General features: G+C 40.2%; 3 protein-coding genes and 1 non-coding gene across 4 annotated transcripts; 3 read left to right on the top strand and 1 right to left on the bottom strand.

Moving 5' to 3' along the window:
• Positions 1 to 8,764: 8,764 nt before the first annotated feature.
• On the bottom strand, positions 8,765 to 9,932 carry ch25hl2 (cholesterol 25-hydroxylase like 2). The gene has a single exon (XM_007905380.2). It carries the CDS (start codon positions 9,861 to 9,863, stop codon positions 8,961 to 8,963), a length of 903 nt encoding a protein of 300 aa, XP_007903571.1. The 5' UTR covers positions 9,864 to 9,932; the 3' UTR covers positions 8,765 to 8,960.
• Positions 9,933 to 24,569: 14,637 nt separating this feature from the next.
• s100z (S100 calcium binding protein Z) lies at positions 24,570 to 35,939 on the top strand. Its single transcript, XM_007905393.2, has 3 exons — positions 24,570 to 24,607; positions 25,061 to 25,213; positions 35,775 to 35,939. The coding sequence occupies exons 2-3, from the start codon at positions 25,073 to 25,075 to the stop codon at positions 35,937 to 35,939; spliced, it is 306 nt and encodes a 101-aa protein (XP_007903584.1). The 5' UTR covers positions 24,570 to 24,607; positions 25,061 to 25,072.
• A 6,125-nt stretch (positions 35,940 to 42,064) lies between these two features.
• Positions 42,065 to 42,136, top strand: trnaa-ggc. The gene has a single exon. It is a non-coding gene; the product is annotated as a tRNA-Ala (tRNA).
• Positions 42,137 to 48,359: 6,223 nt separating this feature from the next.
• On the top strand, positions 48,360 to 59,274 carry LOC103186386 (corticotropin releasing hormone binding protein). The gene is made up of 7 exons (XM_007905381.1): positions 48,360 to 48,471; positions 49,233 to 49,323; positions 51,077 to 51,234; positions 52,818 to 53,028; positions 54,729 to 54,877; positions 56,619 to 56,736; positions 58,445 to 59,274. The coding sequence occupies exons 1-7, from the start codon at positions 48,391 to 48,393 to the stop codon at positions 58,600 to 58,602; spliced, it is 966 nt and encodes a 321-aa protein (XP_007903572.1). The 5' UTR covers positions 48,360 to 48,390; the 3' UTR covers positions 58,603 to 59,274.
• The last annotated feature ends 12,815 nt before the right edge of the window (positions 59,275 to 72,089 follow it).

The raw sequence follows: 72,089 nt of genomic DNA on the forward strand, positions 1-72,089 counted from the left end.
CGTTTAAATGATTCATTGCTGGGCAACCCAGCTTTTCAATTAATGTTTTGACCACAATGGGCTTTTTTATAGAAAATAGTGCATCCTCTGAAGCCTGCCCTTCCATTGCTATGGGAAACAGTTAGAGCTTATTTGAGGAGTCAGATTAGTACTATTGCTTTTTTGAGCAGAAAGACTACTTACTTTAGCCAGGCGCAAGAAACAGAAAGCTTTGATCATGATTTTGCAAATACAGAGCAAAGATGAAGCAATGAAGCAATTTTATTAAGATCATTTACCTTGCTGAACTAATAACACATTTGTAATTTGAGCATAGGAGTAAGATAATGGACTCTTAACTCTGTGGTTAGAGGCAATAGAATAGAGCCATCAAAGTTTGTAAGGTTAGTACTGAGAAAAACACAGGATTTGAATTTAGTGCAAGTTAATGGAAAAGGAAGTGTCTAGTTGAGTTCCAATTGCCTCAAATGGCTTCCCTATTGCTGATTTCCGCAAAAATAAGCCTCAATTCTCTTACTCAGCAGAATCATAGAAATTACAGCAAAGAAGGAGTAACATTCAAGCATTCAGCTTATCATCATATTAGGTGCTCCATTGGAACGATCTGCTCTAATACTGATCACCTGCTCTCCTTTTTTCTTCATATATATATCCAGAACTACAAGCAGTAATAATAATAATAGTCCTTGCATTTGATATAGCGGCTTATCACACTGTTGAGATGCCTCAAAGTGCTTTACAAAATACACTGTAAAGTGAATTGACCGTTTATTTTGTGGACGAAATGGGTTAGCCAATGAACAGTCGTGGATTGAGTGACCAAATAATTATTTTTTAAATTTATTTTTCTGAAGGGATCATTTACCCCCGGAAAGTGATCCGCCAATCGACTAACAACCGGGTTCCTACTTACTACTAGGTAATCAAAGGAATGTGGAGTAAGGAAACTTACCTAAGGTTTAGCCCTGCCCTGGAATCAAATACGGGTCCTTTCCACAGTACTTCAACCATAAGATCTGATCTGAATTGATTTTAACCTTTTCCATCTGTATGCTAAAAGTTATCTATCCAACAGACTTGGACATATAGAACATGATTTAAGACACATTCAGTGATTTTCAAAGGCTTTGATATAATTTAGAAATAATAACTAATTTGGATAAAAATGGTAAATATTAATTTATCCTTTCCAACAATAATTGTTCAGTAACTTTTGCTTCAATGTTTGCTATTAAACACCTTCAACCTTCCTTTCCTCCCCAAGGTATGGAACAAGTCTTTACTTCCCAATTTCGCTCTTTCTTCTCCTTGCACTCTTTGCAAACCCTTCCAATCCAGCTTCCCATAATGCTGACACTGTCCTGATCAAAGTCACAAATCATAGAAAATCATAGAAAAAATCATAGAATCTTACAGCACAGAAGGAGGCCATTGGGCCCATCGTGTCTGTGCAGGCTCTTTGAAAGAGCTACTAACTAGTCCCTCTCCCCTGCTCTTAAACCATTAGAATCATAGAATCTTACAGCACAGATGGAATCTATTGGGATTACTTAAATAGTTCAACAGGGTATGAGAATCCACAGAAAAAGGTTTGATAAAAATATGCAATTCAGCAAATTGATATCATTAATGTTCAATACAGTACCTATTAGAGGTTATTGCTCAGTAGAAATAATGAATGAACTGATTCTTCAAAATAATTAACTCCTGGTTAATGTACTTGGGCTGTTTCTACAATTCTGTTGCACAATTCAACAGCTTCTCATTTAATTCAACCATCAGAATTCTGAGATTTTCCTAGGTTTGTGCTGTGCTTCTTTCATAGAATCACAGAATCGTACAGCACAAAAGAGGCCATTCGGCCCATCAAGTTTGTGCCAGCTCTTTGAATAGAGCAATTAATGTCAATCCCACTCCCCAGCCCTTTCCCCATAACCCTGCAAATCCGTCCTCCTCAAATTCCCGTGTTTTTAAAAGTAGTTATCGAATCGGCCTCGACCACCCTTTCAGGCAATGTGTTCCAGATTCGAACAACTCGCTGCGTGAAAAAAANTATTCTCACCTCCCCTCTGCTTCGTCTAGATACTATTTTGAATCTGTGACCTTGAGTCACTGACACACCCACCAGTGGAAACAGTTTTTCCCTTTCTAACCTATCAAATCCCCTCATGATTTTGAAGACCTCTATTAGGTCTCCTCTTAACCTTCTCTGCTCCAATGAGAATAATCCCAGCCTCTCTAGCCTTTCCTCAGAATCAAGGTTCCTCATTCCTGGTACCATCCTCGTAAATCTCCTCTGCATCCTTTCCAATGTCTTAACATCCTTCGTATAGTGTGGTGCCCAGAACTGGGTGCAGTATTCTAACTGAGGCCTAACCAGTGTTTTATATAGGTTAATCATAACCTCCTGACTCTTGGACTCTATTTATAAAGCCTAGTATCCCATATGCCCTTTTCACAGCTTTTTCTACCTGTCCTGCCATCTTCAAGGATTCATTTACCTGCACCCCTAGGTCTCTCTGTTCTTTTACCCCCCTTAAGATTGTATTACCAGCCTATATTGCCTCCCCTCATTCTTTCTAACAAAATGCATTACCTCCACATTGAAACTCATCTGCCATGTGTCTGCCCATTTTACCATTCTGTCTATGTCTTCCTGCAGTTGGTTACTATCCTTCTCACTGTTTACTACCCTACCTAACATTGTGTCATCCGCAAACTTGGAAATGGTACTTGGTATACCCAAGTCCAGATCATTTATGTATATTAAGAAGAGCAGTTGTCCACTATCGATCCCTGGGGAATGCCACTGTACACTTCGCTCCAGTCAGAAAAGCAGCTGTTCACCACAACTCTCTGTTTTCTGTCTTCCAGACAGTTCTGGATCCATGCTGCCACTCTCCCTTTTATACCATGGGCTTCTATCTTTCTTACAAATCTTTCATGTGGCACTTCGTCAAATGCCTATTGAAAGTCCAAATAAACTACATCAACTGCACTACCTTTATCCACACCTCTCCGTTACCTCATCGAAAAATTCTATTAGATTTGTTAAACTTTTGTTATTTATTTGTTAAATGACATAGTCTTCATCTGTGACCGGGTAACCTCCTCATCCTTCTTGACCTTTCTGCCACCTTCGACACTGTTGCCCATGCTATTCTTCTCCACCGTCTTTCCTCTTAGCTGTACATTCACTACCCTTTCCTTGTTTCATTCTTATCTGTCCCAATGTCTCCCAACTTCATATATGCCAACAGCATCTCCTCCCTCTTCTCCACCCCCACACTATCACGTGTGATGTTCTTCAGAGCTCTATCCTCAGACCTCTCTTTAATATCTTCAAGCTCGCTCTCAGCAATTTCATCCGCAAGTATTGGGCCAATTTCCACATGTATTCAGATAATACCCATCTCTATCACTCTGTCTCCACCCTCGATTCCAGAACCACTCCTGTCCTGATAGATTGCCTGTCGAACATCAAGTCCTGGATGCAAGCTAACTTTCTCCATTTGAATGTCAACTAGACAGCGACTCTCCTGCTTGACTCCTGTCAATGCCTTCTTACCTCACACTCTTACATGGATACACACTCTACCTCACTGAGCCAGTGCAGAACCTCTGTGCCTTGTTCAACTCTGAACTGTCTTGTAAACTTTTAAGCCCACGCCTGTGCCCTGATCCATTCAGCTATCCCCCACCTGTTCATCATTGTCTGTCTCTGTTACTACCTCTACCGTTGGGCTGCCGAGACCCTCATCCATGCATTTATCAGCTTCAGGCTTGACTGCATTAACACTCTGCCCTCTGGAATTCCCAATTCTTCCCTCTATAAACTGCAGGGTTCTGAAGCTCTGAACTTACCATCCCCACTGATTCCCCTTCCCCCAGAGGATTGAGTTTAAGACCATCATTCTCATTTTACAATAATAATAATAATCCTTGCATTTGATATAGCGCTTTTCACGTCGGGAGGACGTCCCAAAGCGCTTCACAGAACACACTGTAAAGTGAATTGACTGTGTATTTGTGGGCGAACGCGGCAGCCAATTGCGCACAGCAATGTCCCACAAACAGTCGTAGATTGAAAATGACCAATTTATTATTGTTTTGGTTTTTTTGGAGGGATTATTATTAGGCTCTGTGTGGAGTAAGGAAACTTGCCCAAGGTTTCGCCCTGCCTGAAATTGAACTCAGGTCTCTCGCTTGCAAAGCGAGTGCTCTAACCACTGAGCTACAGGACTCCACATTTTCAAATGTTTCCATGGAATTCCCGCACCCTACCTCTATGAACTTCTAATATTCTACCGAGCTATCTACTTCTTCCACTTGGCAGGCATTGACCTACTTTATGTCCCATTCATGCCACCCCACCATTGGTGGTCGGGCCGTCAACCTTTCTGCTCCTACTCTCTGCAACTCTACCCAAAGCCCCTTCCTTTGCCTCCTTCAAAGTTTGTCTCAAGTCCTTCCTCATTGGCCATGGCTTCAGTCATTTTCCCCCTCCACCGTACCTCCCCACTTGGCCCTCATCCCTCTCAAATCCAAACTTCAACACAAACCATTGTCTGTCCAGCGTCATGAGATGTCCTCCTGACATGACTGCTACTATATAAATGCAATTTGTTGTAAATAATACTTGGCATTTTCCATTCTATTTTAAATCCGCTGTATGCAGCAGGTAACAATTATTTTCTAGTTTAGTAAATGTTCACTCAATGGCTATTCATTCCACTTAAAATATGCCTACTCCTTCTACCAAACTATTAACTTTAAACAGTATTAAGAATTTTTAATTAAATATGGGCATATTTAAATATTTTGCTTAGTCACTGCTCTTTTTTCTTCGGACTGCCACTTCTGAGTTCAAAATCTTAGTGTGTCAAATTTAAAATGAAAAGTTTTAACAAAGATTGAGAATAGAAGACATAGATTGTGGAGTCCTGTAGTTTTCTGGTATAGCACTTGCCTCAAAAGCGAGAGGAACGGGTTTGATTCCGGGGAGAGGTGAAACCTTAGGCAAGTTTCTTTACTCCACACCCCTCTGTTTACCTAGCAGTAAGTAGGAGCCTGGTTGTGTCAATTAATGGATCACTTTCCCGGGGGAAAAATAATATCAATTTAGTCACTTAATCCATGGCTGTTTGTGAGACACTACTGTGCGTAATTGGCTGCTGCATTTCGCCTACAAGATATGCAGTCAATTCACTTTCCAGTATATTCTGTGAAGCATTTTGAGATTGAAGTGGCCAATTTATTGTTTTTTTCCTGAGAGATCATTATCAGGTGTGTGGAGTAAGGAAACTTGCCCAAGGTTTCACCCTGCCGGGAATCAAATCCAGGTCTCTTGCTTGTGAGGCAAATGCTCTAACCACTGAGCTCAGTTATTCATTACAAGTTACAGGACTTGGAAAGAATAACCTCTTCACTACAGCATTACACAACAGTCAACCGTCTTCTCACTAGGATGTGAAATGTCCATTGTTCTATTCAGAGAGACTTTGTGATGCAACATAAGCTATTTGTAATAAGCCTTATATTTGAAAAGAGATTCCAAATGAGAATGAAAAGCCTTAAAAAGTGTTTCACAAATAATTGCTGGTGGTGTTTAATATGAAAATTTTGAAGTTGCAGACTTTGCTTATACATTAGAATACATTAGAATATACAGCACAGAAACAGGCCGTTCAGGCCAACTGGTCTATACCCACCACATGAGCCTCCTCCTGCGCTTCCTCAAGTAAGCCTTCAAGCATAACCTTCTATTCCTTTCTCCCTCATGTACCTATCTAGCTTTCCCTTAAATATATCTATGCTGTATAACAATGACAAATTGGAAAACTGAATGGAGACTAATTAGATGGAGAGGATAAGCAAATGGATCTCAGTGTTCACAAATCACTGGAAAGTCAGTTCACAGGCATAAAAAACAGTAAAAAAAAGCTTAAGGGAATGCCTTATCATGTTGTTGAGATGTCTCAAAGCACTTCACAGAATATACAGTAAAGTGAATTGACTGTATATTTAGTGGGCGAATCGCAGCAGTCAATTGGGCACAGCAGAGTCCAACAAACAGTGGATTGAATAACCATTTGTCTTTTGTAATGCTACAGGTCAGACATGATCTAAGAAGATGGTGGGGCAGGTTTCATTGGCCAAGTGAGCTGGAGACCCTTCTTCTCATCCGAAGGTCTCTTTTAGCCTGGAGATAAATACATGCAAGGTTTAAGTTTGAATCAGGAGAGTATGTCTCATAACCAAATCGACAATTCAACCAGGCAATAGCTAGTAGGAGTCTACATCCTGGATGCAGTCTCAGTCTCACATTACTTCTATTGCATTGTATTGTATTGTATTGTATTGTATTGTATTGTATTGTATTGTATTGTATTGTATTATATTATATTGTATTATATTATATAAGCCAGTCAGGAATCTAGGTGTCTTGTTCGACCCTCAACTGTCTTTTCTTCCCCACATCTAAGCCATGACCCGCTCTGCCTTCCCTCACCTCCATAACATCGCCCTAGTCTGCCACTACCTCACTCCTCAGGCCGTTGAAACTCTTGTTCATATTTCATCACCTCCAGGCTCGATTATGCAAACGCCCTGCTTGTCAGCCTTCCCAACTCTTCCCTCCACAGGCTGCAGATAATCCAGAACTCTGCAGCCCATGTCCTCTCCCGCACCAAACTCCATGACTCCATCTCCCCCATTCTCACCCGACTCCATTGACTCCCTAATCTTCAGAGTATCCAGTTCAAGATCCTGAATATTTATATATATTATGAATATTAATAAGGCCTTGCCCCACCCTATCTCTGTGACCTCCTAACCCCCTTCCAACCCACCTGCACCCTCCGCTCAGCGATGTCCAGCACCTTGGGACGTCCTTCCGACGTGAAAGGCGCTATACAAATGTAATCTTGTTCTTGTTGTAGATGGGTGAATGCTGTCATGCTCCAAGCTGTGTGATGGTTCAAGTGTAAATTGCATAATCAGATGGATAGAATACTTATTTTGTACTGTAAGTACTCTATGAAGTCCCAGTTATACTGCAGCCCCAACTTGACATGATGCCTGTAGTACAGTGGAGTCCTGTAGCTCAGTGGTTCGAGCACTTGCCTCGCAAGCGATACCTGGGTTCGATTCCAGGCGGGGCGAAACGTTGGGCAAATTTCCTTACTCCACATGTCTCCGTTTACCTAGCAGTAAGTAGGAACTTGGTTGTTAGTCGATTGGTGGATCACTTATCCGGGAGTAATAAACTCTTCAAAAAAAATATCAATTTGGTCACTTAATCCACGATTGTTTGTCGGACACTGCTGTGTGCAATTGGCTGCCGCATTTTGCCCACAAAATATACAGTCAACTCATTTTACAGTATCTGTGAGGCTCTTTGAGACGTCTCAAAGACATGATAAGGTGCTATATCAAATGCAACAATTATTTATTATTATTACCGTAATTTGGAGCATGATCCTGAGGTCTGAAAATACCATGATTTCAGTCTTGAGACCAATATCTCAACATTAAAATAAAGACTTGTGGAGTAAGGAAACTTGCCTAAGGTTTCGTATAGTGCCTTTCATGTCTAGAAGAAGTCCCAAAATGGTTCACAGAATTCACTGTAAAATGGAGTGATTGTGTGCTTTGTGTTTACTAATAATAATAATAATTGCACTTGATATAGCTTCTTATCACATCGTCGCGTCCTCTCAAAGCGCTTCACAGGGTATACTGTGAAGTCAATTGGCAGCCACCAGTTACCAGGATATTTCTAACCCTGAAAATTATTCAGAAAAACTCTTAATGTTATTGCATTTATAATAATAATAATCCTTGAATTTGATACAGCGCTTTTCACGTCTTCTAGATGTCCCAAAGCGCTTCACAGAATATACTGTAAAGTGAATTGACTGTATATTTGTGGGCGAACGCGGCAGCCAATTGCGCACAGCAATGTTCCACAAACAGTCATGGATTGAAAATGATCCATTTATTACTGTTTGTTTTGGACGGATTATTATTAGGCGTGTGGAGTAAGGAAACTTGCCCAAGGTTTCGCCCTCTGCCTGGAATTGAACTCAGGTCTCTCGCTTGCAAAGCGAACGCTCTAACCATTGAGCTACAGGACTCTTGTATTTGCCTTTATATACAATACATCATTTTTTTTTAGATATATAGCACAACATATTATTTATAATTTCATCTATCTCCGGGCAGAAACATTGACAGAGGACTCAGAAACAAATGCTAAGTCGTATTTTTTTATTTGAGTTTGCAAGACATAAAATATTTTCAAAGACATATGTACATTGCCCAGATATGCATTTCTGCCACCACCAACTCCCTTAAATACATTGGTGTGTTTTTTTTTTGGTATAAATCTATATTTACACACATAATACATCACACCTGCTCGGAAAAGACATCCAGCGGGGAGAGGAGCATTCCCTTCAGCCCTTTCTTTCGCTGTGCTTTTCAGAAAAGATTAATCCCGCAAATCCCACGCATTATTACAACATATGCGAAATTCTTATTGACATTTCCATTGAAGAGGGACATCGCACACAACGAATGAACCGACATCACAATCCACTGCACTCACTCTCACTCTCACTCTCTCTCTCACACACACTCTCTCAATGCATTCCCTTCAGTTCGTTTTGGTTTTTTTTTTAAATTTATTTTTTATTTTTTTATTTAAAAAAAAAAGATGCCCAAATAAATATCGGGACGAGAGGAACATCGGGGGGGGGGGGGATGAAAAAAAAAAAAAAAACACCTCCATCACCAGTCACATCCCTCGCAGCCGAGAGAGTCGGTTCCAGGGGAAAGGACTGGTCCTTCTCATCGAGAGGAGCGATCGGGTTCCAGGTCAGGACCGGAGGAACGCAACCGCGGCTCTCTCTCTCTCCCCCTCTCCCCCCCTCTCCCCCCACGGGGTTCCCGGGGGTTCAGGTCTCGCTCTCTTTGCGTTTCTTGCTCTGCCTTTGCGTGACGGCGGACGAGCGTTTGTAGTCGCAGTGAGTGCCGCAGAGCCAGTCCCAGTGCGCGAAGAAAGGGGCGAAGTGGTACTGGGGCTTCTGGTGGTGGGCGTCGTGCTTGACGGTGCCGCCCCACAGCCCGAACGGAATCACGTTGTGCAGGGCCCAGGGGAAGTCGTAGCCGCTGTGGTCGTCCACCGAGATCCAGATGACGGCGACCATGAACGCGAAGCCGGTCAGGCTGTGGCACTGCAGCAGCACCGCGTCGATGCTCGCCCAGAAGCCGAGGCTGATCAGCTCCCAGGCGGACAGGTACTGCGTGGACCACGAGAAAGGGGCGGAGAACTCGTGGTGGATGGCGTGGAAGGTGGTGTAGAGCCACCTGACCCGGTGGTGCAGGACGTGCCAGATGTAGTACTGGAAGTCGAAGAGGATGGTGCAGCTCACGATGCCGATGAGGAACTCGGACACCGGCGGCGCCTCCTCGACCAGAGGGAGGGGCGGCCTCCAGTACCACTGGGCCACGGTGGCCGGGAAGACGAACAGGACGTGGTTGTAGCCCGTTTGCCAGAGGGTCTTGAAGATGTTGTCCCAGGTCACGGGCTGGTCCGGGTGGATCTTGTAGCGGGTGACGGCCGCGCACCTGAGGGCCATCAGATCCAGGATCATGTACAGAGTGCACGAGACGAAGTAGGTCGAGACGGAGATGAGGACCGGGAAGAGGGGAGACCGCAGCGCATCTGCGTGGTTGTACCTCAAGTAGTCCCACAGCGGCTGCAGGAGGGACTTGTCCCAGAAATACTGACTGATGTTGGCATTTTGGATGACTTGCACGTACGGTTCGAAGACTCTACTGGAACCGATGGCGTCCATCAGGAGCTTCGATCGATCGACTGGTTTTAATGATGGGAAACACACACACACACACACACACCCCACCACCACACAACCCCCTCCTCCTCCTCCTCCTCCTCCTCTCCCGACAAAAAAAAGAAGAAGTTCTCGAAACTTTTCGGAAACTTCCAGTGAAGTTTCTGCAGCGCCTCTCGATCCGACTGAACCAAACGAAGCTCAGAGTGAAGGATTATTTGGGGGTTAACATGAAGGCACTGCGGACAGAGAGGCGATGTGACTGTGCACCTGTATTTATAGGCTGTGCGGGGTGGGGGGTGCGGGGGGGGGGGGGGGGGGATGCGGGGGGGAGTGGGGGGGGGGGGGATGCACTAAAAAGCCATGTGTTTCTGCCTTTGCTTCTTCTTTTGAAGACGCCCAGTTATTCCGATTGGCTCTAAACTGAGCTCACATTACCCCCGCGATTGCACCAAGACAAACAGTAAAGTTTTTTGTAAAATTCCCAACTCACACAAACCTTTGAAACTGCTGTATATTTGCTATTTCCAATCACTCTTTTCCATATCCAAACCGGGTATTGTATAATACGGTCCAAATAGGTAACCCCTTTTGGCCGCTGATGTAATAACCAAACCGGGTTCGTACACGTTTTCTGCCCCAAACGCTCTGAATTTTAAGGGGGGGATCTCTCATTGAGATTCACTTCAAAATAAAAGAGCCACTTAGGTTATTAGGTGAAATGGGGAAGCTCCAATTTTTAAGAGAAGGTAAGTTTTGAAGGTTTTTGTGTGTGTTTTAGATGCAATAAAAGTTGTAAGTCACTTTCATACATCGCATCACATCAACGGATCTTTAAAATAAAGGGAACTAATGTAAAGTCAACGATTAATGTTTGGGCTGAAACATTACCGGTTGCAATACAGAAGGTCAGATGTCTTTCAGTAAATCCGAAACTTAGTGTTTTCATTTACTTCATTTCGAGGATCGATCGATTTAATGAACAAGAAATCTACTTCACTTTTTAGTAACCAAATATCCAATCAAAAGTGACATCTCGTGGTTGTTTCTTGCATTTACCCTTTGGTTATGATATAATTGGAAAAAAAAGACACGGTGACCAGAAACAGAAATGCATCAGTTCAGATTGAATTAACCATTGCATTTCGATTTTTTGTTATTAGATACAATTACAATTGTGCTACACAAAATATATAATAACAGTAGCCCATATTTTACCAAGGTTTGCAAAAAAAATTCAGCAGTGTTTTTCTTATGTCAGCCTGACTCGGTTAGTAGCACTCTTGCCTCTTAAGTCAGAAGGTTTTAGGTTCAAGCTCTACATGGGGACTTTGAACTCATATAGTCCAGGCTGACACTCCGATGCACCGCCAGGGAGATGTTGTATGGCTCGAGGTACTGTCCTTCGGATGAGATATTAAACAGAGGTGGATGTTAAAGATCCTGTAGCACTATTCAAAAAGAAAAACAACCTACGCATCAGGTTTTACCCACAGCTGTACTTCCTACCCCACATCCGGTTCCTCCCAGTGTCCTGGCCAACTATCCCTCCCAAAACTGATCATTCACTTCATCAAATGCAAGGATTACTCTTATTATCATTGCTGTTTGTTGGGTATTGTGTGCAAATTAGTTGCCACATTCGCCTTAAAAATACAGAGCCACGGCACTTTACAAAAGATCCTGTGAAGTACTTTGTGATGTCCTCTTGACGTCAAATACAATATTCTACATGCGTTCTCTAAAACTACACCCTGGAGTCCTCCAACTTGCTCCCTCCCTTTGCTCAAGACCCACCTCATAACATACCTCTTTGACATCCTCTCTCACTGTAACCAGGGCTCCCTCTGCCTTGCCATCTTCTTGGACTGCTCTGCCTCATTTGACACAGTCAACCACACCATCCTCATCCGCTGCCTCTCCTCCCTCATCCACCTTAGTGGGACCGCACTATCCTGGTTCAAGTCCTAATTAACAAACCTTGTTCTCTTTGTCTCTTCAAACAGTTTCTCCTCTCGCCCCCACCAATCACCTGTGGCATAGCCCAGGGCTCCATCCTTGGCCCCCTCCTCTACTTCATCTACATGCTCCTTCTTGGCGAGCAGAGAAAATGTGTTTTATATGAAGTAAGACATGGAAAATCCGCAGACACGGGGTGAACTTCCACACTATGTGGATGACACACAAATCTTCCTCCAACTGCAACTCCAGGTCCACTGATGCTCTGGTAGACATCACATCAGGACCTGGATAAGCACAAACATTTTGCAGCTAAATATTGACAAGAAGGAAGCCATATGCCTTGGCTCCCATCAGCTTCTTCTGTCCTGCGGCTCTGGCCTCCTTAACCTTCCTGGCCTGTTCCTCAGACTCACCGAACCAGTGTACAATCTAAGCATCAGGTTCAACGCACAGCTGTCCTTCCTTCCGCACATCTGGTCCCTGACCAAGACCGCCTTCCTCCATCTCCGCCACATTACCCGTCTCCAAATACCTTAACCAAACCAGCTGAAACACTCGTCCATGCATTTGTCACCTCCCGCCTCAAATGCCCTCCTCCCCAGTCTCCCCAGCTCAACTATCCACAAAAACACCACCACCCGCATACTCACCCCACTAAACGCCATACCGGCATCACACCAGTTCTAGCCAGGCTCCACTCGCTCCCTAACACTGAAACGGTCGATTTCAAGATCTTCACACTAGTCTTCAAATCCCTGCATGACCTGTCACCACCTACCTTCCTATTCGACCGTGCCTACACTCAGCTCTCCCTCCCACCAGCTCAGCATCGTGCTCTGCCACTGTCAAGCACTCTGGGACCTTACCCTGTGTGAGGAGCGCTATATAAATGCAAGTTATTGTTGTTAATGTCATATAATGGTTAAAAAAACAGTATTGCCTTTCCTTGTAGACTTTAGGAAAGTGGAAGTAGCACTGTGGAGGCACTGAGTTTTTACCACATTTTCCACATCTTACTTCATATAAAACACATTTTCTCTGCTTAAAAAAACTGTTGAGGAGTTTTCCAATTTAGTAATTATTAGTTGTGCATTCTTTATTTAATTATAGTAGTGTATATGAGGGAGAAGCAAATAGATGGGTATGGAGAGGGGATTAGGACGAGAGAACGCTATTGTATAAACTAGACTAGTTGGGCCAAATGACCTGTTTCTGTGCTGTAAGATTCTGCGTAATTCTATTGCTCCTTTCTTTAAATCCTGCTTTAAGACCCACCTTTTCAATCACACCAATGGTCACCTGCCCATTCTCCTTTGCGTCCAACCCCACCACTGCCAACACTCTGAGACACTATCTTGGATGTAAATATGATGTTGTTCAGTGCTGTCATTTTCTAGGACTGGATTGATTAAAAGAAATAATGAATGTAAGGAGGTTTTCAAAAGCAATGCACAACCTCAGATTTGGTGAAAAGATTTGACATCTATTTTGAAGCCTGCTTTTAGGAACCATTGTATTCTAAAGACTGTTCATCTCATCCATCCAATTTAATCCCCATCGCCTTGTCACTGTCCTGAAAAGATGCTTATTAAAGAGTTAACTAAGGCAGCGTGCATAGCTTTTGCTGTGAGTCAAATATTCCCTATTTTGTAGGATCATATCTTCAATCTCTGTCCCTGCTTCAGGCTACTTGAATTGCATGCTCATATCCTGTAGTTTTGTATTCATAATCCAAGCTAAATGAATTGTGGTGACTGCGATTCAAATAGGAATTTCCCTTATTTCAAATGGGACCAAATCCAGCCCTAGGCATCAATCACCATTTGTTATTTTAGCCAGGTGGCCATTATATGCTATTTACTTCACATTGAGTGTCAGAATGTGTCCATACAAACAGCAACAACAACAACATTGCATATGTATAGAGCCTTTCATTAAATCTGAGCCGAATACTATTGTCACCTGCTCCTGTCCCCTTCTCCTCCTCTTTTTCCACTCCCACATGATGTGTGCCCAAGCTGCTGACAGAAAGATAATAGTTAGTAGTCGATCCAATCGGGAGTTAAGGAGAAACTTCTTCACACTGAAGGTGATGAGAATGTGGAACTCACTGCTAGAACTGTGGTTGAAGCAAATAGCATGAGCCAGGCGGGTCCACAGTATTGCATGGCAATGCTGACGACAGCACATCCCGCCTGGCTCATTGGCAGGAAAGGCAGACCAGTCATGAGGGGTAGGGAGTCATCCCACTTAGCACCTTGTAACCTGGCCTCCTTCTTGTCCCTTGAACCCTCCGCTCCAACCATCAGTGGCCATGCTTTCAGCCACTACACCCCAAACATTTGGAACTCTCTTCGTCAATCCCTCAGCCTTGTCCCATTCTTCCTCATTTTCAGATCATGCCTGATGCACTTCCTTTTCTATTCTGATTATGGTCACCTCCCCTCTCCTCCCAACTCGGCGTCAGGCTTAACCACTGTTAAGCACCCCGAGAAGCTACCCTGCATGAACGGCACTATATGATTACAAGCTGTTATTATATAGCGCCTTTCACATCAGGAGGATGTCCCAAGGCGCTGTGACTTTATGGAACTTTTCCCTTTATTCTAGCTTGTAATACATTAGGAATTAGAACTATAATGTTCAAAATGTTTGACTTCAAATGAATGATGCAACCTTTATTTCTAAAATCACATCAGAGACACGGGTTTTTCAGACATCAAATCCTGGATGAGAGCTAACTTTCTACAGCTGAATTTCAGCAAGACCGAGTCCCTCCTGATTGGCTCGCGCCAGCGCCTCCACACCTCAGGCACTGGCAGCATCAGCATCCTCTGTTGCATACTCCACCTCACCAAGCCAGTCAGGAACCTGGCCATCTTGTTCAACCTTCAACTGTCCTTTCTCCCCCATATCCATGCCATGACCCACTCTGCCTTCGCCCACCTGCACAACATTGCCTGACTCTGCCACGGCCTCACTCCTGAGGCCACTGAAACCCTCATACGCGTATTCATCACCTCAAGGCTTGACTACAGAAACTCCCTCTTTGTCGGTCTCCCCAAATCTTCCCTCCATAAGCGGCAGATCATCCAGAACTTTGCAGTTCATGTCCTCTCCCACACCAGGCTCCGTGACCCCATCACACCCACCCTCGCTCGGCTCCGCTCGCTCCCCATCCCTCAGAGGATAGAATTCAAAATCCTCATATTCACTTTCAAGGCCCTCCACGGCCTCACCCCTCCTACATCTCTGATCTGCTGACTCCTATCAACCTGTCCGCTCTTTCCATTCAACAGGCTCCGGCGTGCTCCAGGTCTCCCACCCAACCATCAGTGGCCAGGCTTTCAGGCTCTCTGCCCCATCCTTTGGAACTCCATCCTCGTGGAGTCCTGTAGCTCAGTGGTTAGAGCACTCGCTTTGCAAGCGAGAGACCTGAGTTCAATTCCAGGCAGGACGAAACCTTGGGCAAGTTTCCTTACTCCACACGCCTAATAATAATCCCGCCAAAAAAACAAAACAATAATAAATTGGTCATTTTCAATCTACGACTGTTTGTGGGACATTGCTGTGCGCAATTGGCTGCCGCGTTCGCCCACAAATATACAGTTAATTCACTTTACAGTGTGTTCTGTGAAGCGCTTTGGGACGTCCTCCCGACGTGAAAAGCGCTATATCAAATGCAAGGATTATTATTATTATTATTATCCCCCATCCCTTCACCTTGCTTCCTTCAAGGCAGGACTCAAGACCATCCTCTTCGACCGTGTCTTCAGCTTCCCTCCTACCTCACTGCTCTCCCTCACCCCAACCCTGCCTCCCAAGCTGGGGTCCTGATCCCGACAGTTCAGCGCCTTGGGACGTCCTCCCGACATGAAAGGCTCTTTACAAATGTAATTTTGTTGTTTTCCTTGTTCAAACATGAAATACCATATTTCACCAGCAGAGGGTGCTCTGGTAACTGCGATAACCATTCCGGTCAATGGAAAGTATACATACAGTATATTTATTGCAAAATACAGTGATAACACTTTAAGGGTTTGATTGGTAGAAAAAAAAGGGAAGGGAATGTGTGATTGAGTTCCAAAGGGTGGGGGAAGAAAGGCTGAATGGTGGGGCAGGCAGAGCGAGGGACATAGTGCAAGTCAGAGTCCACTGAGCGAAAGGAGTGGACATGTTGCGATGGAGTTAGCAGGTCACAGAGATAGGGAGGATCAAGGCCGTGGAGGGCTTTGAAAGCGAGGGCGAGGATTTTGAGATGGAGAGTCAGATGGGGGAGATGGGGAGTCAGTGGACTGTAATCCCAAATGCTCTTTCCCTTTACCCACCAATATATCCGTCCTCTGCATTTGTTTAATTCTCTTTAAATGGCCCAATTGACTCTGTTGTAACAGACACCCATTCCATACTCTGGGAGAAGCTATTCTCCTGATCCTCTCCTTTTACTCCCCCTGTCATAATCTTAAATTCATATCCTCTTCTCCTTGAATCCCCTGGAAACCAGTGGAAAGAGCTTTTCAGGATTAACTATTGGAACATCATTATCTCAAACACTTTTATAATATCACCCCTCAACCTTCTCTGCTCCTACAGAAAGTGCCTAATCTGTTTAGTCTCTTCATAGTTATCAATGCAGTGCTGGGTAGTGGGTTACATAGTTGGAGGTATCATCCTTTGAATCAAATTAAATTGAGATCCCATCTACTTGTTCAGGTAGATGTTAAAGATACCAATATCAAAAAGAGAAAACAACAACAACAACAAAATTGCATTTGTATAGCGCCTTTCATGTCGGGAGGACGTCCCAAGGCGCTGGACAGACAGTTACAGATCCGAGCTGGAGGTCGAGGTGGGGGAGAGTGGAGGGCAGAGGGGGAAGCAGGGAAATCAAAAGCACGGTCGAAGAGGAGGGTCTTGAGATGGGTCTTGAAGGTGGCGAGGGAGGGGGTGAGATGGAGGGACTGCGGGATGGAGTTCCAGAGGGTGGGGACAGAGTGGCGGAAGGCCCGCCCGCCAATATTGGGGTGAGCGAGGCAGAGGACGTGAAGCAGGCCGGAGCCCGCTGAGCAGAAAAGAGCTTCTCTTGGTGTCCTCATCAACAGCATCCCTAATAAAATTGCGCATTCACTTCATGGCTGTTTTTGCAACATTGCTATGTGCAAATTAGCTGTCGCATTTGTCTACAAACCTACAATCCTGTGAAGCATTTTGAAACTTTCAACAATGTGATAAGGCACTGTACCAAAATGCAACTATTATTTTTTAAGAGCAGACAATAGTATGGAATGAGGAAAGGAAAAGATGTTTGGCTAATTAAGCGTGTTGTTTGCAAAGGACCAAATCACAAATAATTGAAAAATTCAGTCACTGAAAATTCAATATTTTGAATGTATTCTCAGTAGACATAGTTTCTGTTAAGTTTCAAAATGCTGGCAAGTATGTAATGTTGTCTGGTCCTTTAGAGATAGTGTGTAGGCTCCTTGAAGTGGGAGGAGGTATCATTGTTGAAATGTTGGACAAGAGCTGGTTCAAATTCATAGATCACTTCAGCCACGTGAAGCTGCGTAAAGACTTCCTGCAAATGGGCTGTCTGACGTCGTACGGTCGGGCTGCCTGGCGACTTCACAATGGAGGAGGATCTAAGGGAGAAGTAAAGTTTAATCAGCAATCACACCAATAACTCAACCTAACAATGAGAATCAGAACCATCCATTCACTGAAGATCATTCTTATCTCAATCAACATTCAGCTTCACTGTGAACATTTCTTACGTTTGAGCCTGTGCAGATTGTTGCAAATTGATCTTAATATCTATGTTTTAAATTTTCTATAATTTTTTTTCGTATTTTACATTTATTTTCTACGCTCCAACTTAGTTTCATTTGAAGCAATGTTTAGGAATAACTATTTTCTACCATTTAAAAAAAAATCATCTATAATAAACTTATTTTTAGAAAAAGAAACACACACAAGCTGGCATGTGGGAATATGAAGAGCACAGAAAGCCTTTGTCCTTCCAGCTAAACCTTATTTGCAATCTCCTCCCCCCTCCCCTCCAGCACCCATTACTCACTCCACTTCACTGTAACTCCCGTGAAGCGCTTTGAGATATCTTGACAATGTGATAAAGCACTGTATCAAATGTAAGGATTATTATAAATATTATTATTGTTTTTCCAATTATTCCTTAGTAATTTGTGTACTTACACAACACGAGGAAATGAAAAAAATTCTTCAGCACAGAGAATGTGAGAAACGCGTTCCTACGTAATATTTTTATAATGGCTAACAGTGCTTTATCTCCCATAACCCTCGATTACATTTTTCACTAAATAATTATCTAAAATATTCATAATGTTATAACTCAATTTATTATACCAATATACTCTTGCATCTTTGCTTTAATTCACTCTCTGTTAGAACAAGTTCTATGGGCAGACATTCTGAGGCATGACCTCTGTCAGGAAGGTCAGATTTTCCCATGTCACGGAGTTAGTTATGATTTGGGACAGTAGAGATTGAAATGTTGACATTTCCCTGACTCGTTGATATCACAATGATTGGAAACCTGAATCCTTTCCTGACTCACCAGAAAGTAAATTAAGGAGTATTAGATACAATAACTGTTATAGAATTATCAAAAGCTCAAAATTAACTCAGTTCATCTGTTCAATGAGTCTGTCATTGTTCCAATAAAATCCATATTTTTGTCCATATTCCCTTGACTCTTAGGATAATGTCTTATGATAATGTCCTAAGAGTTCAATGGCAATTTCCTCAGTCAATGTGCTAAGACATTAAAATCAGTGATGAAGGAGACATTCCTGTCTTTTCCATTATAAATTCCAGTGAGGTAGGCACTGCATGGGCTTGAGTCAACAATGCAATTGAATTAACCTTATATCTCTTCCTATACAAAATCTAGTTTGCACATTGTGCGTAGGTAGAGTTGGTCAATTCTACAAATGTCTTTTTATGTCAACAGTGACAGGCAGTAACCATGGTATCCCCCAAATCCTACACACAATAAAAGTATTGCTGAGGTTATCAGCAATATTTTGGTTCATAATAGTAGCTGAAAGAACTTGCTCACACTGCACACAATCACCTAAGTTACAATTTTGTCACCATGAATTATAAGAATATAATGGGAAGCTAGATAGTGCCTGCAGCAAATAAAGTCCAAGGGGCCTTTATCATTTTAGATCAGCACTGTAGCAGCTGAACCATCCTGCGAGACTTAAACTGCAGTACTATGTGGAGGTAGAGAGGAAACAGCCTTATCTTTTTTGGTGTTAATAGCCTTCCCTTAGTGCTTCTAACTGCAAACTGGTTAAACTCTGGCTATTCCTGCAACAGCTCATACTGTTTCCTAAAATATATTAGTAAAAGAGAGTCATGAAGTTTAAAAANGTTTAAAATTCCTCTAAGAAATTATATCAATTAATCAGAGGCAATTTTAACTCATTCATATTCAATGGAAATAACAGACTAAAATGTCAGTGCTTAAAGTCTGCTGGTCTTATCCCTTCATTCTAAAAAGCTTCTCATCTTTGCAGCTCTTGAAGCTTCTCATCTCATCTGGGACCTTACCCTGCGTGAGGAGCGCTATATAAATGCAAGTTATTGTTGTTAATGTCATATAATGGTTAAAAAAAAACAGTATTGCCTTTCCTTGTAGACTTTAGGAAAGTGGAAGTAGCACTGTGGAGGCACTGAGTTTTTACCATATTTTCCACACCTTACTTCATATAAAACACATTTTCTCTGCTTAAAAAAACTGTTGAGGAGTTTTCCAATTTAGTAATTATTAGTTGTGCATTCTTTATTTAATTATAGTAGTGTATATGAGGGAGAAGCAAATAGATGGGTATAGGAGAGGGGATTAGGATGAGAGAACGCTATTGTATAAACTAGACTAGTTGGGCCAAATGACCTGTTTCTGTGCTGTAAGATTCTGCGTAATTCTATTGCTCCTTTCTTTAAATCCTACTTTAAGACCCACCTTTTCAATCGCACCAATGGTCACCTGCCCATTCTCCTTTGCGTCCAACCCCACCACTGCCAACACTCTGAGACACTATCTTGGATGTAAATGTGATGTTGTTCAGTGCTGTCATTTTCTAGGACTGGATTGATTAAAAGAAATAATGAATGTAAGGAGGTTTTCAAAAGCAATGCACAACCTCAGATTTGGTGAAAAGATTTGACATCTATTTTGAAGCCTGCTTTTAGGAACCATTGTACTCTAAAGATTGTTCATCTCATCCATCCAATTTAATCCCCATCGCCTTGTCACTGTCCTGAAAAGATACTTATTAAAGATTTAACTAAGGCAGCGTGCATAGCTTTTGCTGTGAGTCAAATATTCCCTATTTTGTAGGATCATATCTTCAATCTCTGTCCCTGCTTCAGGCTACTTGAATTGCATGCTCATATCCTGTAGTTTTGTATTCATAATCCAAGCTAAATGAATTGTGGTGACTGTGATTCAAATAGGAATTTCCCTTATTTCAAATGGGACCAAATCCAGCCCTAGGCATCAATCACCATTTGTTATTTTAGCCAGGTGGCCATTATATGCTATTTACTTCACATTGAGTGTCAGAATGTGTCCATACAAACAGCAACAACAACAACATTGCATATATATAGAGCCTTTCATTAAATTTGAGCCGAATATTATTGTCACCTGCTCCTGTCCCCTTCTCCTCCTCTTTTTCCACTCCCACATGATGTGTGCCCAAGCTGCTGACAGAAAGATGATAGTTAGTAGTCGATCCAATCGGGAGTCAAGGAGAAACTTCTTCACACTGAAGGTGATGAGAATGTGGAACTCACTGCTAGAACTGTGGTTGAAGCAAATAGCATGAGCCAGGCGGGTCCACAGTATTGCATGGCAATGCTGACGACAGCACATCCCGCCTGGCTCATTGGCAGGAAAGGCAGACCAGTTTGGAACTCTCTTCGTCAATCCCTCAGCCTTGCCCCATTCGTCCTCATTTTCAGATCATACCTGATGCCCTTCCTTTTCTATTCTGATTCTTTGCAGCTCCTAAAGCTGTAGTATCATATACAGTTGTCAAATACATTCTTCTCTAATTTCCAAAGCAGCATTTGGGTCATTTGGCCCATTTTTTCATGTTGGTATTTGTTCCTCCAAGAAGTCATCCATCTCAGAACCATAAAAATGGACAGCATAGAAGAAGGTCATCCAACCCATCATGCCTGTTTTAGTTCTTTGAATGAACAATCTATTCAGTTCCATTTACCTGCCCTTTTCCCCATACCCAGTAAATTATTCCTTTTTAAATTTTGATCTTGTTTCCCCTTGAAAGCTAATATGGATCCTACTTTGACTGCCGTAACTAACAGGGCATTTCACGTCTTAAACAACTTGCTGTTAAAAAAAAATCCCCATCATCTCCCCTTTTTGTTCTTTTCCTCACTGACAAAAATTGATGCCCTCCAATCAACGTCTCATCAACCAGTGAAAATAATTTCTCCCTATCATCTCTATTTAATCCCAATTCCCAGATCTTATCCCATACCCTCTAACACTCTTTCTCTGCATGTGAAGGAATATTAAGGTTTCACCCTGCCCGGTAATCAAACCTGGGTCCTCTCACTTGCGAGGCGAATGCTCTAACCAACACGCTACAGGACTCCACATACACTACAGGATTCAACCTTGAGAAATTTGGAGCCTTAGGTATAGAAAGTGGTAAATCCGCCTGGTACAGTAGGGTAACAACAATAATAATAATAATCCTTGCACTTTGATGTAGCACCTTATCGCGTCTTCGAGACATCTCAAAGCACTTCACAGAATATACTGTAAATTTAATTGACTGCATATTTTTTAGGCAAAATTTCTCTAATTGGAATAAAGGGGAATTAAAAGTGATGGGTGCAGTATGGGTTCCTATACCTGAAGTGTAGGGGTCCTATTACCTGAAGACTTTCCTCTTCCTCCCCCCAACTCGGAATCGTCCTCTGTCACTAACAAGCGCTGAGAGACTCTACTCTGCCTGAGGGGCACTATATAACTGCAAGTTGTTGTTGTTTTTGTTATAAAAATGCTGGGGTCCATAACCTATCTACTTCATCTGCTAGAATGGGTTATGCACAACCTCATGTGCTATTGAATATCATCTGTGTCATCAAAAACTGAACATCCTTACCACACACTACGCTCATTTGAATAAGTGGGTTATTTTACTACAACAAATAATTTGAGGAAACTAATTTTGTGACAACTGTAAAGCAGCCTCTAAGACAAACTAAATATTTTCAGACAGTAGCCAATTAATTCTATTGATAAATTTGGAATCTTATTTCAACTGTTACCGTGAGTTTGGAAACTGGATCACCAAACTTGAGACACTTGATATATTTTAGTAACGCTACCTCCAGAGTATTCTCCATCTTCTGATACAGACAGCACATAGGATAAGTCCTACTGGAATGCCTATGTAACCAACTACAATAGCTGTTGAAGCTTAGTCTTCGAGCCATCTGATAAACTGGATCTTTAGATTCACTTCAGTTTTGATCTATTATGTCACCTCAGGGATAGTGGTGTCAATCACTGGCCATTTTTCATTCACAAATGTCAGGAAACATAATTATTTCCAATTGCAATTGAGTAGCCCCTTGGGGCTTCTCAAGAGTGGTTACTCAACCCAAGGCACAATCCAACACTGTCACTAACATAAAACTGTGTGACTCCAAACCCCAAGGACAATATATGAAGCTCAAACAAAACATATTATCTACACATCTGAAAGTAAACATTGATATATTTGGGTTTATTCCCCTCTGAATGATCTTTGGAAAAATAGATAATCCTAATGAGTAACCTCTAATCATTTTAGAAGTCATTATCTGTTGGGCAGATATGATGCAACATGAATTCACAACTTTTGCCAGTCATGGCTTGAATTTGGTTCTTTCTCTAAATAATAATGAGTCCTGTAGTGTATTGGTTAGTGAACTCGCCTCGCTAGCAAATGTTCGGCAAGTTTCCTTACTCCACGTGCCTCTGTTAACCTAGCAGTAAGTAGGAACCCAGTTGTTAGTCAATTGGTGGATCGCTTTCTGGGAGTAATAATCCCTTAAAAAAAATTGTAAAAATAATAATTTGATCACTCAATCCACAACTGTTTGTGGGACACTGCTGTGCACAATTCGCTGCTGCGTTTCACCCACAAAATATACAGTCCATTCACTTTATAGTATATTCCGTGAAGTGCTTTGAGACGTCTCAACGATGTGATAAGGCGCTATGTCAAATGCAAGGATTATTATACATAATACCCCCAGACAGGTTTTGCTAGTTTAAATACTAAATTTGCAACCAACAAAAGAAACGAAGAGTATCGAACTGCTGAACTTTACTTCCATTTGATTTTTTAAAGTATAAAACAATCATACACTGCGATATTAGGAACAAGATACTGTAGTTGTCAAATGTACATTCTCAATTGTATCCTTTAGATATTATTTAAATTGTACCACTCAGTTAGTAGCATTCTTGCCTCTGAGTTAGAAGGTTGTAGAATCAAGCCCCACATCAGAACTTTAAACTCATAGTCTACTCTAACACTTTAATGCAGTGCTGATGGTATGCTGCAAGGTTGGAGGTTCCTTTCATTGGATGATATGTTAACCTGATGTCCCCAACATCAAAGATCCCATGGCACGTCTCGAAAATAAGGAGTTACTCCTGGTGTCCTTGACAACAATTCCCCAGATAAAATGGATCATTCACCTCAAGGCTGTTTGTGGGTCATTACTAAGTGCATATTGGCTGATGTATTTACCTTCAAATTGCACATTCACTACACTTTATAATAATATTTTGTGAAGGGCTTTGAGATGTCCTCCTGACTGAAAGATGCTTTATTACATGCAAAGATAATTATTATTATTTTAAAGTTTAGGTAATTGATGGGGTTTGGCTGTGGTTTTAATCCATTCCCTGTCGAATGACAGTGACTGATATCAATGACTGTCTAGACTCTCAGATGAAGAATGACCACTTTAGTGAGGCACTGGGGACTGCTAACTAGTGAAACCCTGAACAAGTATGAATCACCACCTGAAGGAGAGAAAAGGAGAATAGGGGATGAAAATGGGGAAAATAATTCAATTACCACACTGACTCTTATAATATTAATGGTGTCTCTAAGCCTGTCTATTTCCCACAGAGAGAGAGGAAGGAAGGAAAAAGTAATCCCAGCAAGGGGATTCAAACACCTGCCACAGACTCTGAAGTAGACCAGCGAATAACATGCACTAATAGTGCTCATGCAGAGTTGCCAAAGAAAACGAGAGACACTATACATCACTTGTATTAGAATCATTGTGTGTACATTGTTGGTTTTAAAGTATTAAATGGTTCTTGTTTACAAATTGCCCTGCTTAGGCCAAACACACCTTTACAAATAGATTTTACAATGAAGGAAAATTGCATCCAAGCATAAAAAAAAAGCATTTTGTGACCTTCACAGACCTTCCCTGAATCCAGCAAACTGCTGATCCGACACTGATCCACACACCTTGCTGGGCGTCTCAGGAGGGGACAGCTCACCACAGGACAGATGTTTTTGTTCCTGTCCTTAATTGATGAATCTATTTTGTTGTGACTGGTTAGTGCAATGTACGTTTAGTGAAATAGGTGTGTTTGAATTAACCTTTCAGGTATAAAGTCTGCAGAAAGGGATTAATACCAGTCCAGGATCTGACGCCGTGTTTGATTCCACCTTCCTCTCACTCTACAGGTAATTGCCTGATTTTTTTTAATCACTTGCCCCTTTCACTGCCTTCTGTTGGTTAACGTAGATATGGATTTACACACAGAGGGGCCTGTGCACGGTTTTGCATCTTAATTTCTGGAAGGAATAATACATTCAGTAATGGCTTTTCATTTAACATCCATATTTGTAATCTGGAGTGTTTTGTAGGTACTACAATACTGGTGTTATTCATACCTTTCCAGGTAATGAATAAGATCATGTTATAACTTTCAGCTGTAGGCTGAATTATGCTGAGTTATCAGTGAAGATATTATCTGGTGATTGCTGTATCTGGCGCTGTGTATATTTCTCTTCCATCAGTTCATCTAGATTATTATTATTATTAATATTTATTGACTTTGCTCTCCAGTTATAAAATGTTTAATTTGATGCAAGATAGAGTGGTCTTCACATGTGTGAATGTGCCTTGCCCCTCAGATCTTTGCCAGGATGCCATCTCAGCTGGAGGGTGCCATGGATAGTCTGATCAATGTTTTCCACAATTACTCGGGCAAAGAGGGGGACAAGTACAAACTCAACAAAGGTGAACTCAAAGACCTCCTCAACAGTGAGCTCGACCATTTCCTTCAGGTAAGAGCAACAGGCTCGGGGATTGGACGGGGGGAAATTTGCACAATGGAGTTTTTTCTTTGGTTGTTTTATCCTTTTTTTCAGTTTCTCTTTCTATATATTTTACACGCAGAATGTCACGATGTAAGGTCATCTGTGTTTACTGGGTGTTCCACGCTCCGCTTTAGAACTGGAACCCAAGACACAGGCTTTTTGTAAGGTCTCCGCAGATGGGCTGCATTGGGTCAGCTTTTCTTGTTTGATCGTGACATGCAGTTCCAAGTCAAGCATGAGCTCTTCTGTCATCGAGACTCACAAGCACCACTTTGATTCACCTTGCTGTATCTAGCCTGCAGAGAGATTTCCATCTCCTGCCTTGCTTTGAAATGAGACTACATCACTGAGGATTCGTTATTGTACTTCTTTACATGTGAGCATAGTTTCCTTTATGCTTTTATGCTTCTACAGCCTCCAGTTTTATGCTAGAAATTATAGTTTTATTATGTTATACTGTAATGTAGCCTGTTTTTTTTTTAAAATGTTGAGTGGATTTCATTACATCTTTTAAGGCAAAACCATAAGCAATAGTAGAATATCAATCCTGGCATTTGATATAGAGCTTGGATACTTCAAAACATCTCAAAACTCTTCACAAGGAATTGCTGCCTGCAAAATACACAGGGGTCCAAAAAACATAAAACATCAGTGCGTTTAAACACTTTGTCAGCACTTATATGGAACTTCTGACCTCGGCTGCATGGGGTGGTAAGCATCTGGAGCCATTCATGGGGCACTCCTGTCTACCAATCCGGCCCTGGTCCTGGCTAAAAGTTCTTTGCCTATTCTTAAAATGTACATGGAACAGGCTTGTTCAGAATTTTGGGCCTCAGATCTGTTTTCTTACTTACTGGTGTCATTCAATGATATAACTATTAGATGTTCATATTAGTTGTCAAGAAATAGGAGATACTAGGGGAGGAATTCACCTGGGAAAAAATGGTTTCATTATTTATATCACATTCCAGAGCGTGCAGAATTTGACAGATCGTTGAATCTAGTCTTATCTTTGAAGCTGGTTTTCTGTAAGTTCTTTTAAGATGGTGTTTTAGAAATTGCCAAATTCTCTGAAATGTTCTGAAAATGTTAAATGTAGATCCAGATGGAATTTATTGCCCACTGTTTTTAATTCATGCTTTCTCTTTAGTTAAGTTTGATTCCAGAGTGTAACATTAGCCTCTGTGTGATATCACACTAATTACCTTTGAAATACCAAGAAAGCCTATAGGCGTTCAGAATAAATAAGGCGAGTGAAGCATTGATAAATGACTGCAGGCAAGTAGTTTTACAGTACATAAATATTAACTGCGGTTTTCATGCTGTGGTTTTAGGTGAACTGACAGGGTGTGTCAGTTAAACCAAGGGTGTGTAGGAATAGTGTTGGAGATTATCCATCTAAAACCGCATAGCTTGCCATTGAAAGAACTGTTTAGCAAGGTTTCTGCTGCTTGTCCAGCTAGGACAACCTTACCCATTTGAACTTGCAGACTAAACAGGAGTGAGTTAGAAGAATCCCTGCTCCTAATGACTGGTCTGTCCCTCCAAATCCTGCCAATGATCCTGGCTGGCTAGTCTATCATGAGCAGTGCCCTGGAGTACTGCAGACCCACCAGGTTCAGGGATCAGACTACTGAGACTGCAGCAGAGGGTTGACTCTATTCCGATATTCCGTTGCCAAGCATGTCACCTTGGAGCTAATTCAGCTCTTAGCTAGAAAAGTAGCAAGAAGTTTGCAACAACAATAACAATTTACATTTATAGAGTGCCTTTCATGTTGGTAGGATGCCAGTGCTTGTACTTATAAACTGTTTGGTTTTAGTTGGTTCAATTCCAGCGCTACACACTTTAGATATTCTATATATCTTAGCTTGAATCATCCTTTCCTGTGTTGTATGTGCCATAGATCAGAGGTGGTGGTCCACTCTAAGGGAGGCAGTTTCTGTTCCAATATCAACTAATGTCACTAATTAAGGAATATTGATCACCTACTTCAGTTAGCAGTTGATTATTCTTCAGCAATCACAGAAACTGCTTTTGTCCAAAGAAATCTGACGGAAAAAAATCTTGACTTTGATTATGTGGAGTCCTGTAGCTCAGTAGTTAGGGCACTCACTTTGCAAGCGAGAGACCTGAGTTCAATCCCAGGCAGGTCAGGGCGAAACCTTGGGCAAGTTTCCTTACTCCACACGCCTAATAATAATCCCTCCAAAACCAAAAACAATAATAAATTGGTCATTTTCAATCTATGACTGTTTGTGGGACATTGCTGTGCGCAATTGGCTGCCGCGTTCGCCCACAAATATACAGTCAATTCACTTTACAGTGTGTTCTGTGAAGCGCTTTGGGATGTCCTCCCGACGTGAAAAGCGCTATATCAAATGCAAGGATTATTATTATTATTATTATCTGATATCAATACTAATATGTGCCCCTCAGCAGGCAAAGTTGACCTCTAATGTGCAATAATGCTCAAATCCAACTATGTACATTTGTCAATACAGTTCATTGCTTTTTCTATTCCCATTGCTCTTAGCTGTCATTTAGGTCAAGCCACTAAGTAATCAAATGCATCATTGTATGTGTCCCCAATGAGGATTATCTCTGGACAAGAATTCCTGTCTTAACTGCTATGTAAATCAGGTAGCAGCTGAAATCCATTTTAGGCCATCAGTGTCTGAATTTGACAGCATTTTGTATTTTGCTGATAGCTGCATTTTTTGTTTGTGAATGTTAAGCTAATCGCGATGACGAATACTTGTGCAGGGAAATGCCACACTTCTATTTTGGACACTTTCCATGTATTAAAAAGAGATGTGTTGGGTGGCAGCCCAGATGATGTTGTGAATAGAGCAACAAATCAGGAGTTTGCTGGTTCAAATCCTGGTTCAAATTTGCTGGTTCAAATCCTGGTTCGTGCAGAGTTTGCCAAGCCTGCATGAGGAGACTAAATAAGCCTCAGTATTCCAAGGGATAGGGAAGGAAATACTAGCCAGATTGTTGCTCCCGATCCCGCTAAAAAGCATCCTGTACTGGTTGTGCACATGTGTGGTGAACAGATGGGGAGAGCATCTTAACAACCTGCCCGCTCCCTCTGCTCAGTGGGCGCCGGCCTGCTTCACGTTGCCGGGTGGGCCTCTTGCCAGTCTGCATCCACTGGAACTCCATCCCGTAGTCCCTCTGCCTCAACCCCTTCCTTGCCTCCTTCAAGACCCATCTCAAAACTCTCTTCTTTGACCGTGTTTACAATCACCCTCATTCCCCCACTGCCCTACATCCTCCCCAATCCCAGCCCCCAGCTCGGGTCCGAAACACTGACTATCCAGCGTCTTGGGACGTCCTCCCGACGTGAAAGGTGCTATACAAATATAATTTTGTTGTTATTGTTTGTCTGTGATGCCTTCTGTGGTTAAGTGTCCTGCCCCGCGTCCTCATATAACAATGACCATTTGGGCAGGGAACAGGGGCAACCAGCACCAGCACCCCAGCAAGAGAAAGTCAGATCAGAAGTAAACACATTTTCCAGTGATTCATTGATCTCTTACTAAGTGTCAATTTAATAATAATAATCCTTGCATTTGATATAGCGCCTTATCACGTTTTTGAGATGTTTCAAAGCACTTCACAGAATATACGGTAAAGTGAATTAACTGAATATTGTGTGATCGAAACACGGCAGCCAATTGTGCACAGCAGTGTCCCACAAACAGTCGTGAATTGAGTGACCAAATTATTATTTTTTTTAAAAAAAATTGAAGCGATTATTAAGCTGCGAAAAGCGATCGGCCAATTGACTAACAACCAGGTTCTTACTTATTGCTAGGTAAACAGAGGCGTGTGGAATAAGGAAACTTGTCTAATGTTTTGCCCTGCCCGGGAATCAAACCCAGGTTGTCTTGCTTGCGAGGCGAGCACTCTAACCAATACCCTACAGGACAACAACATTTTGTAGCTCTACAGGACACCAACATTTTGTGGCTAACTCCAGCAATTCTTGGGGATACTGGAGTCCAGATTGGGGTTGCTTTATGTGGTCTCGGGACCTCTGGAATCTTTCCCATCCACTTGTATCTCATACATTAAACTTCATTGTATTATGCCTGTAATAGGTTAACTTTCCAGCAGATAACTTTCCTTTTAGAGTTGAAGATCTAGTCAGACAATTGGATTTTCTGAATAACAAAAACTTGCATTTATATAGCTACGCTTACGTAAAATCACTTCTCAAAAGATCTTAACACATTAAGCATGAAATAAAGGAAGTTGGAAGTGATCATTGAAGAATCAGTGTTTAGGAGATTTTTGAAAGTTTTTGTGAAAGTCGGGAGAGAGGTTAGAAAGCAAATCAGTTTTGACTAATTGTTCCAGAGCATAGGAAATAGCAGTTGAAAGCTTAGCTTTTGATGATGGGATGGGGGGAGTGGGCATGAGCTATAAGTCTAAATTAGAAATATGGAGAGTAGGAATGGAACACCGAGCTTCAGAAGGATATAGGACAGATAGGAAGGACACAGGAAGATCAGTGAGGGATTTGAAATGAGAAAGAACTTGAAGCCAATCTGTTGCACGACAGAGCTGGTCAACACTGACACGCATGATGTCATGGAATTGCAGGGCTTTGTGCAGAACAGGATTTGATCCTTTACGTTCTGAATGAGTTGAAGTATTTTAAGTTGAAGAAATATGGAGGTCAGCAAGAGAAAGAGTGGAGAAATCTAACCCAGAAGTGATCAAGGTGATCAATCAACCCTTTGCATCAACTTTGTGATTAATTTGAACATTGAATACTTCTGACAGGCAGATACATAGTACTCCTGGGTTATTGTTGATAACTGTCCAGCATACCTGGCGAATCAGTAGGACTTGGAGGGGATGATATTGTCAATGGAGCAATTCCCACTTGGCTAGTGTTAACCAGGCAGTCTATTGCCCTGATGGTGATAACCAGGCAGTCTAATGCCCTGATGGTGATAACCAGGCAGTCTGATGATCCTAGCTGGACGAGCAATAGGATGTCTACCAATGCCTTGTTTTTGCATTATGGGGTTGCACAGTTTGTCCCGAGAAATTAAGTTTTCTCAAAGAATTTTGAGAAGTTCCAAAGTAATAGCGCACAACAAATGCTGGTGTTATTATTTTCAAGATCAACAATAACAACTTGCATTTATATAATGCCCTTCATACCGGGTACCATCTTGGAGAGCTTAATAGTGGTGGAGCTTGATGCCAAGATTAAGTAAGGACGTTACCTATGCCTGCAGATGACATTACCGAGCGGGAGCATGGAGATTTTAAAGAGGAAATGACTGAGAATAGAGCCTGACAAATCCAAACCAATTTAAGGTTTCAGTTTACAATAAAGGCAGTTGTTAAACACAGAGTGGAACACAATTGTCCAGATCATAACAGACATGTTCTTGTAACTATTAATCGATCTTTTGACAGAAGTGTGTGGCATTTCTTAGTAATAACTGTGAGAAATAATTTTTNGTGGAAGACAACAAAGTTGAAGCTTATCAGAAATTATCTGTGCTAAATGAATTCAACCAGCCACTGAGACACTTGATCCTAATAGATTCTGCAAATTTCAAGAACCAGACATTGGAGTGAGGAATGGGGAAAATCACTCACCAATAAGGCACAAAGCAGCCAGCATCAACACAGAGGCTGCAAAGGCTAATGAACAACATAGTAACAAAGAGACTTGCAAAGACGGGATGACCATATATCACTAATATCGGCAATGGTGTTGCAATGCCTGGTTGGACTCTGGAAGAAGTTACACAATTTCAGGAGAAGCACAAAGGTAAAGTAGAAATATGACTTTAAAGTAAGGGTACAGGATATGCACGAGGGAAAGTTGTACCTTAGTTATAGAAGTTTAATTGACTTAATTTAAATCACTTGGTTGACAGAAATGGTAACAGGAATGAGGCAAATTAGGTTTTAGCAGTGGTAACAACAAATTACATACACAAGTTATGATAGGAGAGTAAATGTATTGACAGAAAGGAGTTTCCATTGGATAGATCAATGTATCTGAAATCCCACTCATCTCCTATGTCTAAAGGGAAATTCTCACATTATAGGACACAGGCTTTGACATGTGAAAGCATTCATACAGTGTGTGAATAGGATATTCACCAGAGAGTCTGGACCTATTAAGATGGACCACAAAGAACCCTGCACTGTAGTAAGTACCATATTAATCACATATTCTACAATATGGACAATATGTTATCTAACTTATTGATTGTGCACAGGCAAATTATAATGCATTTTATGTCAGTATAGGACCCAAGAGGTCAAGTGTTCTTATGTGTTCATAATGCATCATCTGTCCTCTTCACAGATCAAGGGGAATGCAGTCAAACATCAGACAATGATGCAGAAATCACACTCCTGAGCATCAGTTGTCAGCCATTCTATCTCATTTGAAGCTGGACACACATGGAATAGCACAAGTTCAGTTAGTAGCAGTAGTTCTGTGCCATCATGTAGCATTACATGATTGACTGCAGGCCTCTAAGAACTCTAGAGCACTGGAGGTATTTGCACAAATGCAGGAAAACACAGTCATTACACTTTACAGTGAATCATGTGAAGCACTTTGGGATGATGTGATAAAGCGCTATATGAAAGTCAAGCATTATTATAATTACATACAACCAACTGTTCTCCTCTGTCTCCTGCTGCTTTACAAATGGCTATACAGCCACCAGTGCTATACCATTGCTAGAGATCTAATTGATATTCAATTATTTCCTGTGAAGTGTTTGAGATGTTGTGGTAAAGTTCTATAAATTGCAAGTCCTTTCACTTTCTACAGTATATCTAGAACAAGCACAGAGATGTCATGGCTCACAAGGAGTGAAGAACGTAAAACACATACATGGCTAACACTGCACAGCTTAATAAAACTGATGCACTGTTACATTATCTTTTGTTTGTCATTCTTTCATTATGCAGAAAACCAACCAGCAATGGATCTTTTTGAGTCCTGCTGAAAATTGGCTTCCAAGTTAAGACTGAATTTAAAATGAAACACAATCTTAAATTTTAAGATAATCCTTTTTAAGCCTAAAACCAGGATCCATTTCAGGCTTTTGGTGGTTCTCTAGAGCAGTGGTGGCCATCCCAAGGCTCATGGTAATTTTTGCTTTATCTGTGTTAACGCTACAGGAGGAGGAAGTGAAGGTGGTGCCTGTGATATTAACAACCTAAATATTCTCACTTTTTTGTTCATAATTCAAAATTCAGAAGTTTATCATATATTCAGAAGTTTAAATTGAAGTATAATTATGAAAATAGGAATAGATGGTAAACAATTATAATTTGTAAATGCCATGTAAGCGATATTGATTACAAAGAAGGCACCTTTATAACTGAAAAAGCATATGTCTTATCTTAGGAGATATGGGGATATATAAATACAACAACAACAAGATTACATTTGTATAGCACCTTTCACGTCGGGAGGATGTCCCAAGGCGCTGGACAGTGTGCAGCATTTCAGACCCGAGCTGGGGTCGGGGTGGGGAAGGGAGGGGAGGGGAAGGGGGGTGGCCAATGGTATGGTGGAAGAGGAGGGTCTTGAGATATATATATATATCCTAAGGGAGAACATTGAGGAATGAAAATGGGAATGAAATGGCGTCATTCCTATGGTCATTATTATTTTCCGTGTCTTCACATTACTGAGATATGACACACCTAGATTTCAAATGTATATGTTGTTAATCAGATTTTTCTTCAAAATTCACAGGCTCATTGATACGCTAATTATAAAATCCGGATTCTATGTTTACCATACACAAAACAATGTGATAATTCGGTGTGAAAGTTATCCTAAATTTACATATAACAAAATAATTACAAAATATTTCTAGCAATATAAAAGAACTCTATCCCACCTTTGGAGTTTTTTCTGGTGTCCTGATCAACAATCCGTGAGATAAAATTGGCCACTCACTTCATAGCTGTTTGTGGGACACTGCTGTGCGCAAATTGGCAGTGGCAGTGGCATTTGCCAACAAAATATACAGTTCATGGCAAAGATGTTCTCCTTCGTACCCACCTCAGTTCTGCCCCACCAGCTCGGGTGGCTGGTCAGTACTGTTATGTGGTTTGGGATGTGTTTCTGATGTGAAAGGCTCTATATAAATGTAAATTTGTCTTGTATGTTTACTGAAAACTGTGAAGCATTTTGAGAGGGTTCAATTTAACGATTACTGTAACAAATGCAAGAATTATTATTATTAAGAAACATAGTAGATATTGTCATCATGCTACAATGAAGAACCTATCTATAAAGTGTGATACTGTAATCGGATCTGATATACATAACCAGAGATTGGAGCACTGGAACTCAGATGACAATGTACATATTGTAAGTTATATATGGATTTGCTGCCTCTGGAAGATTCTGCGCTATTGATAAACCAGTTTAAAATTCACCGGTCTCTACTTTTACACTCGTTTATACCACAATGCAGAATCTTGCAATTCAGGGCACTTTAGATCAATATATTCAACTCAGTACTCAGTTCTACTGTTTAGCCCACACACAGTCATCTCATAAACTGAGATTTTCTCTACAATTGTGAGTTTCAAAAGAGTGGAGCACTAAAGCACTCTGGTTTAATGATTGTATCTGTCTTTCTGTGTAAGTTGATATTAATGCAGCTCTCTGGGTCAGCCAGCTCAGTTAGTCCTCTCAGGCAGTTTTCCTGATGATTCTCTCAGATATCAGTATTTAACAAAGTCATTCAGAAAATTAATGAAACAGACAGAAAGCAAAGGATGATCAAGATAATCATTTAACTTTTAAAAAATGTACCATAGAGAAGATAATTATTTTCTAAAAATCAACTGAAATTAAAATCATTTTACATTGCAGAATGCATCAACTATAATGTCATGTTTCAAGTATGATTTATAAGCAGATCTACTTATTAGTGTCAGTGCTGTTGGCTGCTAACTGTATGTAATATCATGAATGCGACATTATGGTAAAGTGTTAGTCAAATATATATTAGCATGGTTAAGAACATAAAAGCTCCAATGTCAGAAAAGCTATAGCTACTATACTGTACTTACATAAATGTGGCTGGAATCATTGTATGCTATTTCTGGAATTAGAATGAGAGTTGAGGGCGAAAAATATGTGGTAAGATAGCACCATCATTAATACTAACTTCTATCCTTCATTAATTCGAAATCCCCCTCCATTTAAATTCAATGGGGGTAGAAGGGGATGTGAATAATCCCCTAAGTGATTTAGTGAGTGAAAGAATGATCAAATTGTTGAAATAATATGGAGGTGGTATTTTCTACTGTTTACTTCTAAAATACAGCTCATTTGATAGCTGCTCTACACTACAATCAAAGCTATAAAGAAAAGTCTTCAATAAACACAGAGTTAATGAGAGGATGACCCAAACCCATGACAGTGTGACAAGGAGTAGTGACTAAAATACTGTTCAGCAATGCAGTTTACCCATATTTGTAATATTATAATAATAATCCTTGCATTTGATATAGCGCCTTATCAAGTCAACGAGACATCTCAAAGTGCTTCACAGAATATACTGTAAAGTGAATTGACTGTATATTTTGCGAGTGAAATTTTGAACTTGCAGGGACCATGAGAGAAAGGGGGTTGGAATGGAAGCCCAGAAATAAATGGTTAAAACCATAGAGGTGAAATTCTACTTTGCTTTAGATTTACATTTAGATCAGTAACATAATATGTCCAAACATCAAGAATTTTGTAATTTACATGCACAATTTGCCTTGCAACTGCACTGTTTTTTTGAAATCTGAGGAGAAACTTCAAGCCTGCACAAATGGAAGGAAAAATAGTGATTTATTTGTGGTGCTTTGTTTTACATTAACCCTATCTCCATGAGCAAAAAATATCAACAAATAGTTTAACAGGTACATTTTATCATGTGTATGAAAGTTAAAAGCTTGAAGAGTATGGGGATAGGATAGAGCAGTGAGTTTAAAAATACATCTTACTCAGAACCAGTGGAGACTCATCGGTCTGAATGACTTCCTTCGGCGATTTAAATTTATACAATTCTATCCTGCACTATGCTGTACGTCAGTTCTGACTCTTTTAAAAATGACTTGTTTTTTCCCATATGAATCCAGTTGACTCCTGAGTTAATATTTTGCATGGAAATTCTGGATTTACTGATTTTCTGATTTGCTGTCCTGACAGAGGGTTTTGTTGCATACCAATAATTATACAACTTAAGGCAACAGTAGCCTCGCCTTATTTTGTGATTTAGCAATTGTATTTAGCTGGTAATTTTTAAAAAAAACTCAACATTATTCTTGGGCGAGCTATTTAAGTGACTTCTGTATGCTTTAGAAGGTTTATCTTCAGTATTTCAATGACTCATCCTGTAGCATGTTTTAAATTTGTCCAATTACATGGCTCTGAGACACTATCCTGCATGAAGTGCATAATATAAATGCAAGTTGTTGTTCTAACTGCTTCCTTTTTTTTCTTTTTCAGTCACAGAAGGACCCATCCCTCGTGGACAAAATCATGAGAGATCTTGATGCAAATAAAGACAATGAAGTGGATTTCAATGAATTTGTTATTTTGGTTGGGGCTCTAACTGTTGCATGCAATGACTTCTTTGAAGAGCAACTTAGAAAAAAAGGCAAAACCCACTAGCGTTGACATCTTCAAAACAGGCATCTTGGTGAACACCATCTTAAAGAAATTATATAAACCTATTTTTCACTTAGAAATACTGTAAAATTACTTAAATTATTTTGTAAGTAAGAATATAGAATTAATTCTTAGCACAATAAATTGTCTACTAATTACATGATAAGGTTGCTTTTATTTTTACACTAGGGTATATTAATGGGAAATCAAGTAATCTGGATATTAATCGATGATTGCCCAGAAAATACACAGTCAATTCACTTTACAATATATTCTGTGAAGAGCTTTGAGATGTCTCAATGATGTGATAAGGCGCTATATCAAATGCAAGGATGATTATCATTATTATTATAAATGGATCATTCAACGAACACTTTTAGCTCTCTGAGGAGTTTGCAAATAAATTGAAAGGAGTACCCCAGTAAAACAAGGAAATGGAGAGGGAACTGATAGCCATGTCTGCAGATGGTGCTCTGATCACGATAGTCACAGTGGTGAAGTTCAAACAAAACTGTGAACATTAGTTTGATAATGGAAGGAGAGCACAGTGGGATTGAACAACGATTAGACAAGCTAGAGCTCTTCACCAACAACAACTTGCATTGATATAGCACCCCTCACACAAGGCAGGAACCAGAGAGCTTCTTCGGTCTTGAGAGAAGACAACTCATAGGAGACCTCATAGTTTTAAATGAGATTTAAAAAGTAAACCGAGATCAATACTTTAATATGTATAAGACAGTAGAACAAGAGGACATAGGTTTAGAGTTGTAAAGAGGAATTTCAGGACAGTAGCAGGAAGGTTTTCATTACACAGAAGGTAATCAAAGACTAGAACAGGGTGTCAGGAAGAGTGGAACTGCCCAGGACACAAAACTGATTTAGAAAGCAGTTTGATGCACTGATGGGGGGTAACGGTAGATGAGTGTTCTGGAGAGATGAGATTAGATGGGCCAGTCATGTGTGTGTAAGGGTGAGGCCTACAAAATACAGTCACTACACTTTACAGTCTATCCTGTGAAACTCTTTGAAATTTCCTCACAGTGTAAAAGGTGCTATATTAAATACAAACCCCATCTGAAATTGGCTAACAGCACAAACTAGTTTCGGAACCTGCAACCTTCTAATCTGTATAACTTAATCTGGGCAAATATTCACATGGTCAACAATATGGTGTGTCTAAGTATATGTTGTGTATACCAGAAAACATACAAATAAAATACATGTATGTGTCTTCCTTCAATTATCTTCAATTGAAAATATTTAAAATGTATATGATAAAAGATTGACAAAATGCCACAAGCAACAATTAGTGTTAGTCACATGGGTAAACTTTTCATGGTTGAAAATAGACAATTCTCACACATCAGTGAGAAAACTGTACAATGTGAGTTACATCATTTGAAATTACTCTCTTTAATCTAGTTGTTATCATCAAGCACTTTCACATGACATCAATGATGGGTAAAGTGCACCCACCGTTTGTGTAATGGACGTCAGTTATTTCAGCGCATTGGCTCCAACTGGCCTATGATGCAACTGGGAAGAGTTCAGTTAGTTCTCACACAGCTCACGCTCAGAGTCAATTTAAAGCATGTGAGATACCAAACAGTCCTACCTTAAGTCCTTCAATGCATGTGGGTCAGCAATAAATAACTCCAGACCAAGAGCAGCTGACTCACAATCTGACAAGAGCCTTTTTAAATGAATGTGTAAAGTGAGTCACTTGTTACAGAAACCTATTTTTATGACTCGATTGCAGGAACAATCTTCCAAAAGTAAGAATATTCCCAGTCATTCAGTTTGTTGGCTCAAAGCACAAAAGTGAATATTTTTCATGCATGTTACAATCCCAACTAGGGTGATTTTTTGTAATAGATTCGCTAACAGCAACAACCCAATTGCAATTATGTGGTACCTTTCATGTAGGAGACTATCTCAAAAGACTTTTACATTTGAGTGGAATTGAGTGGAAGCCAAAGCTGGTTGGGGTCCCCGAGCCTTGGTTTTTGCCATTCTCCAGCTAATACTTTCCGGAATTAGATAAGCAAGGTGCATCCCTCTGGGGAGAGAGTGTACATTCCAGACAAAGAACTCTCTGGGTGCAGGTGCTATACATGGAACTACATTTTTTTTTGCATCATTAGCACCTCTTTTCCCCTGTTTTGCTGCAATACCCCCTTTGTTTTGCACCATTAACACCTCTTTAACCCATCATCCCCTGTCCTCTACCCCATTTTCTCCTTTATCTTCCTTGCCCTGCCCCCCCTCTCTGTTAGCCCTTAAAAACCTTTCCCTCCCAACATGCCCCAGTTCTGACGAAGGGTCATGGACCTGAAACGTTGACTCACTTTCCTTTCTCCATAGATGCTGCCTGATCTGCTAAATGTTCCCAGCGACTTTTTTTGTTACATGGAACTATATGTCTAGTTTGGATATTCTTAAAAGTGGTGATGGATTTCTGCAAGTGTCAGCCAAAGTAAAGTTCACAAGTGTGGGAGGCACAAGGGAACGCTGCTGTAATGTCTTCTATCGTCAAATAGTCTGCCAATGCTCACTGACTGGGCTCAAATATGAAAAATGACCATTGGGGCAAAATGACATAAGACTGCGGGAATGAGAGAAGTGATGTGGAGAAAATTGATCAGTAAATAAAAACGTCATTGTCGACTGTAACCATTCACCATTCTCCAATAGAAATGAAGCCAGTCAATGCTTTGTATCTTCAGAAAATGTGGCTTCACACATCATGAATTGTTTCTCTGAGCTCAATATTTGAATAGAGGGATTTCTGGTTCCAAAGGCAAACATTCCTAATCATATTGCCCTTCAGAACTCATATAAGGGATGCATTCTTAAACTAAGACATGCTGACATCTCCCAAATAAGCAATGATTATTTGCATAATCTCCTGTTAACAAACGAGGGCTACAAATACTGGGATTGTCTCAAGCAACTGGTGGTACAGTTGATCAATTGCTTCAAAATAGGGACCTCAGTTACATTTCTTTATAATTATACAGCGAAAGCTGGCACTTTCATTAATGCCCGTGCATTCTGAATCTCCGCTTTCCAGGTTAACAAAGAAAAAAAATAATAATACTCTTTTGATATAGCGCCTTATCATTTCTTCGAGACGTCTCAAAGCGCTTCACAGAATATACTGTGAAGTGAATTGACTGTATATTTTGTGGGTGAAATGCGGCAGCGAATTGCGCGCAGCAGTGTCCCACAAACAGTCATGGATTGAGTGACCAAATTATTATTTTTACAATTTTTTTTAAGGGATTATTACTCCCAGAAAGCGATCCACTAATTGACTAACAACCAGGTTCCTACTTACTGCTGGTAAACAGAGGCGTTTGGAATAAGGAAACTTGCCCAAGTTTCATCCTGCTGGGAATCAAACCCAGGTCTCTTGCTTGCGAGGCGAGTGCTCTAACCATTGAGCTACAGGACTCCAAAAATAGAAAATAGTATTGTATTTTTTCCAGTGCTTTACAAACTGATGAATATTTTAAGAAGTTCAAAATAATGAATCACTGCAGTAATGGAAATGGAAGAACGGTCACATAAATAGTTTATAGAGGGCTTAGTGATCTTGTGTGGAAACATTTAAATCACTGCACTGCCATAGAGACAGGTATAGGGATAAATGCTGAGGCAATGACAAACATTGAGAAAAATGTACAGAACTGATCTTTATTGCCCACCAGAGACCTTGTGGCAGAGAAGTTCAACCAAGCAAATAAAAGACAGATAGAACTATAATATAAGTGTATTGAGGAAGTACAGTAAGATCTGAAAGCATATGTCTGTCTCATAAGTTATTGAAAAGTTTCAGATTCATTCTGGAACTGCCAGTTTCTTAGAATTGTCATTGGTTACAATTTAAATTCAATGCTTTTTGAACCAAAAAGTATATTAGATGATGGTTGAGCATACATCTATCGACATTTCAGAATATTCTGTCTGTTCAACCAGCAATTTAGTCAATACATTGATGTGGGTTCAAAGACCTGGTCAGAAGACATTCCCGTATAAAAGAAATTCTATAATGATATTTGTTGCGCTCACTGGTCTGCAGTGGACTAATCAATATTAGGCAATGTTATGATCTGTCAGGTGTTCAGAGGACACAGACAATATATGCCATTGAGCACAGCAGTGCCTGACTGTCCAGAAGGCAATGCTTTGCCTTTTCATGCTTTGCCTTTTCATGCATAACAACACTGAATCTTGCAGATTCGAACTATGAGCTATTCCATTTACTGAGGATGATCCCTGGAATTGCCTTGTTAACCATGGCGTACAGACATTTGGTCAGGAAATCAATGGTCTAGTAAATTTTTGTAATTTTCCAATAGTGACAAGGATTAACTGTTTTAGTCACGTTACAAAGAATTATATAAATTTACAGTATGAAAACAGGCTATGCGGCCCAACTACTCCATACCTGTGTTTATTCTCACCGTGAGCCTCCGCCCCTCTTAATCCCATTTCCCTCTGTTCCCTTCTCCTGCCCATATTCTCCCTTCAGCGCCTTGGAACGTCCTCCCGATGTGAAAGGCGCTATACAAATGTAATTTTGTATTGTATATGTACCCATGTTATCACATTTTTAAATAATCTGGTAATAAAAAAAATGCGTTTGTCAAAAAATGTGTAGGAATATAATAGGAAAGATATGGGATTAAATATGAATGTAAAATATAAATATAAAATATACATTTTAAATATAAATATGAATTAAATATCATTACATATGAAAAAATCTCAAAACACACAAATTTATACTGATTTATTGAAAGAATAGCAAATGCTAAATAGAATTTATATATTTTTAAATCTAGTAAAATTAATTACAAGAGGTCAATTTGTGACACTTGAAACCTGTGGAAAACTTAATTTTGGGCTTAACAATATGAAAAGTTTTATGAAGAAAATATTGTCTTTATACTTCACAATTATATTTTTGCCCACAAAATATGCAATAAATTCACTTTACAGTATATTCCGTGAAGCGCTTTGAGACGTCTCAACAACGTGATAAGCGCTATATCAAATACAAGGATTATTATTATTACAAATGAATCACTGACTATAGTCTTCTATAGACTTCTATAGACAATAAACTTCTATTATACAACCCTACACATAAATACACCATATAGTTAATTTGAGTCAGTTTCCTCTGATGGGTTTTGCATAACCAACACCTTTGTTAATTTGCAACCAGTGATTTAGAAATATTAATATTCAGATAAAATAGGATATCGCATGCAAATTAAACAACTGGTTGAGAAATTATTCTATGTAAGTATCATTGCATTGCTAGTGATTGGCTGTGATTGCTTAGAAAACCTTTAGACCATAAATAAATCACCTTTGTGTATGAAACCAGTGTTGAATGATTTCTTGTCACACCTCTTAAAAGTATTGGTCTGACAGGTTCTGTAGAAATTGGCTTAAAAACTAAGAACAGATTTATTACATCTTTCCTTCTACAAGGCTGGAGTATAACCTGTCATGCACAAAGTAAACGCGCAGTATTGAAAGAAGAGTTCTTTGGCTATAGCTACCTATTGGAATTGAAATTAAAACCTACTGGGAGGGGAAAGGTAACAGTTTCAGAACCAAGTGAATATGTGGCGGTCTCAGCAGTCCAGTTCCTAGATCAGGTGGGTCCGCAGTATTCTAGGGCGCTGCTAATGACAGTCCAGCCGGCCTAGCTCATCGGCAGAATTTGGAGAGGCAGACTGATCACTGGAACAAGGAGTCTTCCCATTCAGCTCCTGCAAACCAAAACCCTAATGGATGAGCTGCAGGAATCTTGACAGACAGTGCTTTCAATGTTTTTAGCTGATTAAAGTCCAGTTGTCCCCCAAACCATATCCCTCAAACCACACTCCACTGTCCCCAAGTCTTGTCTTTTGACAACCTGTATCTAATACTCTCCGGATATAGGTAATCAGGATGTAAGTGGCATGTGAGGCACCTCCAGTCAGGTTTGGATACTCTTAAGCATGGTGGTGGCTTCCACAGTGTCAGGCACTTGGCTGTCCAAAATAATGTAATTACAATATTTACTGTTTCCATTTTGTTGTTATTTCCACCCACAGCTCAGGAGTCCTGTAGTTTAGTGGTTAGAGCACTCGCCTGGCAAGCGAGAGACCTGGGTTCGATTCCCGGCAGGGCGAAACCTTGGGCAAGTTTCCTTACTCCACACGCCCGATAATCCCTCAAGAAAAACAAAACAATAATAAATTGGTCACTTCAATCCACGACCGTTTGTGGGACACTGCTGTGTGCAATTGGCTGCTGGGTTTCGCCCACAAAATATACAGTCAATTCACTTTACAGTATATTCTGTGTCTCGAAGATGTGATAAGGCGCTATATCAAATGTAAGGATTATTATAATATTATTATTATGATTAGCTGCCAAGCTTTATACTTTATAGTATATCCTGTGAAGCACTTTGAGAAGTCTAGAAGACATGAAAAGTGTTATAGCAAATGCAAGGATTATTATTATTATTATATTGCTAGGGATTTACAGTCTAAGCATAAACCATGGAACCATAGTATATTACATCACAAAAAGGATGGTATTTAACTCATCTTGGCTGTGCTGGCACCCTGGACAGGGCTATCCATTGACTTCCATCTTCCTAACTTTCTGCATACCATTTTATACCCTAATATACAGCATTGTGGATCCATGTGTAAAATGTTAAAAAATTAGTATTTTTTACATTCACCAACACCAGCTGGTGTCTTATGGTCTAAGTCTCTCTTGTGCACAGAACATGCCTTTTATATCAAGTGTTTGTTGAGATAATATGAAATAATTAACCAGACAACAGTGCAAATATGTACAAATGTACACTTTTCTTATCTCCAGATTAGAGAAATCAAAATGTAAACAAATATTTCTTGGGAAATAAGAGCAAGAAGAAACCAAGGCCTGAGTTACCAGAAATACCAATACATATCAACCTTGTCACTGGTGTCAGAGTTCCCAGAAATCTCAAGCAAATAATTATAACTCATGTATCAAAGATTTCAATCTTATCGTTAGCATGAGAGTTAAAAGAAACGCCAACCTATTATTTGTACTAGGGTTAGAGATTGCTATTCGTACTAGGGATAAGATTCTTTATTTGTACTAGCCTTAATACAACAACAACAAAATTACAGTTGTAGAGCACTTTTCACATTGGGAGGACGTCCCAAGGCGCTGGACTATCAGTGTTTCGGACCTGAGCTGGGGGCCAGGATTGGGTAGGGTGGAGGTCAGGGGGGGGAAGGAGAGTGACTGAAGGCACAGTCGAAGAGGAGGGTCTTGATATGGGTCTTGACGGAGGCAAGGGAGGGGACGAGGCAGAAGGACTGCGGAATGGAGTTCCAGAGGGTGGGGGGAGAGTGGCTGAAGGCCCACCTGCCAATGGTGGGGCGGGCGATGCAGGGGATGTGAAGCAGGCCTGAGCCCACTGAGAGGAGGGAGTGGTTAGGTTGTTAGGAGGTTAGGAGGTCGCAGAGGTAGGGGGGAGAAAGGCCATGGAGGGCTTTGAAGGTGAGGACCAGTATCTTGAACTATGTGATAGGAAGCCAGTGGAATCATGCGAGGATGGGGGTGATAGGGTCACGGATCCTTGTACGGGAGAGGACGTGAGCTGCAGAGTTCTGGATGATCTGCAGCCTATGGAGGGAGGAGTTGGGAGACCGACAAGCAGGGAGTTTCCGTAGTCGAGCCTGGATGTTATGAATATGTGTATGAGGGTCCTGGCAGCCTGCAGTGTGAGGCAGTGGCAGAGCCGAGCTATGTTGTGGGGGTTGGTAATAATAGTACCAACTACAACAACTTGCACTTAGATGTCTTTCTTGGAATTAACTATCTCTTGTGGAAACAGGGTGGAAGCCTGCCCAGGTTATGAAATAGAGCACGTAGGTCGAAAATGACAGCAGTCAAATAGGTAGTTGCTTAGAAAAGGATATTGAAAGCTGAGAGGGAGAGTGCAAGGTGGAGGGATTTGGGGAAACAATTCCAAATAGTGGGGGCAAGGTAGCTGAAGGCTCACCCAGCAATGTTTGAGTGGAGGGATGGGTTAGTGGATCAGGCCTGCATTGGCAAAGTGAATTGAGTCGGCAAGTGAACAGGACTGTAGGAGACCACAGAGGTAGAGTGAAAGTTAGAACAAGGGTCTTAAAGTCAATCTGCCTGGGAAAGGGAGCAAGTGGATGTGGGTGATGGGCTTGCAGAGTCAGGTGTAGCTTGTGAAGGTTTGAGTTGGGAAGTCGATGAGGAGGTGATTGAAGAAGTCAAATCTGAAGGTGAAAAAGATGAAGAGGAGTTTTGACAGTATTGGTGGGTTAAGTAGGGAGGTGTGTGATGCTTGTCCCCCTCCTTGCTCCCTCCCTTCCCTCCCCTCACCCTGACCATTTCCCCCCTCCTCGCTCCCTCCCTTCCCTCCCCTCACCCTGACCATTTCCCCCCTGCTCGGGTCATGACCCAACTGTGCAGCGCCTTGGGACGTCCTCCTGACGTGAAAGGCGCTTTATAAATGGAATCTTGTTGTTGTTGTTGTTGTTGTTGTCTAATAGTTAACAAGAAAAATTAAAGCTCCACCGTTAACTTAGGGAAAGGAGGAACATGAATTTTACTGTTAGAGGTGGTAAGAAAATGGGGAAGGTATGTCAGAGTTAAGTTTGGAAAAATTAGAGGAGTTTGCAATTAGGATTAGTATCTACAGTATTAACAACAGCTTTGATTTAGGGATCAAGACATGGTTTAAGATTAGAAGAAACATTAGCTTGTCTCTTGATATACTTTACCTTGTCTTTGAATATATTGAATTAAGCTTATAATAAATTTACTTTTTGATGTAGAAAAACAGCAGAGATTGTATTTCATAGTTCTAATAATTTCAGATAATAAACACGAGCCCCACCACTCGTGAAACCTTATAACAAAGTGGTGAGAATGCTAGTTGACACTCTACCTTCCCTATGCCCTTCTATTACCTTCTTTCTGATATATGCTGCTGCTTCTTCATGATTAATGTTGTTGGTTCTTTAACGTCCACCTAAATAGGCAAGTTGTATCTTGGTTTAACATCTCCCCAATAGATGGCACCTCCACCAATGCAGTGCTCCTCATTACTGCACCAGTGTCTGCCTGGCACAGACTATGAGATAAGTCTCAGCATGGGGCTTGAACCCTCAACCTTATATCACAGTGGTGAGAACGCTGGTTGACATGCAAATAGCAGTATATCAAATGTTAAAAGCCAGCCATGCCCAAGCTCTGCAATCTTCTTTACCCATAACAACCCAGCCATTCTCATTGCTCAGCCAACATTGGCCTACTTCACATCCCCCACCATTGGCAGGCGGGCTTTCAGTAACTTGGTGCCCACTCTTTAGAACACCAATCCCAGGTCTCTCCAACTTGTTCTTCCTTCCCCTCTTTTTAGATACATCTCAAAACATACTTTTTTGACAGTGCTTTTGGTCATTGTTCCCCTACTCACTGCCCTCAGCTCCCACCCTCAGCTCCAGTGCCCAGTAAGAATTGTCAAGCACTTTGAGACATCCTCCCAATGTGGGAGGTACTATATAAGTGTGAATTGTATTGTATTGTAATTCAAAACTTGCCATCATTAGTGCTTCATTAGAAATGCATCAAACTCTGAAATGTCTGCTGCCAATAACAACAACAACAACTTGGATTTATATAGCACCCTCCACGCTGGACGGCATCTCAGAGCGCTTTACGGTAACGGATCCCGGGGCCGAGCCAGGAGGATGGGGAGGAAGGTGACCAAAGGTGCGGTCAAAGAGAAAGGTCTTCAGCAGGGACCTGAAAATAGGAAGAGAGGGAGCGAGACGAAGGAAGTGAGGAAAGGATGAATGTCTTTGTCAGTGACTGCCGCAGTCTGACAACACCTGATGAGTAAATGTGTCAGTCGAGGGTTAATCAATGGTACAGGACATGTGGGAGTAGCATATAAGAACGTTATCTAATCAAGGAGTTTCAGGTCACTTCACAAACTGTGGGAGAAAGTGAAGCTGAAATGGTTTGTCATTCTTATGAGCTCAGTATTTCTAAATTAAACGTTCACTTTTTAAACCCCTGCCATCACCATTAGACTGCGGTACAAAATAATATTAGCCCTCGCTGAATATTGGGCTCATGATATAAGAGAAACCAAGGCCTAACGTAATAAAATTTACAATTATATCTCGCCTTTTACGTCAGGAGGATATCTCAAATGTTTCACAATGCTGGATGGGCACCTGAGCTGGGGATGACAGCCAAGGTGAGGCAGAGGGCAAGGTCACCCAACGTACAGTCAAAAAGTATGTTTTGAAACGGAGCAAATTGTAGGGACTCCAGGATGGAGTTCCAGAGAGTGGGGACAGAATAATAATAATACTAATCCTTGCGTTTGATATAACGCCTTATCATGTCATCGAGACATCTCAAAGCACTTCACAGAATATACTGTGAAGTGTATTGCCTGTAACTTTGTGGGCGAAACCCGGCACACAACAGTGTCCCGCAAACAGTCGTGGATATTTACCAAATTATTATTTTTTTAAAAAATTTCGGGAAGGGATTATTGCCCCAGGAAATGCGATCTGCCAATCGACTAACAACAGGATTCCTACTTACTGCTAGGTAAACAGAGCTGTGTGGCGTAAGGAAAGTTGCTAAAAGTTTCGCCCTGCCAGGAATTGAATCCAGGCCCTTTCGCTCTAACCACTAAGATACAGAACTCCACAAATCGATGGCTAAAACCCTGCCTGCCAATGGTGGGGTAAATAGGATGGGGGCAGGTTGGTTATGTAAAATAATGCGAGAACGGGCAGATAATTGATGTAATGTGGTTCTGGTCTTCTCATAATATTGGTTTAGTGAAGTAAATTTGTGTCATTTTGTTGGTGAATTGCACATAAATTCAATATTTTCATTGCCATATATCTATACCTATATGATATATTAATGTTGAAACGTCTTTTAAAATAAATATTTTTGTGATCTGCTCAAAAGATTTATTTTTGATTTGTCCTCTTTCTGGTGGCTTGGATTTCTGATGTCAAGACAAAATTAACTATTGTAATGAACTAACACTAATAATAATAATCCTTGCATTTTGTGTAGAGTCTTTCAAATCGGAAAGATGTCTCAAAACGTTTCACAGGATATGCTGTAAAATGTAGCGCCTGTGTATTTTGTAGGCAAATGCAGCAAATTGTGCTATGCCAAAGTAACAATAAACCTTGAGTTTAAATGCCCAATTGAATAAGCAGACCAGGACCTCATCCGAAGAATGGCACCTCCAACAATGCAGAGCATTCCCAGCACTCCAGTGGAGGATCAGTCTAGACAATGTGAGTTCAAAGTCTAGACATGGGGCTTCAACCCACAACTTCTGATTCTGAGGCGTTGGTGTTACCAACTGAGCCAGGCTGACACCTACAATACTCTCATAATAATAATAATGTAGAATAAAATGTAGAACAATGTGGAATAAAATGGTCTCATTTGGAATTTTAAAAAAAACAGTTTGGTCGCGATTTCTCATTTAGAAATTAAGGCAAAGCTTGTAAATGATGATAGGTTTTATTGTCCTTTGCAGTCCTGGCCCTTGAAGTGCTGAATTCCTTTTGCTGCTTGAATTGTTAAAGGAGATCATTATCAAAAGGAACGTGCATCAGCAGAACAGCTCGGGATGTGTAAATCATTCATTAGAAAACATTAATTAGATTTGGTATAATGTACCCAATACATTAATAGTATATATAATACATTAGCTGCATGGCTTGATTTCTGTAGCTACTCTGATTTCATGCCTGCAATAGCTACACTGTAAGAAGGTACCACAGCCCACACAACAAAATTACCTGACAATTAGGTCAGACAAACCACAGTCTTTCCCTTCTGTTATCTCATTTTACAGGAGTTATTATCATTTAGGTAGTTCCAAAAAGTTAAATTGAAAGAGATTCATTCATATTTAAAATGCATCCTTCAGCAAAAAAAAACATCAAACCTTTAACAAAATTTCCACCTCACAGTGTTAAGTCAGAATTTTTTTTTTCTCCACCACTGTTTCAAGTCATGGTTTAACATTTTGAATGAAGCCTCTCTGTGTGTGGTTTATCGGTTCTGGTTTCCCATCGCGTGTAAACGGGGGGGAAGGTTTGGGTTGAATTTTTCTCTCTATATGATAATGAGAATGAGTGTCCTTCCACCGTCACATTCACGTAACTTAGGTAAAGGAGATAGGGGGAAGCTGAGCAACTCGATTGTTATCAGACAGCTCTACCCACAGCATAAATTACAGACAGGTTTCCTCGCCGTATAAAAGGGGATTTCAATCATGTTCTCCAATATTCGTCAGTGACTGCGAGTCACTAACACACCCAGACAGCGAGCGAGAGAGATGTCTCCAGGCTTCAAGGTTCAGCTGCACCTCGCACTGCTGTGGATGGTGATTCTCCAGGGAAGAGGCAGATACATAGAGGTGGGACACTGCCATCGCTCAATGTCTGGCACACAGGGATTCTCCTCCGTCCATCCATCCATCCATCCATCCGCTCATCCATCCACAAAGCTATCTTTTTTTTTATGCAATTTTTTTGAAACAATAAGTCGTGTTTAAAGTAAACTCGCCCATTCGGTCCATTCATTGTCAGATCGACTTCTTTTTGACGTTGCGCTAAAATGTAAGTGTTTTTTGTGTAGGAATCGCACACCATTCCATGTGGCGCCTGTGTTTGTGTTTCTGTTGTCACTTCACGTCGGATTATTTGATTTGATGTGGGGGTCAAGGTATCCAAACCCACATCGAGGGCTTTCGTATTTAAGTGGAGAACTTTGCACAAAAAGAAGTGTTTTAATCCATTGCTTTTCGAACTGCTTCGCTTTCAGTCCAACCTTTCTCTTGGATTTCTATCGCAGACTGCAATACAATGCCACGATCATTAGTAGTTAAATAACGTGTCAGATTACCTGTTGGGGAAAAAATCTGTTCCTTAGTGACTGTTCAGATTTTTTTTAAAAAAGTATTTTTGTTTTGTCTTTTCCCAATACTCGGTCTGCTTAAACTTTATATATTTCAGAAAAACACTCATAAGAGCACCGATTCTAATTTGTTTTAACCAAAAAGTTTGCAAAGGACACGTCTGATGTGCAATTGTTGTGATTTGCAGCTCTTAAACAGCGCCTTTTGTTTTCGAAAGGTCTCTTTACGACTCAACATCTGTCCCTTGTTGTGTTTTAAAGCAAAATGAAATAATCGACGACGTGTTTGGGATGTTAAACTCTGAGCTAAAGAGAGAACTTTCGGAAGATTACATTTATCGCAGAAGTCTGAGTGAGTATATGTGTGTGTGTGTGTGTACAGTATCATCAGGACCAGCCCATCAAACAGCAAGAGCAAGTCAGGAGCCCCCAGTGACCTGCCCACCTCCGCTCAGTCACTTGTACATGGAACAACAACAAATATAGACTGAAGTTGCACGGCACAAATCCACATTAGGATGAGCTGCTGCCGCAACTTCAGGTTCAGTCGTGTGCGATATTAAACTGCGTCTCATGTGTATTCAACCGTTTTAACCTGATTCGGGATTTGGATGCTCGACTGATAATCGTGGCCACTGGTTTATTGACCAGTGGACTGTGCACGGTTGTAAGGCTTGTCATCCGCCCACACCTTTACCCGAGTCAAGTGGACATCACTGGTTTGTTTGGGATTTCAGTCTATGTCGCAGCATCCAATGAGTAGTGTTTCGAAATTGTTATTTTGGTACTGTACATCTCGGATGATGTTCCCAATAGCTTGTGCTTTGCACATAGTTGGGACTCTGTACGTTCTGCTTCAGAAGAATAGGTTCCAGGGAGACATTAGGTATTCCAGTCTATAGAGTTTTTACCTGAAACGGGAAAGTGAAGTCCTGGGTGTCAGCAGGACAGGTCTGACCAGATGTAAATCATACAACACACAGGGAGAGAGTGCACATTCCTTTCCAACAATCTATCTCTGGAATTTCCACCTGAAGGTGGGATGCAATTCTCAGTTTGATTTGGATACTTTTAAGCATGATGATCGGTTTCCGCATGTGTCAGACACCCACCCACCCGGTTGACCAAAAAACTAATATCATTGAGGTCAGAAAATCATCCAGGAAAAGCTAAACAGAGCAACAAATGTCAGAGTGGAATTGATGTCGGCATCATAATAACGTCATTTTAGTTGTTCATATTCATTAGAGCCCCATAGAGTTGAACCAGTTCCCCAATGATGTCATCAACAGTCACCAACACAAAATTTGCTTCACTAAAATTAATGTCCATTTCTTTTAAAAATCACAGTGCATTTGTCTGAGCTTTTAACATGAACTCTTATGATGAAACTCATTCTTTAAGCAAGTGTGTGAAACTGGCTCATCTAAGAATGTTTCAAACGCTATTGTAAGAGTGCTTTTTCTGTTCTCAACTCAATTGGTAACAGTACCTCAGAGATAATGAATATTCAGATAGAGAGATGCCACTTATCATCTCTCCAGGGGATATATTTAGTCATTCTATTCATTTTATTCATCTCAAATGGTGAGGGGTGGATTGATAGGAATTAAGAACACAGAACTCTCTGGGCCAAAGTGCTGAAGTACTAAACCAACCAAACTATCTGGTATGTGGGTCTCCATTACTGTGATTCAAAGTAATTACAAATAATCAAAACAGATTATTTGCTAATTCTAAACCATTAAACAGAATTAATGCCACCTCAAGGAGATTTATAGGAGAAATGTATCACTGCTTCCACTGTTGGAGCTTCTGCTTAGTTAGGTTTTTATCCAATAGTATGAAATGTTCTTCAATGGGAATCTTCACTTTGCACATGAGAAATGATTATTTATTACAGTGATAACTCGTCACTCCAAGGGACAAGGGCTTAGTGACAAGTTATCCAGAGTGGTGAGTAATTCAAGAAGTGCATTTGTATAAATACATAAATAAATATGGCTGGGATCTTGATAGCATGATGACTTAAGCGGTAGTGACAAGTTGAGCCAGGGTCGAGTTATCAGGAGTTTACTGTATAATACAATCTTTTCTTTTCATAGAATGTATTGACATGTTGAGTCTGGATGGACAGTTTACATTCACTGCTGATCGGCCACAGCTCAATTGCGCCACCTTCTTCATTAGCAGTCCTGATGAGATTATCACTATTGAATATAATTATGTCAACATAGACTGTCAAGGAGGCGACTTCCTCAAGGTAAACTTGTTTAAGCAGTAGTATAACAGAGTGAATCAATAGCTCTTTGCATTTAAAGTTTCCTTGGTCCTGCTTTGAAATGACAATAATTTACCACAAAAAGCTAATTTAAGCACTTTGAGACATCCTCCTGATGAAAAGAAGAAAAAAATTAAATTGTAATTGGATTGTAATTCCTATCTTTCCTGGATTCGCTTAGTAATACATCAGTGCTTCATGTATCTATTTATCTAGCTTTAATCCATTTGTTTGTTATCTTTCTGTTATCTTCTTTTTTACCCATCTGTTTCTTGATCTTCTGTCATCCTTCTATCGATCCATTGATTATCTATGTGCTCATCAATCCGTCTTTTTTGTCATCTATCTTTCTGTCACTCTCCATATAAATCTGCCTGTCAGTATATCAGTTACATCACTTTACAATGTATCTTGTGCAGCACTTTGAGACAACTCATCGTCTCAGTGATATCGGGGTGATAAAGTACTATTCAAATGCAAGGAATAAATAAAACAAGTACTTCACATGAATTACAGTTAAGAGTGCAGTGACTGTCTATATGTAGATATATCCTTTTTTTCTTCATTCACTCATCTATTTTGGTTTCTTTCTTTGGAGTTTCTTTTGATTGGTCTCCATAAACTCTATTATTTTCTTTTCTTAACTGAACATTTGTTTGCGAGGTAGTGAGAACTTTATATTCTTTACTTCCCTAAAGCATCAAACCATCCACATCCCATCGTGTCTGTGCCAGCTCTTTGAAAAAAGCTACCCAAATCAATCCCGCTCCCCCTCCACTCTCTCCCCATAGCCCCGCTCCCCCCCCCACCCCCACCCCCATAGCCATAGTCTTGTATTTAGTACAACAGCTTTCATGTCAGGATGATGTCTCAAAGCACCTTCACAGGATTTTATTGTAAAGTATAGTGACTGTATTTGGTAGGCAAACCTGGCATCCAATTTATACACAGCAATATCCCACAAACAGCCATGAAGTGAATGACACCTCTTATCTGGGAATTGTTGGCCAGGACACCAGGAGAAATTTGTTTCTCTCTTCAATCTTTTAACATCCACCTGAACAGGGCAGTACCTCTGACAATGCATTTTTAAAACTTATATCTATCAATCAGCCGTTCTGAACCAGCAGCTCGAATGCTACAAACTAGAGCAAATTGGTACAGTTGAAGAGATATACTATGCAAAGGGCTGGTTCTTCTTAACCTGAAATGTTGCTGTGTGCTGCAGTCTTTAACAATTTCAATAGGTGTCATGTTGCATTGATGCCCCATTCTATCTTCATATGCCAAGCGGAGTACAGCACTCTTAGATGCTTTGCTTTTAGACAGATTGATGCACATACAGAATAACCATAGCATTCCCTCCCTTTGGCTTTTGTGCACATGAAGAGATACCCTCAGCTATACTTGTCTGATAATTTAGCTGACAAACTGACAAACCTGATTTTCTACTAGCTTTGTTTTTTGTTGTTAAATTATTGTGTATTATCCAGCTCCTTGGGACTCCCGACGTGAAAGGCGCTATACAAATGTAATTTTGTTGTTGTTGTTGTATTGATGTCCAGGTCTTCGACGGGTGGATATTGAGAGGGGAGAAGTTTCCGAGTACCATAGACCACCTTCTCCCCCTTGCCGAGCGCTACATTGATTTTTGTGATGGTAGTGGCACCAAGACGGTCTTCAGGTCATCTCAGAACGTGGCGATGCTTTTCTTTAGGATTCACATGCCTGGAAATGGGTTTTCTTTAACAGTAACAAAACTAATCAATCCATTTCGTAAGTACTGATCAATTAATTTATAAATATAAAGTAATATTTCTTATTATGGTACAAACAAAAAATGAAAAATCTTTTCAGGCAAGTTATATCAGTTATTTAAAAGCAATAGTCATCAGGATTTATGGATATAGAATGAGAAAAGGCTATTTGGTCACATCCATCCCCGACATCATGTGGTTTATGGATTGCAGTCAAGCCCATGCTCTAACACAGATTACTTTTTTTCAATGCCTAGTTTATACTGCTAAATTGCCACAAAAAATAGTATGAATCATGTGTAAAATATCCGTGGGCAAACAAAGCAAATTGCACTGGAGGCCGGCTGCTGATACAACCTTTGGGGATTATTCCACCAAGATGTTGATTCACACACCTATGGTATAGATGCATAAGGTGTGAATAGACATCTGCTCAGAAGATTTGAAAATAAATAGTCTTTCAAAAGCATTCACCACTCTCGAACTTTTATTATCTTTAAAGTCAGTGGCATGACTTTTGTTTTCAGTAACTGTTTTGTAGCTTGCTCCTTATGCACTCTGCAGGACTTGACTAGATATTCCCTGAGCATCCAGTGAGAGAGTTTGGAGTGGGAAATATATATCCTATTAAAACAAGCTAAAATTATATATTATTTAAGTTGGGCATTTGCTCATCTAGTGATATTACTCTATTAATATAGCACTTAAGAATGTGTAGACTGTGTGTAGAGTGTGCCTTCGCCTTGCTTCCTCCCTTTCCTCCTTCAAGGCCGGTCTCTAAGACCTTTCTCTTTGACTGTGCCTTCAGCTCCCCTCTCGACTCTCTAACCCCTCCTCGCCCTCTCCCCTCCCTCCCCTCACCCTGACCATTTCCCCCTTGCTCGGGTCCTGACCCAACTGTACAGCGCCTTGGGACGTCCTCCCGATGTGAAAGGCGCTCTATAAATGGAATCTTGTTGTTGTAGACTATTAATTCTCAATTAATTTAGAAATATTTTATTTGCAAGTTATTTTAAGAACAATAGGATGCAAGTTTCAAAGTTAAAACTGAATTTTGCGCACTCTAAAATGCTACGTTAATATAGTAAACCTAGAGCCAGCTGGAATTTTCAACCCAATATTCACTCAGAACGTCATTTGTTCTTTATAAACCAAAGTACTTTTAGCCAGAAGATATGAAATGTTCCTTACAGTTTGATAGCAATAATAAAATCTTCCGAGCTTGTTTCACTGTTTACTCATACACCGTGTTTTCAATATTCGTTTGTGCACTATGTCTACTAAAAATAACACAGCCAAGCCATTAGTTTGTTCAAAACTATAACTGAATGAACACATTATGAGACTACATACTCAGATGTAATGCAGCACACAATGTTGCTAGACATATTCAATAAATACTCTTATATTAACATGGTGCCATTAAAAATGATATAGTAACATAAGAAAAAGAATAACTACATTTATCCTTTCTAGATTGAAAACTTGTTTGGCTCATTAAGTACAGCACAAATCGAGTAGAGGTTTTAGGATCATTGTTTGAAGGTTTTAATGTTTTTATACGGCAAAATCTAGTTTCATTTTTTGCACATACTGCATACATGTCCTAACAGGACGTGAAAGTAAAATGCTGGTATTTTGAACAGAGTTTGACTGAGAGCTGAGTAGTTTGTATTTGGTAATTTCTGGCTTACAAACACTGTTTCTTCTCCTTCAAAGCTTGCAATGTGATTTCTCAGACGCCTGATGGAAGGTTCACCATGGTCATTCCTCATCAGAAGAGAAACTGCAGTTTTTCCATCATTTATCCAGTGGAAATCAAATTATCTGATCTCAGCCTGGGACATTTCAATAATCTGCATCTGAAGGTGAGCCACTGTCGTACCTACAAAGATTTAATGCAGATGCTCAGTAGTTGAAAATTAGCTTATTGGAAGAAGTAAATTGGTTTCAATTGAAATTCAGTCCAGAGTATAATAATGCAGCATAACAATACACTGATAATAATATAACAATAATACTTGCATTTGATATTGACTCTCGTCACGTAAATATATTTCAAAGTGCTTCACAGGTTTTTTTCTGTGTACTTGAAGGAAAATAAAGCAGCAAATTTACAACAGCAATGTCCAAATGGATGAGCATTTTTTGTCTTGTGCATTGCTGGCCAGGGTTCCTAGAGAAACACCCCCCTTCTCTTTTCAAATTGTTCCATAAGATCTTTAATATCCACCTAACAGACAGACGCGATTTTGGTTTTGATATTTGACCTTTGTTCAGATTAAACACATGGGCCATTCACCCACAAATACACAGCCACTACAAGTCACTACAGTCACTTGTGAAGTGCTTTGAACTGTTGTAAAGATGTGATAAGGCACTTCCCCATCACCACATTGGAGTGTTAGCCTAGACTATGAATTTGAAGTACTCTGTCCAGCGCCTTGGGACGTCCTCCCGACATGAAAGGCACTATACAAATGTAATCTTGCTGTTGTTGTTGAAGTCTCGATGTGAGGCTTGAACCCACTTTCTGACTCAGAGGCAGAACATTCTGACTCAGAGACAAAACTCTATCAATTGAGGCAGACTAGTGTCATTCATGATAAGATGAGAGTCTTTGCCTTTTACCTGTTGTAAGGGTCCCAAATGTCAACTCTGATCATCATTCATTAAGTATCATACAAACTCTTAGCAAAAAATACTGAATATTATACTAACTCAAAACATATACAGTATCTATACATCTACCATGCATTAGTTTACCCAAAAATATAAAGATAAGCAACCCATAATTTTTAATCCACTTGGCAGTTATACTCTTGGGTATCAAACACTCACTTTAGACAGAAATTTGTGGGATCAATATTTCATTCTCACACATTCACTCAACTGTTCACATATTGATAGTTTTAACCTTCTTTATTTCCAGAAGGGTTTACCTGTTAAGGTTAGGAAAATTAGATATTGAAACATGTCACACATCCCCTAACACATGATGTTTGGAACATGTTTCTACGTTAAACACTATGACCTATAATATGAACTTCTGTTACATAACTCCACATGTTGCTCATGAGAAGAGGGTGATTCCATGTGCAGAATAGAATGATTTGCATGTCTGTTATTTGAGTTACAGGATACCAGAGGTCTGAAATTTCAGCCTGTCTTAGTCTGTAAGACCGGTTTGTCTTAAAATGTAAAATCATACAGAATTGTGGAAAAATCTTAATATCTGTCTCAGTTTGAAAGCAGAAAATCATCTTTTAGATTAAGAATAAATTCAAGAATTTTCCACAACGCAACAGAATTTTTAATTTTAGGCAAAAATGGTTTTATATGATCCCGACGTGAAAGCCGCTTTACAAATGTAATTTTGTTGTTGTTATAGGCTAAAACAAAATGGAATTTCTCTAATTAATGAAAAAAATTAATCAATTATAATCAATCAAACAAAATATTCTGTTAAAGTTGATATAATAACAAATGCAGTCAAGTTGTTCAGTGTTTTTGCTAACTGTGAAATAGATTGTGTGGGCTTTAATGTATTTTGTGGTCCAGTGAGCATGAGGAATTGCTTGATAGATTTTCCTGTGTTTCCTTCTTTAGATACCCATTACCAGCTGTAGTGGGGCGACTGATTTCATAGAGCTATTGGGAGGGAACAAACTGGACCCCAGTAGGATGTACCCTGTGGCTGATATTTGCTACTCATTCAGTGGACCCGGTGAGAAGGCAAATGTGGTTTAATCAATCAGAATTGTCTCAATATACATTTATTATATATTCAAAATTATGTTTCTCATTTTTTCTAATAATATTTATGAAAGGATATAGTGATAAGATAAACATGATACTTTGTATCAATACGTTTGACTTGGAGTCAGCAACTTTGCACCTTGCATTGCTCCTTGTACGGTTTGGGGAGAGAGCTATGGCCTAATAAGCAGCCGGCCAGCATAAAACATTGGTATTTGCTTGATAGTTTTAGTGTGATGTTCAGCTACATAAATGAAGGATGAATGTTCTTTCAAGTTGTATATTCTACAAGTTGCAGTTTGGCAATTTGGTCCGAATGGAATTTTCTTCCTGCCCATCAGTTTCAGTTTCACCTTAATCCTGATTTTATCTTATTTTGTGCCCAATAGCAAAAAAAAAGTTCCCAAATTTATCAGCACTCAACCTGTCCATGTCCTAGACATGGGAAATGAAAATTATTAATAAATCATTACATTAAGTGGTACTCGAAGGAGGTGGAGGGCTTTGTAATGTTATCCTTAGAATGGGACTGAGAGGCTGAAAGACAATAAATAGAGGTTGACACATGCATAAAATTAAGACAAAATAGCCATGACTAAAAATGTATTATTGAAGAGGTTCATGTTCTCATGTTCTCTGTTTGTCATATTCTCTGATAAACCAGAAAAGTCACAGCCACAAGTCAAGGATATCATATATGTGAATCTGCTTTTACTTTCATAGTTGTGAAAACTTGAGAAAACTCTGAAAATGCTGTTATGAAAATTCATACAATGGGTTCCCACTGCAGCATCGGATAGAATACCTTCAAATTGATCCAATAACATCACCGTGTAAAATAATTAGCTCATTTAAGACAAAATTGTTTTATTTCAGATGAACAACGTTCGAGTTTGTACATAATCGAACCTTTTGTTACAATGTCCTGGGAATAGAAAGAAATCTCATTGCCACAAAAGCTTTACTGTTCTAGCAGTAGTTTTAACACAATTTTGGTCTGAGCACTCGATTAGAGAACGTGCTCCAGTGCAGTCAGTTGGCACTTATCCCCACATTTGCAGCAACGCCAGTGAATTATTGTTTGTGCTACATGGGAATGACACATTAGCATGCAGGAGCTTTAGGAATCTGGATGTTTTCATAATAATAATCCTTACATTTGATATAGCACCTTATCACATCTTCGAGACGTCTCAAATTGCTTCATAGAATTTCTGTAAAGTGAATTGACTGTATATTTTTGTAGGTGAAACAAAAGGGCGTTTAGCACATGTTCAGGCCTTTTTGATTCTTCTCACACCCCAGGTGATTTTCCCCTTCTCTAATTCAAGAATACTGAGGACTGGGCAAATCTTGAATCAGATGAATTATTAACACATTACATACATTACCCCCCCACCCCACCCAAATAAAATTATCTTATATTTCTGAGGGTTAGCATACAGTTAATATTAATAATTATAATAATGATGCATTTGATATAGCAATTTGTTTGTGTATTCTTTGCAGGTAAAATTGTTAAAATTAGGCCGAGGGCATTAATATTTTTTTCTGTGCTTCCAGTAACAGAGTCATTTCTGGGTCTGATAGCAACAAACTTCACTTTGAATTTCGAAATGCGCAGTAGTTGCTTTATTCAGCCGTTTCCTTCCTTGACAATAAATCTTTCATTGCAGCTCAAATGAAAGTCGGTTGCGACAACACTGTGGTGCGGATGGTATCCAGCGGCAAATACATTAATCGTCTGACATTCGAGTACCGCCAACTGAGCCCGCGCGAGCTGGAGAAACCCAATAGGAACAGTGTGGAGGATTTCTGCTACACTGATGACTGAGCGGCTGGCAATGTGCTACTTTGGGCCACTCAGATTCCCAGCTGTGGGCTGCTCTGCTCTTCTGCTCTCAAAATAATTGAAGGGATTTGTGGTGGATATGTGCTGCTAAATTGTTAATTTATTAGATTTTTGCCAGGTAGCTATTATTTTCTTTTCTGACCTAACTACTGGACTCTGTGGTGAATTCTTATGATTGAACCATTAGCTTAGTTGGCAGATCTCTTTACTGTTAAATCAGCAGCAAAACTCTAAAATAGAAATAAACTACTCCATTGCTTGATGCATTTTTTAAAAAATAATGATGTAAACTTACTTTTGCTTTCTATTTATTGCTTAGGGATTATTCTGTTAGACTTGACCACCAGCACTGTATAAAAACACTTTGTGAGGAGTATTGTGTAAATAAAGGAAATTAACAGCAATGTCTTCATTCTGTGACAAGTGTTGCAAAGAATGACATTTTATTCTGCACTGACAAAACATGAAACATCAATACAACTGAACAGTCTTAAAAAACAAAAACAACTTAGAAAAGAGCATCCTCCACCCAAAATGTCCTGTAAGATCTCATATTGATCAAACTGAGTCACAATACAATTTTACAGGAGTTACATTGACATACGGATAGCTTAAAACTTAACATGTTACTATTCTAACACAATCTCATATTAAAGTACAAGATAGAGAGCAAGGGATAGAAAAGAATTCATTTTTATTTGCTGATACATCACATTAATATTAATAGACATTTAGTGTTATTGTTTATAAACGTATCATTATTTAATATTTATTTGTATTGAACTTCTTTTTAATAAAACTTTGATGGCGTGAGAATGTGTTCTTCAATCAAGTTATTGACCATGTAACAAGAATTTTAAATGCTTTTAAAAAATTAAATCAAACCCCTCTGAAACCAAGAAAAGTAAAGTATTACAGCTAAAGTCACATCTTCAAAGTTACGGTGTTTGTTAATAAGAAAAATCACACATTTGTCACATAATTTTCATAACCTGTAGATCTAGCAGCAGTGTGGGTTCTAGACATAACCTTTCAATCAGACATGTCAAAACCATGGAACTAATTCAATCACACAGTATGGAGACAAAGTTTCTGTTTAATCTTCCACTTGTTCAGGTTCCCCATCTGTTAAATGCAACAAGAATAAATTACATTTGTATAGTGCCTTCATGTCAGGAGGACGTTCCAAGGCTCTGGACGGTCAGGGATCCACAATCAAGCTGGTGGTTGGGATCAGGAGGCGTGGAGGGCGGAGAGGGTGGGGTTCAGGAGGGTGACCGAAGGCACAGTTGAAGAGGGGGGTCTTGAGACGGGTCTTGAAGGAGGCAAGAGAGGGGGCAAGGCGGATGGACTGTGGGATGGAGTTCCAGAGGATGGGGGCAGAGGCTAAAGGCCCACCTGCCAATGGTGGGGCAGGCAAGCCAGGGCCATGAAGCAGGCAATTGTTTTGGTGTTCCAGTCCAGCATTTGAATTTCCCTGAGGGCATATTGGGGTCATGAATGTTCCCAGATGGTATGAGGACTCTGACCTTCAGAATCGGATTTAGATAGAAAAAAATCTGACATGGCACCAATTCAATTATGGAAAGGATGAGTTAGAAACCATTGTCTGGAAGTCTGTGAGCAAATTAAAAAAGTTTTAATCCACGGAACATTAGCTGGGTCTCCTTGTCTTAAATGTACATCTTCATTCTCTGGTTAGCTCTCATGGTCTAAATTAGGAATGGTCAACTTGCATCCCACAAGCCGCATTATGCATGCACAAAATCTGCAGCCCACGGACCACAAGTTGGCCATTCCTGATCTAAATCGCAATACAGTACTTGCTTACATCTCTATCAGCCATGATCATTCTTTACAGCTAACATCCCTCCTCGATTCCACATATCTTGATTCAATATCTTCCGGAGAAGGGAGGGGAAAAGAACCACGTACCACATCATAAATTCTTAGCTTTGGCTATATTTAAATGTTGGGTTTATTTTTAAATCATTTTCACCCCAAAAATTAAGATTTTTTATATCTAATTCCATTCTTATCAGTAGCTTCAACTTCAGCCTGGACGCTGTTCTGAAGGACTGCGCTGAGAAGGGGTGAAGGGCACTCTGGCCATACTCATCCCTTGTCAAGGACAGCAAGGTTCAAATGCAGGTCAAGCTTATGGCATATAAGACCTGTGGGCAAACAATCCTCCTTTATGGTTCCAAGGTCCTGCGGATGCAGCAGAGAGGCTTCCTCTGAGCCATTTGCAAAGTCTAGGATTAAGCAGTGAGGTGGATTTGTGTCAAACACAGGGAGGGAGGGCTGTGGCCTTCACTGACCTGTTGCTATGCACCCTGGAGGTGGAGATGGCTTCACAACGGGCTTGTTTATTTGCCAAGGCCCCTCGCATGAGGACTGGATTAAGCAGCTGAGCCTGAGTAAGCCTGGTATATGCATTGGATTTGGACCTGGAGAACATCAAGGTGGCTGGCACATCACAAGCTGTCCTGTAAAAGTCCTCCCACCATGCTGAAGGCCAGACAGTTTATGAGGAAACTCTGAGGCTTGAGGCGACAGCTGCTGGAGTCCAAGTTCGTGAACACGTGTTTGTACGTCCAGTGCCTGGAATCCACCTTCATTGACTTGCAAAGATGTAAGCAGATACTGTTTAAACTTTGCACCTCCTCCTGGTGGCACCTTCGATCAATGGGAAGGGATGTGTGCCCAAGCTGCGGACAGGAAGATGGTGACAATGCTCTCACACATTTCATGCTGAGCTGTGTTGTCCGCCAGGAAGCTCACAGGGAGTTCCTTGTACCTACCATCCACCTAGTGAGAGCTCAAACCTGCGCTTATCAGATGTCAAACGACCAACTACAACAACAACAACAACAACAACAACAAGATTCCATTTATTGAGCGCCTTTCACGTCAGGAGGAAGTCCCAAGGCGCTGTACAGTTGGGTCAGGACCCGAGCAGGGGGGAAATGGTCAGGGTGAGGGAGGAAAGGGAGGGAGCGAGGAGGGGGTAGAGAGTCGAGAGGGGAGCTGAAGGCACGGTCAAAGAGAAAGGTCTTGAGACCGGCCTTGAAGGAGGAAAGAGAGGAAACAAGGCGAAGGCACTGGGGATGGAGTTCCAGAGCCTAGGGGCTGAGAGGCTGAAGGCCCGGCCACCGATGGTAGGGCGGTTGAGGCGGGGGATGTGGAGCAGACCGGAGCCAGAGGAACGGAGGGTACGGGCAGGTAAGTAGGGGATAGTAGGTCGGAGAGGTAGGAGGGAGCAAGGCCGTGAATGGCCTTGTAGGTGAGGATGAGCATCTTGAATTCGAAGTCATTAACTAATGACTATCCTCCTTGGAAGCGGGGTTTCCTTAGAGCTGAACTGGTTCCAAGGTGCATGTTTGCAACGGAAAGTTGGAATCAAGCCAGCCCTCTGTGGTGGTCTTGGTAGGTTCCTTGTGGTGGTTTACATGCTCTGGGATGCTACCTCGGGTGGAGGCTGTTATACAAATGCAAGTTGTTGCTGTTGTTGGTTCTTAGCCAGGCGGGCCTGCCGATCACACACTTCCTAAGATCTACACCAAGCTCACATCACCAAGTCTCCTGACTCACAATCCCTGCTTAAGCACATTCTAACCATGACCACAGAAATACACTTGGTCATGTTGATCCTCAAGATATAAATCTCTACAAAAAAATGCAATAGAACATTTTAATTTCTCAATATAAGTTTCTACAGACACATAACTGCAATATCACATGAAGTCAAATGTAAAGAAGGATTTGGGATGAATTGAGGCTTCAGCTTTTCTAACTATTTGTAGTGTCACCAATTATGAAACTTAGCTCTCTGAAAAATAATAAAATAAACGAAAGCCTGTTTACCTAGTAAGTGGAACTTGCTTCACAGTCAATTGGTCAATCTGTTTCCAGGGGTAATAATTCCTCCAAAAAAAAAATTTGGTCACACATTCCACAACAAAGGATACTGTAGTATGCAATTAGCTGTCACATTTAACCCACAAAATAGAGTCAATTCACTTTACAATATATCTGAAGCACTTTGAGACATCTTGAAGACGTGATAAGGCACTATATCAAATGCAAGGGTTATTATTATTATCTTCTGTGAAGTGACTTGAGAAATCTCAATGATGTGATAAGGCCCTATATCAAATGCATGGATTATTTTTCTTATTATTAAAGCAATTCAGCAGTGCAGCTGGAGCTACATTTGTTTTTGTCAGTGAACAGCTTTTGTTCTGTTCTGATAATTTCAGATTTCACGACATTGTCAAGGGTAAATGATTCACTTAATAAGTTTGGAGAATGATTGTCTATCATAAATCAGAGACTGAGGATAACACAGTGGGACGGCTTTAGGAAATACTACTGATTATTTTCATCAGTCCTTTAAGTCTTTGAGATACATAGAATAAAAGATCATTAATAACACAAACAAATATTAGATACTGCTAGTGAATGTATTCTTTAGGTAATATGTCAGAATAATCCACTATTCCCTTTTACTGGAACAATCAATGACATTATTATTCCATTGTCAATTGTAATTAACTTTAATCACATCCTCACAATCCATTTAGCAATGTATCTAATGTCAAGTGTGTCACTTCCTTAGATGTGTTTTCTCAATAAATTCATGTAGAGAAAATGTGATCTTTCTGTAATGATCCAAGGAGGACATAATCAGCATACACACCTCAAGGAAGCTTTCAAATGAATCCCCTTCATTTTGTAATGATACTGAAGTGCTTTCTTCTTCATAGAAAATCAAAGTGTTACACGTTACATTTAATGTAGTATAACTTGTGCTTACAATAATGTATGCAGCTCCACGAATATTTTCCATCTGCTTTGGTATTGATATAATTTCACATGAATGTGAAAGTTATGTCCAATATTTGACTACTTTATTTCAAATTTTTGAACAAATATATTTTAATAACTGTTTTCTTACTCGCTGTTCTGAATCTGCTTATTTTACAGAATTGTAAGAATGCTAAATACCTCCGGATTATTCTTTGTTGTGTTAATACACTGTTAAGCAGAGATAAAACATTTCTGTTCTCTAAATCACCATAAAATCTCATTTGATAAAATACAGCCATGAGAGTTTCCAAATCAAATTTTAAATTGTAAACGTTGCAACTTTGATTGAAATAGTACAGCCAACTGTACTTGACTGAACTGCTTTCTCATCTTCCAATGTGAAGGTTCTGCTTTTTTTATCAACATTGATTCACATCCCCATGTTAAAGCCTTTTAGACCCATGCCTCGTACTGTGTGAATTATATCTTCCTCAGTTACCTTCAAAAGAAGTATCCTTTGTATTTATGATATCTGGGGAATACTATCACCATTACTACTTTCCAAAACAATTTATATGAATAGATTTCTTAGATAAACTGGAAATGTTTACCTGCTGCTTTGGAAAGATTACTTTCTCACAAAACCTAATGATTTGGATTGTTAGAATGCACTCATTAATTTAGGTTCCTTCTTGTATGGAAATCTATTGCTCAGAAGAATATCATGACGGCTTGTCTCAAAATATTAAAGATCCTGAATGCCTGCGTGTAATGAGCTTCGTTCGTCATAAGTATTTTAATCACTATTCAGTTCTGTTATGGCAAAATGTATTTTTAAATCAAATGGAATGCAGATTGGGGAACAAGTTGGTACTTGTAATCAGGAGGTGAATTAATGAAGGAGCATTCAGCAGGGAAATGCTGGTTTTGTCCTTTCTGCCACCCCATCTGGTTAATGGCGTTGTCATTATCAGAGGCATTCTCTAGAGGGATATGTCAAATGCTGCAATCTATATTAGATGCAGGACTTGTAAGAGCTGCTGTCTTAACAGAGATTTCTGCATTCATCCTACGTGCTGCTCTAACTGTCACGGCTTTTCTGACAGCTGTTAAATTAGCAAATTAGTTCACAGTTTTTATACAATATTTCCATCAAAGTTGCAACGCTTACAATTTAAAATTTGATTTGGAAACGCTCATGGAATGATTTATTAAGAAGTGAGCTTTAATACACTAGCAACTGACTTAATTTAAATTAATAAAACGTGAGTCATTCAAACTAAACATAGCCATTGTTAATCACTGTGTCAATCAGAATTCTTAGACGTAAAACTACAATTATTTATATTTATGTAGAGCCTTTTGTGTTGACAGGATGACTTAAGCGCTTCACACAGCTGAATGGGAACCCAAATTGGAGATGGGTGCTGGATGAATGACGGAAACATCCATTTATGCTGCTTCATAATTGGGATAACCCTCTAATTTCATTTTTCAGTTACAATAGGGCACCAGATAGTCCAATAGGTTAACAAACTGCAGTTTGAATCCAGCCCATAATGAAGAGGTTAAAGGCTCTTCATTCTTCAGGATCTATCGTGAAATGAGTGAACAATTACAACCCAGGTTCTGGTGGCCTTGAGCCAGCAGCATGACACTGGACCTGTTTTATAAAAATAATAATAATCCTTACATTTGGTATTGCGCCTTTCATGGTGGGAGGATAACTTAAAGCGCTTTACGGGATATACTTTAAAGTGTATTTTTTAGGCAAATGCAGCTGCTAATTTGAGCAGAGAAATGTCCCACAAACAACCATGAGGTCGGTGATCCATTTTATTTGGGGGGATTGTTGGCCACGACACTGGGAGAAACTCCCTTTTTGAATAGGGCCATTGGCACTGAATTAGCAACTGCATTCAGAGAGAGCGTAGAATAGTCAATGTGAAAAATAAAACATGCATTAGGATCTGAGAAAAATGAAGTTGGAATTTAAATATATTATTGGAGAGGGAGAGTTTCCCTTTGCATCCAACCATGCCAGCCTCGATCTGTGTTTTTCTGATTTTGACACTGAGCACTTGTAAATATTCCATTCCCCAATGTTACTATTTCTCAGCTTAATAAGCAGAACTTTTTAAACAAGATTTATAACAAAAAGAAAAGATTTTGTGTACAATGCACAAGCTGCATCTTTTAATATTGTGAAGGTTAGCTTTGATTCTGTCCCACCTTGCTTGGGCTTCCATTCCATCTTTATAGAACATTTTGAACATTTACCTATGTGAAAGGCATTGTATAAGTACAAGTTGATGTTCTGGTTTTAGTTGTTGCAACTGCAAAACTATCAAGCCTGTGAATAGAATATCCTGTTATATTCCAATCATGTTTTATTGCAATTCCAGTCTTCTTAATTTTTCTATCATTATTTTTCTTCATGTAAACCTGAGCAGATTTTGAAATACCTCATCTAACAGATTACGAATGAAAATTAAGCTCTCAGAGGCCTATTTGTGAAGGTGTTAAGGAACTTTAAATAGTATTAAAGTGTTATGACTACCACTGAGATGATTGTATTTGATTTTCATATCCCCAGGGCAGAAAGTGGAGACATGCAATAAGCAAAACTATTCAATCAGCAGAGAATAGTGATAATCACTGTTAAGTGCCTCAACAAGCAGGAAATGAACATCTAATGGTGAAGACAAAAACTTAAAAACTTTGAAGTTTTAAGTGAAGCTATTTCTCGAAGAAACGTGAATACGTGAATCCATTCAACCCCAGAATCAGGAGGAGGTTTGGGAGTAAATTGAACCAAGGCCATGGAGGGCTTTGAAGGTGAGGACCAGAATCTTCAGCTGTATTCTCTGTGTACAAATCACATTTATATAGCACCTTTTACATTGGGAGGATATCCCAAGGTACTGGACAACCGAGGGTTGAATTCAAGGGGGATGGTGAGAAAAAGATGACCAAAGACATGGTCAAAGAGAAAGGTCTTGAGACAAACCTTGAATGAGACGAGGGAAGGGGCTAGGCAGAGGGACTCCATGATGGAGTTCCAGAGTGGAAGCATAAAGGCTGAAAGATGGTGGGGTGGGCAGGATGGGGGACAGGAAACAGGTTGATGATTGCCAAGGAGAGGGAGCAGGCATGTGGCTAGGGTTTTAGAAAGTCGCAGGTAAGGTGGGACAAAACCGTTGGAGGAATTAAAAGTGAGAACGAAGATCTTGAACTCAATCCTCTGGGGCATGAGGAGCCACTGGAGGTGGCAAGGATAGGATGATAGGCTCGTGAAGAGGACACAAGCTGCAGAGTTCTGGATGGTCTGCAGCTTGTGGAGGAAAGAGTTGGGAAGTCTGGTGAGCAGAGAGTTGGTATAGTCCAGCCTCGACGTGATGAAAGGAGGGGTACAGGAGTGGCAAAGAGGAAGAATGGAGGAACATGTGGAGTATAAACCAGCACAAACTAGTGGGCCATGCTGAAACATGTTATGTAATTCTATAAACAGGCTTGATGGGCTGAATGGTCTGCTCCTGTGTTCCTACATAAATGATCTCCCTTGCATCTGCAGTGGTTCTGCTTTTCCAGAGAATGTCTTGTCCAAAGTCATTAAATGATTAATGTTGTCCCTTTCTGCTAAGACTTGCCCTCAATCCCAATATGCTGATTCGTAAGGGCTTTTGGAGTAAACGTTCTTTGTTATACTGCATTTATTCCATGAGGATCATTTGCAACCAAGTTGCAAATACATAAGCATTTTGTCACACTGTCTAAATGTCCCACCACACCTGACATTTTCCAGTTGCCACTACGTCAGCATAGAAATTGCCAGAAAATTGGAAAGTAAGGTCTTATGATTTGTGTCATCTTCTGGTCGCTAACAAAGAATTAGTCTCACGATACCTGGTTTAAGTGCAGTACCTATTAAGGGAATTCCCAAAACATAGAAGTACAGTATTCCCAAATTGCATCTCTAACTGTTTGTTACTGGAAATAACATTTTCCATTTACGTCAAGTGGGGCTTTAATACAACAATGGCCACATTTAGTGTCTCATTCATTCACAAGGTGATGTAACCTTCATTCAAAGAATGTATCCAAAAGAATGAAGAAATCTCTCACAATTTGAATGCACGGACACTTAAATGGTACTGATATGAAATACAAGCTACCATTACATGAATTAAAATGTTTTGATTCCATTGAGGAAACACTAGGTTGCAGGCCTGTGCTTGCGATTTCCCTCATTGTAAACTCTCCATCTTCGGCATCTTGGCAGAGGGAGGCACCAAGTAGAGGTGCTTTCCCACAGGGCAGGAAACAGAAGCAAGCGATCAGTCAACACATCCTAACATAGGCTGCCTTTGTGTGACGCCTACAGGCGGAGTACAGAATGGCATGGCAAAGATATTTTTCTTACAGACAAATGGATGAATGCAAGTTGTAAAACAATACAATGTACATTTATATGATGCCTTTCATCTCGGGAGGAAGCCCTTGCCATTGCTTATCAGGCACCCAAACATCTGGGTTCCTGGGATTGAAAACATGAACCCAGCAAAATATTTCAGGATGTCCCCAAGACTGTAGTACAAGAAGGTATAGGTTTAGAGTTGCAAAGTGCAATTTCAGGGCAGATACTAGGAAGTTTTCGATATTCAGAAGGTAGTTAATGACTGGAACAGGTTGCTGGGAAGGGTGGCTGAGGGGGCCATTGGACTCATTTAAGAAACACAGCTTCATCCTATGATAGGGTATGCTGGAGGGATGAGATGGGAAGGGCTTTCTTCATCTGTGACTTGTAATCTCCTTCTATATTCAGTACGAAAGAGACTGTGAGAATGTGCAAATGAAAGAAAGAGAGTCAGCCAGCCAGATGGAGACAGGAAAAAAATTAAAGTGGAAGAAAATGACTGACAAGAGATAGGGAGAAAGTATATGAAGAATGAGGCTGAAGTCATTTTCTTGATCTTGTCATATCCCCTCTTAATTCAAAAGTTTGATTCTTATTATAAACCATACCCAGTGATCTATTTCACAAATCTAAATGGAATCTACTTCCCAGAAGACTTAAGAAATTAACTGTTCCAATAATGAAAGGTCTTAGTATCTTAGTTTACAAACTTGAATACAAATCATGCTAGATCCTGGGGGAAGACATGAAGAAGCTATTCACTTGCTAGTTAGGATTCATAAAGATATCTCCTATTATAGGCACAACTGGTTTTACATTAAAATATGTGGTAACTTTGCATATTGTAAAATCAACCACATGTAGGATTCAAGCAATGACAAAACATGAAGGTGTCTAAACAGTATGATAACACTGGTTTGGGATGTGCAACAAAAATCAGTGATGATTGCAGCAATGTTCGGAACAATATGTTCCTTTGGTACATACACTGTTCCGACTTTAGTTAGAATACAATAAACCCGCTGACCTAATGACAAAATAAGAATTAAAACTGAATGAGTCACACAATAGGGGGAAGCATTGCTCTTTCAAAAACTCTCCAATTTTCTTTTTAAAAAGCAGCTGCCATGCTTTCAGTTAGAGGGCCAGGTAACTGACCATATGTTTCAAAAAACAGAAGCAGATAAGTGAGGTACTAACCAGAGTGGTAGATAAATGTTACCCACATGAACATAAGTGAAATAGAAGATGCTTAGACTGAGGAGGCTAGCGATGAAAGCTGGAATCAAAACAAGAATCAATGTTTGGATTTATTCAGAGAACTTCAGATGTTACCCTTTTGCACAGAATTATTCAGTGCTGCCAAATTTCTCCTCCATTATAACTAACAAAAACTGAGCTGTTTTTAAAATAGAACAGTTTTTGGTTGACAAGGTTCTGAGTTAAAATCTTAGTTGGTTCATTCAATCATGCACCCTTTGTGAACAAATATATATTTTTTTTTAAATGGTGCTAATTAGTACTTAATGCTAGTTATCCTTTTGGGGTGGAGGGTAAGATAGATCTCTATGGAGTTAAACTGGCTCTAAGGAAATATGTCGAGTATACAGCAAAAAAGGTAGTAACTAAGTATAATTACATTTGTATTATTATTGGTAGCTTATTATTGGGGAACAGATGGAAAAAACATCAGGTTGATCAGCATCTGAAACAATAGATTAGCAGTTTGCGTTTGAATCTTCATTTCAATAGAACTGGATAAATTCTGATAAAGAGTTCATATCTAACTTTAACATTCACTTAGCTTCATTTGTCGGATGCTGAACACCACAACTAACTTCTGATATTATTGAATATTTCAAAAACATTGCAAATGTTAAACATTGCAAATAAGTAAATGAGTGAGTTTTTAAGATCAGCAGTGAGGATGAGATAGAGTAAAGAAATTACACAAAGCAGAGATCAGAAGATCAGAAGATGAGTTTGGATAAAGAAGGCCCTTCGGCCTATCTGATTTCATCCCTCCAGAATTCCCACCCTACTACCCTCCCATCACAGCATTAAGCTGTTTTTTAAATGAAAAGAAACCTAAGTGAGAAGGAAAAAATGACAGTGATATTGATGTTGAAGACCAATAAAACTAGGGTGGCGCCACTATCTGACAAAGAAATCTTCACTGAGGAATGGGCTAAGTTATAGTTTGTAATAACAACAACAAAATTACATTTGTATAGTGCCTTTCATGTCAGAAGGACGTCCCAAAACTCTGGACAGTCAGAGTTTCGGACCCGGGCTGGGGGTCAGGATTGGGAGGGTGGAGGGCAGTGGGGGAAGCAGGATGATCAAAAGCATGGTCGAAGAGGAGGGTCTTTTGATGGGTCTTGAAGGAAGCAAGGAGGGACTGTGGGATGGAGTTTCAAAGGTTGGTGGCAGAGTGGCAGAAGGCCCACCCTCAATGGTGGGGCGAGTGTAGCAGGGGACCTAAAGCAGACCTGAGCAGAGGGAGCGGGCAGGATGGTAGGGGGTTAGGAGGTTGCAGAGGTAGGGGTGAGCAAAACTATAGAGGGCTTTGAAGGTGAGGACCAGGATCTTGAACTGTACCCTCTGTGTAATGGAAAGCCAGTGGCGTCAGGTGAGGATGGGGGTGATAGGGTCACGGAGGCTGGTGTGGCAGAGTTCTGGATGATCTGCAGTCTATGAACAGAAGAGTTGGGGAGGCTGACAAGCAAGGAGTTTGCATAGTCAAGCCTCGATGTAATGAAAGCGTGTATGAGGGTTTCGGCGGCCTGCAGTGTGAGACAGTGATGGAGCTGGGTGACGTTGCGGAGGTGGGGGAAGGCAGAGCGGATCATGGCACAGATGGGGCTAGAAAGCATAGTTGAGGTTCAATAATTCCAAGGTTCTGGACTGACTTAGGAAGGTGGAGTGTGCACCTATGGATGGTGATGCTGTCAGCACCTGAGGTGTGGAGAGGGGAGCCTCGGTCTTGTTGACGTTCAACTGTAGAAAGTTAGCTCTCATCCAGTACTTGACGTCTGACAGACATTCAGTCAGGACAGCAGTGATCCTGGAGTCAAGGGTGGAGGCAGAGAGGTTCAGTTGGGTGTCATCCGCATACATGTGGAATCTAAAGTACAAGTGAGAGGAAGAGAGCAAGTGCAGAAGAAAACATAGTCTTGATCTGAAGATAATTTTTTAAGATCTCATATTATCAACCCTTCTGCATCTTCTCCAAGGACTATAAAATTTCATAAATTTACTTATCTTTAGGTCAACCCTGTGTTTCTTCCAATGGCTAACAGTAAAAAGTCAGAAGCTAAACCATTAAAATATACTAAATATTATATAGTATAGCGTTTTATATTCAAATATAAAATTTTATATTCAAATATAAAATTGTGAGGAGAAAGTACCCAGACATTCTTCTCTGAAGCTTGGAAGAGCAAATTGAGCCAAATTGAATGCCACCTGGAGCCAATGAACATAAACATTTTGTATCAGAGAGTATTCAACAAAAAAATCCACTATCCAAAACTTTAAATCTAGCTTATCAAAACTCTGTAGGACACTAAGGTGCAAGGGTCACTCCAGGAGGGTGTGGATTAGGCAGGAAAATATCATAGCAGTTAATTGTTAGACCTGACAGTGCTAACTCCCTGTTCACCAGACTTCCTAATTCGTCCCTCCATAATATGCAGATTATTCAGAACTCTGCAACTCGTATACTCTCCCGCACCAAGCTCTGTGAGGCAATTACCCCCTTCCCGTGGAGTCCTGTAGCTCAGTGGTTAGAGCACTTGCACCACAAACTAGAGGACCTGGGTTCAACTCCTGGCCGGGCAAAACGTTGGGCAAGTTTCCTTACTCCATATGCCTCTGTTTAAACTAACAATAAGTAGAAACCCAGTTGTCAGTCAATTGGCAGATTGCTTTTCTGGGCATAATAATCCCCTCAAAAAAATACTTTTAAAAAAAATTTGATCACTCAATCCACGACTGTTTGTGGGACATTGCTGTATGCAATTGGCTGCTGCGTTTCACCCCCAAAATATAGCCAATTCACTTCACAGAATATTCTGAGAAGCACTTTGAGACATCTCAAAGACATGATAAGTCGCTATATCAAATACAAGGATTATTATTATTAACTCCCAGAACAATTTGAGCAATATGAGAAGAAACTAAATAGACATAAACATAACTTTGGTGAAGGACCATAACCCTGGTAACTTCTTTAAAA

This window comes from Callorhinchus milii, unplaced genomic scaffold (assembly GCF_018977255.1).
Source record: "Callorhinchus milii isolate IMCB2004 unplaced genomic scaffold, IMCB_Cmil_1.0 Scaffold1, whole genome shotgun sequence".
Taxonomy (NCBI): Eukaryota; Metazoa; Chordata; class Chondrichthyes; order Chimaeriformes; family Callorhinchidae; genus Callorhinchus; species Callorhinchus milii.

Bases quoted from the DNA above. Each gene is read 5' to 3' on its own strand.
- ch25hl2 (XM_007905380.2), bottom strand. From the start codon at position 9,863: ATGGACGCCATCGGTTCCAGTAGAGTCTTCGAACCGTACGTGCAAGTC.
- s100z (XM_007905393.2), top strand. From the start codon at position 25,073: ATGCCATCTCAGCTGGAGGGTGCCATGGATAGTCTGATCAATGTTTTC. The intron at 25,214-35,774 runs GTAAGAGCAACA...TTTCTTTTTCAG, and splicing joins AGCTCGACCATTTCCTTCAG to TCACAGAAGGACCCATCCCT.
- LOC103186386 (XM_007905381.1), top strand. From the start codon at position 48,391: ATGTCTCCAGGCTTCAAGGTTCAGCTGCACCTCGCACTGCTGTGGATG. The intron at 48,472-49,232 runs GTGGGACACTGC...TGTGTTTTAAAG, and splicing joins GAAGAGGCAGATACATAGAG to CAAAATGAAATAATCGACGA. The intron at 56,737-58,444 runs GTGAGAAGGCAA...CTTTCATTGCAG, and splicing joins CTACTCATTCAGTGGACCCG to CTCAAATGAAAGTCGGTTGC.